Below are 67701 nucleotides of genomic sequence, written 5' to 3'. Positions count from 1 at the left end.
GTGTTTCTGGGCTTTGGGCTGCCCAAACCCTGGGGCGCCTGTGTTTATTCACTCAGTCAGGGAGGAGGCCGGCCAGGAGGACCTGGCCATGGTCTCCTCGGAGAAGTAGGTCTCAGGGGCTTGTCCTGGGTTTCCTGGGGGGGTGGGTGGGGATGCGTGTCCTCCAGCTGAAGAGGAAAGGAGGCCAGTTAGGTGGGTCCCTTCCGGCCGCCAGGGTGGCCCGGCCGTCACAGCCCTCGGTGCTGACCGCCAAGGGGTCCATGAGCCGCGGGCCCCAGCTGTTCTGACCCCGGCACCTGTTCCCCGCCCGAGGTCAAGAGGGCGCCCCCAGGAAGGATCCAGAGGGTGAGGGGTCCGCGAGGCCCAAGAGGAGGAAAACAAACTGGGCCCCTTTAAGAGTCTGCGTTGCCAGAGGAGAGAAAATGCCGAGCAAGGCCTTTGGTAAACATCTGAGTGCTTGCAGTAACAGCTACCAGCTGTACGAGGGGGCGCTGGGGGGCGGGGAGGCCGCCCCAGCCCAGTGGGAGGGTGGGATGGGCTGAGGTCAGTCTGGGTGGGGACCAGCGAGGAGCAAATGCAGGGAGGACGACGGGCTGGAACAGGGAGAGTCGTTTGTTCGAGGGCCGTGAGCAGTGGCAAGCTGCGAAGCTGCTGAGCCACTTGGGCCTCGAAGTTTCCACCAGAGCCTTCTCCCAGATCCTACTGGGAGATCTCAAATCCCAGCGCCCCCCCCCCCCCCCCCGCCCCCTGCCACCCAGCAGCTAGACATCAAGGACAGTGGGAAAGCAGTTTCAGTCCCGTGGAGGCAGGGGGAACCAGGGAGGGAAGGTTGGTGCCACTGTCTTCAGGCCCCTCCCACGTCGGACAGGAGTCGTGTTTTCCATCTCGTTCTATGCGGAGGAGTACCAAGCATGTCACCTGTGAACTGTCCCTCGACAATGCACTTCTCCAGACCCATCACCTTGACCCTCACCTTCTCTTGCCCGGAAGCTTGGCTGCCGTGCCCTGAGTGGCCAGCCAGCCTTCCAGCTGTCTCCAGCCCAGCGCCATGGAGCCACCAAGTTATTGTTCTAAGTACCTGGTGGAGACATTGCTCTCTGCTTATACTCAGATGATGGCTTCCTATTAGTGAGAGGAGCTCCTTCAGTCAGGATGCTTTGGGTTACCAGAACAAATCCAATTCAGAAAGGCTTAACCTCTGGAGAGGGTGTTCTGTTGGCATTAACTGGGACGTGCACAAGCCCAGTGGGTTCATGGCCAGCCAAGCCAGTGGTTCAGCCATGTCCAGAGAGCCTGGTGCAAGCCTACGGCTCCTGTCTGCCTCCTGTAGCAGCAACTTTATCCTCACTCGGCTTTCCTCGTGGTGCCAAAATGGCTGCAGCGGCTCCAGCTCTATGCCACATTTACAAGGCAGAAGGAACCTCTTCTTCAGAAATACTGTTCTGGTTATCTATTTCTGTATAACAAATCACCCCAAAACCAAGTGATTGAATCATGTATTTTGGTCGTAAATCTGTGATCTGGGCTCAGCAAGAACAAGTTCATCCTTGTTTCATGTGGCATCAGCCGGAGCAGATCCGCTGATGTCTGGAGGATCTTTTTCAAGATGGCTCACTCATGTGGTTGAAAAATGGCTGCTGCTGCTGGCCGGAAACTTAGCCCAGGCTACAGACTGGGGGTCTCGGCTCCTCGTGGAGAGCTGCTCAGCTTCCCTAACGGCACGGTGGCTGGGTTCCAAGAAGACGAGGCTGAGTGCATGGCATATTTGTGACCCAGCTTTGGATGTCAGGCAACACGACCCCCACTGCACTCGGTGGGCTGAAGTATCCCAAAGTCCCACGCAGAGTCCAGGGGAGGGGCTGGAGACCCCACCACTTATTAGTGGGGTGTTGAGGTTGCATGGATGAGGACCTCGCAGAGCGGGAGTCATTGCTGTGGCCATCTTAGAAAATGCAATCCGCCACAACTCCCAGGTACATCTCCTCCATCCTCACTGAGCCAGTTCGGAGCACACGCCCAGCACAAAACTGGCAACTGAGGCACAAGGCCGGACGACAGCAGGGACAGAGTCAAAGTTCAGGTCTGCATGGTGCTGAGTCTATACTACTGCCCAGTCCATAACGAAGTTCAAGACTTCGGGACTGTGGCTGAAAGAGAACAACTTGAATGTGGAAGCACACAGTCTGGTTGCACTGGCAGCCATGTTGTGACCATGAGGCAATCCAGTCCGAGAAAGAAGCCGATGCGTGGAGGAGGGTAGAACTGTGATCAAACACGACGACCGCCGTGCCTGGGGGCTCTTCAGATAAGCGAGCCAGGAAACCTGCTTGACGGTTTAAGACCGTGTGTGTTGGTTGCATGGTTATTTATAACTGACGGTATCTTAACCAGTACAGGAAACTACTTTAATATTTTTCCTGTTTCATGGTGGGATAGTCTCTGTGTCGGTCTATGCAACCGGACAAGCGGCTTGGTAGCAGGGAACAGACTCAAGCGTTCCTCTGTCCCCAGTGCCCAGCACAGCACGGGACAGTCCGTGCTCGGAACCGCAATTGAAAAGAGAGCAGCTGGAGCTATTCCTCCAGAATTTGGGGGTTTCTATCGTAGCCCCCTCTCCTCTCTGCTTCCGTACCTGGTGAGGTTTACTCACTGCCTCTCGTCTTCAAAGCCCAAACACAGAACCTACATTGTGACCGAGTCCCTCAAGATGTGGCTTTGGCCCAAGAAGGGCAGGGGAGCCCGTCTTCCCCAAGGCAGCAGGGCCATGGAGAGAGAGTGCGGGGAGCAGGGGTGCCACAGGAGGAGGCCAGCCTTGGTGTTTTGCTGTTCTCCGCACAATGCACGGTGATAAACGTGGCCTTGCCCCTGGAAGAGCCTTCAGCCCGGGACACCGAGCCGAGCTTCAAGGCTAACTTCTGCCGAGGAAGATTTCCTTCCCCTCCCCGGGCCTGTCGGGGAGCTTTGGCACACAAACGTCACTGAGCATGATAAAAGGAAAAAAAGATCGTGTGTTCTGAGAATATTTCTGAGAAAAGCAAGCCTGGCCAGCTCCTTGTGCAGCCCGCTCTCTGCGAGGGAGCGGGCGTCCAAGGCCTGGGCCCTGGGCCTACGGCACCTCCCCCGGAACCAGCCAGCCGGTCGGGGCCCGTCCTCAGTCTGGTCTCGGAGTGGGGGCCACCACCCTCCCCACCTGTGAGAAACTGGCGCCTGTTAGGACACTGGGTCTCTGTGGTCTGCCCATAAAAGAAAACTCCAGGGGCGCCTGGGTGGCTCAGTGGGTTAAGCCTCTGCCTTCAGCTCAGGTCATGATCTCAGGGTCCTGGGATCGAGCCCTGTATCGGGCTCTCTGCTTGGCAGGGAGCCTGCTTCCTCCCCTCTCTGGCTGCTGCTCTGCCTACTTGTAATCTCTCTCTCTCTCTGTAAAAAAGAAAAAAAAAAAATTAAAAAAAAAAAAAAAAAAGAAAACTCCAACTCAGCAGGTGTAGACAAGAATAGTTTGAAAAGCTCACCTGACAGGTAACCCAGAGACAGAGTCCCCGGGCGTGTCCCGTCACGCCCGTCGCTGACCGACCTCAGTGTCCTCACTCAGGGACACCACAATGTCGGACATTTCCTCGCTGTCCTGAGGGCAGTGGGGCCCTGCTTTATAGGTCACCCGTGCTTCCCCAGGAAGGGGAGGGGACTGATGCCCCAACTCTGGATCTCCCTCCGGAGGCCGAGCAGGTTAGGCAGACAGAATTCCTCTGCGAGGGTCGCCCGATACGGATGACGACAGTTAAACTGAACTGTATAGGGACCGCATACTTTCTAAGTAAGTGAAATCGTCTTTGCAAAAATGACTGGACGGGTTTTTGGCAAATTGTGTGTTTGAGCCGGTCTGACCTAAAATAGAAGCTGGCGGAGTGAGTCCCAGGGCTAGTGGTCAGGACTGAGGTCTGCTCGGGAGGAGGCCCCGAGGGGCCCCGCAGGAGGTGGTGCTCTGGGGGCTGGTGATGCTCCGGACGGCCGTCCGGCGGGCGCTCACTTTGCAGGGGGCACCAAGTGGCACCCTCCCGACCGGCGCAGGTCTCTGTGTGTGTGTTGTGTTTCAGTAAGAAGTGGCTTTGGAGCTCTCTGTCCAGGGGACACATGAGGTTTCCTTTAAGGGGTGGTCAGAGACAGCCGAAGCTTGTGGGGTGACCTGTCCGAGGGAGGGACCACGCCTGTCACGCCACCCCCGCAAGAGGAGATCAGCAGAGCTTTAGATCTGAGCCCCCGGTGCAAGCGGGCACACTGCTCCTCTCGTGTGTGGCTCCGTGTTCGTGGTGATGAGGGCCACGCCGGGCCTGGATGTGGCCGGCGATGCTCCCGAGCAGTGCTGGGGAGGCCGGTCGTGGGGTCGCAGGTCTGAGATGGCTATGCTGGGCTGGCCCTGGGACTCTCAGCCTTTCCAAGTTCGTCACACCCTGCTTGGGACCAGCATGCCAGCCTTCGGTACGTCTGCCTGTGGCACGTCGCCCAAGATGTCAGGGCTGACCGTCCCTTGAGCCGCAGGTCTCCCCAGCGAACCCCCACTGTCGCGGAGAACACAACAACCACGTTATTTCACAACACGCGTGCCGACTGGACACCGAGGGAGACTTCCGGGCAACGGGGCTCGCAAGCCTACTGACGCCAGTCCTTCCTGCCGACAGGCGCCCTCCACCCCGCCAAGGGTTGGATGGATGGAGGATGTCAGCAGCGTTGGTAGAATGGCCCAGAATAGGCTCCCGTGTTCCTCCATACGCCCCCAAACAAAGACGCTCTGTTCCTCTCATGCATGGGAGGCGGACAGCTAGCCTGTCCGGACCGCAGACAGAGGCACGGTGCCATCACTAGAGGGGGAACCTGGGGGCTGGAGGCACTAGGCCGTGCCAAGACCCTGGTGCCCCACGGGGACAAGATGACATCTGGTGGTTGATGCTCAAGCCGGGCTGCGCGTCCTCTCTCAGCGAATGTCACTTTCAGGGAAACACCAAATCCGGGAGGGTGGGATGAACAGGTGACGGGACTCGGGGGCAGCACGACTCTTCGGTATGAGGCTGTGCGGGTGACGAACCCACACCCCGAACAACACCGAGGTGACCCTTATGTCAACCATGGACTCCAGTTAATAATAAGGTATCGGTATCTGTTCAGTCGAGCAATGGAGCACGTGTGTGTGCTCAGAAGTCCTGTTGGAATCCTGCTCCCAGGGGGAGGCTGGGGGGCTCAGTCGTTACGCGTCTGCCTTCGGCTCAGGCCATGATTCCAGAGTCCTGGGACTGAGCCCTGCATCGGGCTCCCTAGTCAGCAGGAAGCCTGCTTCCCCCTCTCCCACTCCCCCTCCTTGTGTTCTCGCGCTCTCTGTGTGTCTCTCTCTGTCAAATAAATAAATAAAATCTTAAAAAAAAAAAAAAAAAGAAAGAAATCCTGCTGCCCGCTCCCCGACATGATGGTGTTAGGGGGTGGGTCCTTTGGGAGGCAGTCAGACCATGAGAGGGGAGCACCCGTGATGGGGTTAGTGCCCTCGTCAGGGAGACCCCCAGGAGCTTGCTTGCCCCTTCCGCCACGCGAGGCCACAGCAGGGAGACATGAGGCAGGAGGCAGGCTCCCACCCTGATCTCTGGCCTCCAGCCTCCGGACCTGGAAGGAACACTGTGTTCGCTGCTCCCCGTGTCTATGACATGTTTGTCACAGCCCTAGCAAACTAAGTCATTGTGACTGATGCGCTGCCCTGCGTACGGTGACGACGACGGGGACACCATGGGGTCCGGGAAGTCTGTGCGATCCGCTCCGTGTCCTGTAAAGTTACCCCACCCTAAACATTAAGCTCCAGTCAACAAAAACACGGAGTAATAAAGATTTAATGAGTCCTCCGCAGGAACCCCCAACCCTTGTCGCGGCGGCCGCCCCCTCCTCATCGGCCCCCACACCGGCACCCCAGCCCCGCCCGTGTGTTTGACTCTCGCATCTCTTCCTGCCGCCCCCGCCTTCCTGATGGCTTTGTCCAGTTTTGTGTGCTCTTCCGCCAGCAAAACTGCCTTCGCCAGCCCCGGAACAAGAAGCCACAACCTCGCTTTCTGTTCTCTCCCCCGGCCTCCTCCAATGACTCCCAGCCCGGGGTCACAGCAGCAGACCCTCCGGGTTCCGGGGCCAGAGAGGGGGCATGCTGGTGTAAGTACTGCTCCGCCGGGGGTTGTCCTGCCCAGAGGGAGGTGAGGGGCTCAAGATGGTGGTGGGGCTGGCACTGGCTTCTGCCCCTTGCCTTGCCGCTCAGATTACTGCGCCCAGGTGCGTTTCTCCAAGCGAGCGTGAGTAGCCAGGTACCACCAAAGCTCTTTTCCTGGGAGTGCGTGGCTGGAACCTTTGCCTCCTCTTCCCATCTTGTCCGCAGTGTCCCCCCGACAAGCCGGAGCAGCTGTCCCTGTCCAGGGAAAACCTGCGCCTTCGCCGTCACTCCCCATCTCCACTCTCCCCTCTACTCAGAGCCGGGCGACCCCCCTGCACTTTCTGTCTCTACGGACTTACCTGTTCAGGACATTTCAGAGGGAGGGACTCGTGCAATGGGTGGTCTCTCGTGACCAGCTTCACTCACCCCGCGCGCTTCTGAGGCACAGCCCCCTCGCACCGATGGCAGGGATCCGTTCCTCTGACGACTGCGTGAAACCCTGTTGCCCGGAGGCACCGTATTTTTACCTGGTGGTCGTTTGATGGACGTCTGGGCGGTCTCCGGTTCTTGTTAGGGCGAACCCACCACGCACACTTAAGTCTTTCCCGAGCGCTGTGTGTCGCTTCCGACCTGTGTCTCCTGCGCCTGGGGTCGTGGCACCACGGCGGATGCGGACCCCCATCCACCCGGCGCTCCCACGTCCAGCTTCCCAACTGTGCTCTTGCTCGTGCCAACAATGGGAGCCCCGCCGCCCTGCCCCGCGTGGTACGCACCGTGGCTCTGGGTTATGGACCAGGAGGCTCGAGTCCAGAGCATTGAGGGGATGGGCCGAGGGCGTGGTGGACAGAGGGGGCTCATACAGGTCTGTTTGGCAACAAAGTCCTCTTGGAACTTGGCATTTCCTTTCACTGGGGTTCGTGTACCAATGGGCCGTCCCGGGGCCCTAAGCCTCCTCAGGTTAAGGACCACGTCTCCTGGCCCTTTGGTCTTAGATCCCCACGGTGCTGGACACGCCTTGCACCTGTGCTCCGAGGGGTCTTGTTGGTTTGCAGTCGGGGGGCTCTAGGCCCTCCGTCCACTCAGCATCCCTCCCCTCCGTCTCCTTCGGGCTGCGGGATGGGCGCGCGCTTTGGGCCTGGCCGGTCAAAGCCCTCGATTCCACGGGCTGTCGTGACTGGCTCAAGGACGGGCACAGGATCCAAGCCTGGCCAATCAGAGCCTTCCTTGGGTATTTTGCCATAGCAACGGCGGAGGCCACCTGCTTACCCTTTGGGACCGGGAGCCGAGCGCTGCCATTCGCGGCTTCCTCCTGCCGGCTGGGGAGGGCCCGCAGCAGGGTGCCAGGCCGATGTTGGGACTGGTGCTGCCCGGAAGCCATTTCGTGACCCGGGAAGATGTGCACGATAACTTCCTGGGCTTGAGGTGAGCACGCGACGGGACGGAACGTACTGTGTGACTTGCTCTACGTGTGTTCGTGCAAGGATGGGAATGCTCGTGGATCCCCAGACGCGGTTTTTAACAATGGGTGCTCGAAGCCCAAACATTAGCAATGCTTCCTTCGGAGGGCGTGAGTGCCGTGTTTTTGCTTCCCGTTGTTCTGCACTTTGAAAACTCAGCCTGGGTCCTGCACTTTTTAGAAATGGTCGTTGTTCTGCGTGTTTTAAACCAGAGCTCCTGCAGAACCCCCTCAAGGAGGCTTTTCTAGTGCATTCCTCCCGGGAAGCACCCGGTTCAGCCTGAGCCACGCACCGGCCTTTTAAGAGCACACAGCTTTTCCAACGATCCCTTTTCCTGCCCCTTTCTGGGCCCCCCCTCACCCCACTCGCGGCCACTCTGCTCACCTGGCACCCCCCGGACCTCCAGGACTGGCAGCCCAGCTGTGCCCTGGTGATGCCATCCCCCGGCGTCTGCTGGACTCTCCGGGAAAGCCAGGCCTTTCACCACCCCCCACCACTCGTCCTGGTGGGTGTTGTGTTTTCATTCTCAGCTCACAAGGAACCTGCAAAAAATATTTTCTTTGGCAGCCGAAAAGGGAGTAGCAGCCCCGGACATGCCTTTCAGGCGACGTCCGAGCCTGGGGCAGCTGTCCTGCACGGCTGCCAGGAGCTGTGGCCGTGGGCAAGGCCAGGGTTTGGGCCTCATCCATCTTGAGTAATGGTCTTCTCCCCCATCAGATTTTGAGAGATCCCAAGGCCAGGCAGACAGGCCCCACAGTGACCTTCTTGTGGACCAAATCTCCCCTGGGCCAATGGCCAGTATGCCAGTGTGGGGGGGAGTGGGGTGGGGGAGAATGGGTGGGACCTGATCCTCCAGAGGTCCAGACCCTGACTGTCTTCTCCCGTTGCCAAAGGGAGGGGCTTAGTATAAGGGTCTCACAGGCTGGCAGTCAGAGGCCCAAAGTCTCTCCCATCTGCCCTCGTGTCTCCTCGTGGGCACACAGCCCTCCCTCCAAGAGGGCAGGGAGGGCACCTGCTCAGAAGGGGCTGTCCTCACTCTCCTTCTGATCAGGCCTGTCCTTCAGACCCATGCCCTGTCCACCCAGTTGGTGTTAGTGGCTACAGTCCCTGAGCTGTGTGTGGGAAGTCACCTGACCCTGGCTGGCCCGTCAGACCCACACTCACAAGAACAGGACCCTAGAGGAGAATGAATTGGATGACAGTGTATGACCCAAAGGGCCAGGAGGGTGTGGTGGAGAAGCAGGCTGGGCTGCAGACGCACAGAGAAGCCAGAGGGAGAAAGGAACCAGAGAGAGGCAAGTGGCTGAGCCCAGCCATCCAGGGAAGCCAGAGGAGGAAGAGCGGGAAGGGACAGGGTCCCTGAGGTACAGCTACACCCATCAGTCTCCCAACGTTCTCCACACCCTTCCAACAAAGCCCGTGTTCGTCCAACTATCTCACCTGGGGGCTCATCCCTTAGAGCCCAAAGATCCAAAGGGTTTCACTCAGCGCACCTGCCCCCCAGGTGAGAAGAGCTCCCCCCACCTACCGCCAAGCGGAGGAAGGCCTCTTCTTGTCCCTCCCGTTGCCTGGGAGGCCCCTTTTGCTACCCGTTCCCAAAGGCCTTGAGTTCTTGAAGAAAGTGCCTGCCTGGGTCGGGACATCTCCCCCAACCCTGGCGTCCAGGGCACAGGTTCAGGGCAGAGAGACCTTTGCCGATGATGAGCAAAAGTCGCAGAGCAGCCTAGCTCAATGGACCCCCGACGGTACGCTGCTCAGGCGTGGGGCTGGCGGGAAAAGGGAGCAGGTTTCAGAGTGTGGCAGACTTGGGTTTGAATCCCGGCTCCAGCAGTTTCCAATTGATGCAACTTGCTTTTTTGTTTCTTGGCCCCGTCATACCGGTAGCCTCCAGGACCTGCCACGTGCTGGACCCCTTCCTGCAAGCTCCTCCAGAAAATGCTGCTGCTAGGATGCTGTCTTGCCAACAGGGAGCAGAGATGGCCGAGAGTGAGCGGTCACGGGCCAGTGTTGCGGTGGGTGATGGGAGACACGCCCTGGGGCGTCTGATTCTCGGGAGCTGGTATTGCCCCGAGGGAAGAAAGAAAAGTCTTGTGGTATGATAAGCCCTCGTGAAATAAAGAAGTTGAAGTGCTTCTCTCCACAGCAGGACCGATCACCCTTCAGAAAAAACCAAACACCAAAAAACAAAACTGCTCTTCCCCAGTTGACGCGGGAACGACAACGTCCGGGATTTGCTTCCGAATAACCCGCTGGGGCCGGGGCGGGCGGCTTGATGGTTCCAAAGCCGGGCACCCGTGGCTGGGAGCATGACCCCGTTCTCTCTCCGTGCCAGTGTGCTTGCGCGTTCTCGTAACAAAATATTTTTTGAAAGTAACAAGGAGGGACAGAGCCAGGGTGAACAGTGTCACGGTGCAGACAGTGAGCCCCTCCCCACGGCTGCCGCCCGCCGCGCCCCCTCCCCACGCCTCTCCCTGTTGACTCCCTTGCGGTCCAAGAACCCTCGGCTCTGAGTAATAAATGTGCGCTCTCTCGGCGGGACATGTGTTTCCAATCATTCCGCTCGGTGGTGAGTCACCCGCGACAGCCGCGGCCTGTCTGTCTCCCACCTCTCACCTTCAGATGTGACATGACGACGCCCCGGGTCGGCGCTCAGCCCCCGCCTCCCTCCACCTGTGGACCTTCACGCAGGTCCCCTCCTTCCGTCTGGAACGGTGTCCTCCCAGCCGCCCCCTACCCCGATGGGATAACTCTTATCACTGTCCTGATCTCATTTATCCCAGGCAGCAGCTGCCCCCCGCCCCACCCCCAGACCCTCTGATGCCGCGGTTGCCCATCCGGCACCCACGCCCTCTGGTCATCCTTTCTGTAGGTGTTGCTGCTAATGGGTGGGTCGTGCTGTAGGAGGAAAGGAGCCACGTCTGTTCCCCGCAGGCCCCCGGCACCTGCACAGGCCTGGAAGGTGGCAGGTGCCTAACACACACTCATTGAATAGACGAATGAATGAACAAATGAGCTATAACCTTGAGAAGCAGGGAGTCATGGGAAAGCCAGACACGAGGGCAAGTAACCTGTTAGGGAAAACGCAAGCAGACTAATGGGTCCAGACAACGGGGTCTGAAGGGGCCGTGACCATCGTTTCCCCTATCTGGGGCATCCCGCTGTCCACACATCCCCAGCCGGGCACCTCCCTAGGACGGAAATCACTCACAGGCCACCTCCGGCTGGCTGGGCTGGCTGCCCAGGGCATCAACAGGGGGGATCTCAAGCCACATCCAGGCTCGGGGGGGCAGGAGTGCTTGGGGTCTGACGGGGCCCGGGGTGGCAGAGAGCACGGGCACCCCCACTTCCCCAAGGAGTCGGACCACAGTCTGATGTGACGGGGACCCACAGCACCCTTGCTGCGGGAGGATCCCCCACCCGGACCCCCCCCACCATGGGCATCCAGGTCACACCTGTGAGGGTGTGGCTGAGTCCTCGTGGGAGAAAGCAGGGGACCCCGAGAGGTGGCTGGCTATTGGTCTTGTTCCTGGGGCCAGGACAGAACCAGGGCTCCCCCAGGAAGAGCAGAGAAGCAGCAGGCATGGGCTGGCTCGGCTCACGTGGGCCACCTGCACCCCGGGGCTGGACAGGCCAGGGAGACGCAGGCACCGGCCTGAGCTACTGCCTTTGGGCCCCTCTTGTGTGGGGAGCTGGGCAGGCTCTCTTGGCCGAGAGAGGGCGAGGGTGCCACTGTGTTAGACGCAAACTCCAGAACCAGCCGGAAATGGTATTAAGGACCCAACGATCACTTTCCAAGGAGCCGGGTCCCTCCTTGCCTTTGTCTTGGCTCTGCTGCCTTCTGACCTTCTGGCTGGTGACCCGAGCCACCCCCAAACCCACTCTTCCTCTCGCCTGGCATTTCAGCTAAGGTCGAAGGAGCTCCTTCAGGAATTCTGCCCCTCGCCCTCACCCTGTCCTCCCCTGGATGGCATCCAGGAGCTGGGCCCTGTTCCATATATGCCCAGGCCGGTCACGGAGGGCGGGAAGGAGGGCTGGAATCTGAAGGTGACAAGAGCCGGGGCCGGGTGCGCGGTGCTGCTGGGCACCCTGAGAACCCGAAGCGTCCCCGAGAAGAGAGAGCCAGGGGAGAGGAGCGGGAAGAAGGCAAGGCAGGAACATAGGAAGAAAAAGAGGATGGGGAGAGGGAAGGAGAGAGAGAGAGAGAGAGGGGAAATTCCTGGGCACAGTCCTAATCATAGCCTTGAAATGAAATTTACTGCTGCACTCAGCATGGGACGCCAGCCGGAGCTGCCAAACCAGCCCCCTTCTGTTTGGATTAGGCGATGACATCATGGCCACGGGCCCGTCACTGCCAGCACCAAAGAAGAGGAGGATGGCGGCGGGAAACCTGAGCCTCCAGCCGCTGGGCTTCCAGGGAGGGGAACCCGAAACCAGCAGAAGTCAGCCTCAACACACCCCTGCAGAGCTGGCCCGCCGGTTCCCGTTGGCCCTGCTCCTGACCGGCACCTGGTCCCTGGGTCGCCAGTGAAGGCGGCCTCCGGAGCAGGCCAGGGATGGACGGAGGAGCGCTGGGTTCCCGGCTCTGCTCTCTGGCCCTGCTCCCTGACCCGCCCATGACAGGAAGCACATGATCCGTGCCCAGGGCCAACGGCGACGGCTCGAGCACGGGAAAACGCCGAGCAGTGGGCGTGGGAGCCGGCGCTGGCTGGGCTCGGCCCGCTCCTCTGGGCTTTGCAGGAACTGAGTCAAGGGGAGGGGACCCAGGAGAGCCCTGCATCGGGGGCCTGCAGGACAGGACACCCTCTGTGCCAGGGGAGGCAGAATGAACGAAGGAGGCCACGGCGGGGAGAGGCGGCGCCGACTCAGAGCCCAGGTGGAACGAGGTCTGCGAAGGCTTGGGCCCTTGGGCGCCAGCCCAGCCTCCCCCGAGGAAGTGTGTGTGCCGTCGGCTCCCAGGCAGATTGCACGGGGCGGCCACTTCAAGCTCTGACTTCATGGGGCTGCCCGCCCGCCCTCTTTCTGGAGTTACTCTCGACTGGATCAGAGCAGCGCGGGTGGGCAGGCGGTGCTGGGAAGGCTGCCCGGCCTGTGTAGGCTGCACGCTGGGGAGCGGGCTGGTGGGGCCCACAGGCGGGCGGGCACGCCAGGTGGGTACCCAGGATCCGAGGCCTTTCCCTGTGGGGCACCTGCCTGCGAGGAGAGCATGGGGGTGCCTGGGGGGGAGGCAGACAGGGATGGAGAGAGACACCAAGACCTCAAGGGGAGATGGCGTAAAACAGCCATGGACGCGGCCAAGGAAAACCACGCGGGGAGCAGGAGCTAAGGGCAGTGAGGGTGACGGGATCACCGACGTCATTGCCTCGAGGAGCTGTGCCCAGGGCAGGCCTCGACAGCGCCATGCAGAGAGCCCAGAAAAATCCCTATGTCTGCCCCTGCCCCCGACCCTCCACTGCCAGATGTAGCCACCGCAGGGCTAGATCACCTAAAACTTGCTTTCCCGGGACAGACGCCCATCACGGTCACCCAGGTCCCCACCACCTGGAGACACGCCACACACTTCGGGGTTGGCACCGTCTTCCTCTGCGGTCTCTCCCCACGCATCTGCGTCGTTTCATGTAAGGGAGACATGACGTGGGCCGTTTGCGCACGGACGTTTGCACAGAACATCCCTTTAACTACCCCTTGCCCTCCCCATCTCCCCAGAGAGCCCGCGTGGACAGTCTGGTCCCCGTCCCGTGTGCCCTTGTCCAGGTCACGCACCAGCACCATAACCTCCCCTGTGCACCGGTGTTTGCTCTAAAAAATCGAACCTTGTTTGTCTGTCTCCGCGTTCGTTTTCTCAAGTCCAGAGACTTTTATCAAACGTCCCTTCGCGGGTGGTTATCAACCGGGTGGTTTTGCTCCCCCACGGGGACATTAGGCAATGTCTGAAGATGTGTTTGGTTGTCACAGCTTGGGGGGGGGGTGGCATTTAGAGGGTGGAGGCCAGCCATGTTGCTCAACACCTGCAGGGCACAGGGCACCCCCCCCCCACAGGAAAACAATCCGACCCAGAGGTCAGAGGCAGAGACGTCAGGCCTGGCCAAAGGGGGTTAATAAGGTTAATTCATGCGATGAATGAATGCGGAAGGTCCTCCGAGTGTCCCCCGCCGGTCACGAAGGTGCTAACTGTCCAGACACCTGCAGCCCGTCTCCAGGCCACAGCCGGCCCTCCTTCTCCTGACTCACCTTCTTGTCATCGGGGATGTTCCTGGCCAGGGACATGGGGAACAGATATCCGGGCTGGTGCTGGTGGTGGTGGGGAACCACCTGCCTATGTGGCCATGAGTCAGACGCCCAGACTGGACAGGGGCCCACTGCGATCCTGATCCCTGAGAGCCACGCATCCCACAACCCCAGAAACCTCCCAGATAGCCGGGCACACGGCTGTCCCCCAGCTCCCCGCACAGCCGGCAGCTCCCCACCACCCCAGGAGCTGCCCAAGATGTTCCCACTCGTCCGCGTCCAGCTTCCTGGGCCTGCGGGGCCCGTGTGAACGCCCGTGCGCTGCGGAGCGAGTGGCTCTCTGCGGCCTGCGGGACGGCGCGGGGAGGCTTTGACTCCTGTTCTGCTGTCTCCAGGGAGAGAACGCGCTCCACACACCCAGGAAGCGGCAGACCTTCTCCAAACGGAGAGAGTGAGTCTATGCAGAACCCACACTTCCAGGGCTCGCCCCATGCCGGGTGGACAGGGCCTCGTGCCCGAGGCCCGAGAGGCCACTCTGACTCTGTTTACCCGACATGAGCGGGAGGGAGGAGGTGCTGGCATTTCCTCCTGGGCCGGGTCGGTGTTTACTCGGCCAAGCCAAGCCCGGAATGTGTTTGCAGGGTGTGCCCCAACACGAGCGGGACGGGCGACAGTTCTGCTGGGCTCTGCGCCGGAAGCCTCTCTCGGCGGGGGAGGCAGGGCCAAGGTGAATGTTTCTGGTGGGCCGTCGTGGGCCGGGAGTGATGGCCCCCTCCCCGGCTGGCCTGGCAGGTGCTGCTCCCTCCCGTCTCTCTTAGGAGAGAGTCAGCCCGGACTCAGGCTCTGGGGCAGATACAAGCTGAGGTCCAGCAGGCTGTCGTCAGGAAGGATGTGGCCGGCTCCCCGATATCAGGGTGGAGGAAGCTGGCTAGCAGCGAAGGCAAAAGCGGGAGCTACCAGCCCCGGGGCCTCTTCCCTCACACTCCTCCTGGGCCTGGGTGGGGGCGGGCTGTGGGCCGTGCTGACCCCGTCCTCCTTCTCTGGGTGGGGATTCAGAATGCAGGCCTTGCCCCGAGGTCATCCTGCATCACTCCAGCCCTCTTGGCGCCGATCGTTGCTGGCCTCGGCCGATTCTGACCTCCTCCTCCCTTCAGTAACCTCAGTTTCCTTGGTCCTGGGACGGAAGGGCAGGTCAAGGGTGGGAAGAGGGGCGGGGAGGTCCACGGGCGCTGCGGCTGCAGGAGGCAGTCCGATGGCCGGGGCAGGGGACACGGGACTGGAGGAGGGGACCCGGGTTCCAGGCACCGCCCTGTCCCTTCACCTGCTACGTCCTCGTGAGAGTCACTTGACACGGGCGCCTCGTGGTAACAGGGGACACACGCACCACCACTTTCTAGAGACCACGTCAGCCCCTCAGAACAACCTGCTGGGGGCAGCTAATCACCCTTGTGTGGACGGGGCGGCGGAAGGCGGGTGGGGCTCGCGAGCTGGCTGGGCTGCCACGTCTGGGTCGTGCCGGCGTCCTCCGCCCCCGCCCCATCCTTACAGAGGGACCTGCGATGCTCCTTTGCTGAAAACCCTCCAACTCACTCAAAATCAAAGGTGCCCTCTCCCCCTTCCCGACCCTTCTGACTGGGGTCCTAGCTGGCTCTTTGCCCTCACTTTCCTCCTCCTTCTCTGGCTCAGGGGTCTTTCCACCCGCTGCCCCTGGGACTTCTGTCTGTTCGGTGGATTTCTGAATGGCCTGCTTTTAGGACAGTGACCACTGTAGATTCTCCTCCGATGAGCACGGTTGGTGGACAGATGGGAGGGAGAGGGCGGGCGGGCGGGCGGCAGGTCCCTTATTTCCAACCCCGTGCAATGGCCTGCCCCGCACCCCCCACCTTGCCCCACCATCAAACCTGCCTGCGGGATAGTCTCCACCCTCACTGTGCGCCATTGCTAACGTGTGTATCTTGCCTAAAGGACAGGGTGTCCTTAGGTTATCTGTTTCCCTCATAAACGGACAAATCGACTTTGGATTCTGTAAAGTTCAACTGCACTTTTTTCCACTTGTCATAAAGAAAGAAGGGCAGGGGAGGCAAAGGCCCTAAGCAGCATCATGTTATGATTTTTGAATGAACAGCTAAAAAGTTAGCATCCTACATCGTTTCAGGGCGACGCTGTTCTCTTTTACGGGAACAAAAGTGGGAAAAGTGACTTTGGACTCATCAGGGTGCTAAAAATAACCACACTGCCTCTTTAACTCTGCTCCAGCTGTTTGCTGCGAAGGCACACAAACAGAAAGGACCCGTTTTTTCCAGCCTTCCAGTACTTTCCAGTCTCCTACGGCAAGGCAAGTCGGCGAGTGGCACCACACAGTTTAGTGGGCAATTACTCCTCCGTTTACCGCCCTCCGGCTAGACTGCAGATGTCCTGTGGGCAAGAGCGAGGGCCTGCCTGTGACAGTACCGACCACAGAGGGGCTCAGGGCAGACTCGGTGACAGGCACACAGGGACCCCGGTGGCTTCTCCGCACCTCCAGGATCTCAGCCTTTCCTGGAACACAGAACTGTTTTGGGGAAAGTCCTTCAGTCCCACATTTGTGGGCGAAGGGAGGGAACTGTGAGCAGAGCCCAGCAAACGCTTTCCTCCAATCCTAGCTCCTCGACTCCTAGGCCCACCCCTCTGGCTCTTGTTGGCTGGTCAAAAATATGGCCAGTTTATATAAAATCCTGTTTTGTTCATAGTAACCACTCCCCTCCCCCTCCGTCTGAACTGGCCAAGCGCACTTAAAATTCTAAGACCTCCATTGGTAAAAGGAATCTTCAGTAAGCTTCCCCAGGCCACCTACCACGGGGGCGGCGGGGGATGACCCCTGCCCCGCAGCGCGCCTCCCTTTTGCTCAATCCCTAGCTCAGGGACCCCAGAGGCGGACGGGAGTCGGGCAGTGGACACCTTCCGTGCCAAGCTGCAGAGGAAGGGGCGGTAGGTGGACGCCTTGAGGGGTGGGCTTCGAGTCCCCAGTGCTGAGTCAGGGCCCCCCCTCCCCGGGCGCCGCCCGCCCCGCCGCGGCCACCCCGGCCTCGGGAGATCTCGGGTGGGGGGCGGGGCTGGGGAGCTGCGGGGCCTGAGGGGCGCGGCCCGGGGCCAGGTGCGCAGCTGCGGGCCCCAGACGTGCCTGCGGGTCCGGGCACAACAAAGCCGGGTTCGGGGGAGGGCGGGAGGCGCGCGGGGAGGGGGCGGCCGGGAGCTCCCGGCGCCGCATTGGCCGCCCGCCACCGGGGGGCGGAGCCGGCATGCCTCGGAGCGCAATAAAAGGCCGCTCGGCCCGCGCCCGCAGCGCACGCATCCGTGAAGGCCGAGGCCGTCGCCGGCGGCCGGTCGCGCGCTCCCTCGCTCCCTCGCCGCCCCCGCCCGCCGCCGCTGCGTCCCGCGTCCTTCTCCGGCCTGCGACAAAGACCCGGGAAAGTTTGCGCGGGCGAGCCGGGCCAGGTGCGGAGGGCGCGCCCGCGGAGCGCAGCGAGCCCCGCGCGGCCCCGGCGCGCCCCGAGGCCAGCGCCCGCACAGCCGCGGCGGCGGTCGAGCCCCGCGCCCCGCGCCCCCGCGTCGCCGAGCCCCCGCCCGCCATGGGCGCCGCGGCCCGCAGCCTGCGGCTGGCGCTCGGCCTCCTGCTGCTGGGGACGCTGCTGCGCCCGGCCGACGCCTGCAGCTGCTCCCCGGTGCACCCGCAACAGGCGTTTTGCAATGCGGACGTAGGTAAGCGACCCCGCCCCGGCCCGGTGCCCGCCTCCCCGAGGGTCCCCGGGCGCCCCGCCCGCCCGCATCTTGCCGAGGGGCCCACGCCCGGACGCCGGCCCTCGGCCTGCTAGAATCCTGCAAGTGGACGCCGAAATCGCACTTTCTTTTTCCCCTTACGTCTCCCTTTCTTTGCCTCTCCGCCGAGATGCTTCTCAACCTCAAAATTCCGCCGAAATTCCTCCGCAGCTCCAGCCCCAGAAAAGGGAGCCAGGGAGCGGATGGGGTTTGGCAGGCCGAGGGCCCTGGGATGCCAGCGCGGGGGGCGGGGAGAGTGGGGGACACAGCGTGGGATGGGGAGAGTTCCGGCCCCGGGGCTGGAGGGCTGGGGACCCCGGGAGAAACTTTCCCGGACAGACGAGATGGAGCTGGGCTTCTCAGGCCCGAGGCCGGGTGGGGAAGGGCTTCTCCGCCTGGCCCTCTCCCAGCAGCCCGGTTTGGGGGCTTACCCGATGAAGCTGGGGCAGAATGGAAGCTACCCTCCTCAGGCCAGTTCCCTGGGCCCAGAGGGGCAGCCGGGAAAGGCAGGTAGAGCCCCAGGGGCCGCCCCTTGCTCTGTTCCCTGAGGCGTTGCACACAGGGCTGGACAGGGAGGAGGGTCCTTGAGTGCTTGGCCCCCGGTCGACTGCAGGACATCCACAAAGACTGGAGACTTTGGGGCAAGTGGGGTTGTGTGGCTGCTTAGAATTGTCAGAAAATACCTTTCCCCTGCGCACCCCTTTTCCCTCAAAGGTGGGAACAAGCGAGGGAGGGGGGAGCCGCTCGGGTATTTGTCTGATCCACACAGGGGCCAGAGACAAGCAGGGAGAACGCAGCAGAAACAGGAGGAACCAGCGGGGCCCCAGAGGTTTCCGTCAGGGCCTCCAGTTGCGCTGGTGAGGGTCAGCCTGATTTCCTGGGCCGAGTTCTGTTCAGCCAGAAGGACACCCGTGTAGCAGGTGCAGGCCCCTGTCCTCCTCCCCTCCCCCCTTGGCTTCTCAACAGGTTCAGGTTCAGCTTCTAAGGCGCAGCCGGTGGAGCATCCGGTTGCCAGGCGGGTGTGGTGAGGCTGCTCTCACCTCCGCACACCCAGAGCCGGGGTGTCTGGGTTTCTCCTGTTGCTAGCCTTGACCTCCGATCTCCCCACACCCCCAGGGCTCCTGGCTGCTCCCGAGTTGGGCCCGTGACCTGCCGCCTAGCCCGAGGAGTCTGCAGGGGCTCACCACCAGGTTTCACGTGGCTCGGCCACCTTGGTGTGGAGCGTGGTGTGTGTGCTCGTGATGTAGTTTTACGTAAAGCCTGAGCCGGGGACGGGGTGGGGGGCTGGCATAAGGCTGACCCCTGATTTAGCTTTGGTGCCCAGCAGGATCTGACAGCAAGCCACGCTGGCCTTCCTCTGGGGAGTCCGCTGGGCGCCCAGGCCCCTTTGCTAAGAGCAAGGCTGTGCTTCTGACCATCAGGCTGGCGGGCAGGATGGACCCAAGGCCCAGAGGAACCGAGTCTTGTAAGGGATTGGGCTTGGGCTTGGCACATTGGGCTCAGCCTTGCCGAGCAGGCAAGGGCTGGTCCTGGGGACCACCTCACTCTTGAGCTGCGTGGGAAGAATTTCCAGCCACTTCCTGGCCTGCCCAGGAAGCCGAGGCAGCAAAGGTTCAGGGTCAAGGAGCTTCAGCAAGCCTCGAGGTTGTTTCTTGCTTTGTGCTCTCCTCCCTCCTCCACCTGGATCTCCTGGCATGTGTGTCCCATTTCCTTGCATCAGAGTCGTTCCAGAGCCTAAACTTTAACCCCGTCCCAGCTTGGAGGCCCTGTGGGGCTGCCACGACGTACACGGTAAAGCCTCGTCTGTGAGGTTCCTGGGGCCGCTGTGGGGAATCCTCCAGCTGGGGCGCTCCGAAGAGCCCGAGTTGCTTCTGTCACAGTCTGGGAGCGTGAAGTCCAAAATCAAGGTGTGGCAGGGCTGGTTCCTCCTGGAGGGTCCAAGGGAGCGTCTGCTCCGGGTGTCCCTCTCCCAGGTGCTGCTGGCAGCCGGCGCTCCTTGGCACCCCTGGGCTTGTGGACACGTCACTCCAGCCGCTGCTCTGATTTTAAGCGGGTTTCTCTGTGCACGTCTGTCCAAATCCCTCTCTTCTTAGATGGACCCTTGTCCCTGGGTTTAGGGCCCACCCTCGTCTGGCATGCCCTCATCTTCCCCTTGATCACGTCTACAAAGATCCTCTTTCCACATACAGTCCCAGACGCCGGTTCTGGGTGGACATGATTTTCGGGGAAGAGGTCTTCGAGCCGGGCGGCTGCCGCTGGCCCTTCTGTGCTCAGCCACGGTGGGATACAGAGCGGAGACACCCTTGGGGAGGCCCTGGCTGGCTGTGAAGTCCACCTCCCAGGGAAGGCTGTGGCTTTTCTGTGTCTGCTTGTCCTTTAAGGGTACTTATTCATTGCTTTCTTACAAAGATCCCAGTTTCTGGCCGAGAACAGAATTGCCTGGGGTGCTGGTAACGTTCACTCAAGTCTGGGTCACTTTGCAAATACAGGGAGTCTGGCCCGGACCGCTGGACCTCTGCTCCACCGGTGACCTTGGGCCCCCTGGGGCTGTGACGCAGGGACCCATGAAGGGTGACAGCCGCGAGCACGTTGGGAGCCTACAAGCTGCCCTTCAGTGTGGTGTCCTGGCGCCTTTAATTGTTGTCCTGGTACGGGCTTGTTACCTGGCCTGGTGTCTACAAGAGGCCGTTGACTTAAACAGCTGGATTTCTGTCTGCCTGTGTGGGGACTTCTGGGAGCCGGTAGGACTGGAAGTGTGGTCGGCAAAAGGAGTTCATGACGACGTCACGAAATTTGGGATGAAGGGAGCGGTAGGTGGGTGAGAGGTGGTTGGGTTCCTCCCGGGAGGCCCCGTTCCCCCTTTTTCCAGGAAAGCAAGGACAGGCGGGGTGAGTTCTCATCTCCGAGCACTGCCCCCATGTGCTGCTGGCCCGACTCCGACCACCTCATGGAGTCTGTGGCCGTGGAGGGCAGGCGTGGATGGCGCCCAGAGCCCGGCCAGAGACCAGCTTTGGGCTCTCTCTTCAGGCGGTGCCGTCGTGGAGAGAGCCTGGGGCAGTTGCCCACTGAGCGGCTTGGCAGATCTGGGCCGTATGGGCCAGTTTCTGGAGTCAGGGGTAAATCCAGGAGCTCTGGATGGGGGCGGGGGGTGGTGATAAAAAATCTCACTTCTGGGGGCGGAGCCCAGTTCTACTCCGAAGGAGTGCCCACCGTGGCATCTTTCTCTGGGGTTGGCGTCTCTGGACACGGCTGTCTGCAGACCCCCTGGTGATCTCCAGCACTGGGTGGAGAAGGGCCCACAGCCAAGGCCATGTGCTGGTTGCCAAAGCGAGGGGACCAGCCCCGTGCGTGCACTGAGGGGGGTCCGACAGCGGGCACCAAGCATTCGGAAATTATGTGTCTTCTGCAGATACGCGTGCTGGGGAGGAGCAGGGCGATGAGGTTCCTGTGAGCTAAAAGAGGCTTTCAGTGCTCGAGGGCCAGGTGGGGGTGGCGGTCCTCTGCAGAGCGCCCGAGTGATCCGTGTTCTGACCGTCCTTGCTCTCCTCTCCAGCTGGGTTTCCATAAATGGCTACGGAGTGGCCAGCTCTGCCCCATGGACTACGAGGCCTGATCTCGTCCTCACAAGACACCGGTGCCAGGCCGTGTGGACATGGGTTTAGAACTGTGTGTGGCAGGTGGGCACAGCCCCGCAGACCCCTTCCCCGACGGCCAGGCTGTGGCATAACGTCAGACAGACTCAAGGGTCTTTGGGAAAATGATAAATGAAGTCACCATGTGAAAGGGGGGAATGCATTTTTGGGGTCCGGAGGTAGAGGGCTTTGAAGGGAGGGAGCTGTGGGGGGAGTGCCCCGGACCTGGATTCGGACAGCGGCCCTGGAAGGCTGCGTCCCTGGGGGAGTGACTAGAAGGCTGCGTCCCCAGGGGAGCGACTAGAGCCGGAGCTGCTGGCAGTTCCTGGGGTTGGGAGACAGAGCGGGAGAGATGTGTCCCAGACTCGGATGTGGACGCCGTGCTGGGGTGTGGCTGGTGGCTGGCGGGAGCTCTCCCCGCACCGTGGTACCTGCCTGGGCTCTGAGGGCAGGCTGCCAGCCTCCAGCCGGGACACGCTCGGGCCTCAGGAATTGGCGGTCATGGCCCGGGGTCCGTGAGCTACTGATGAGCGTGGCTGCCTGCCCGTCCTCCCTGCTGCGTCAGCCAGTCGCCGGGCAGACACCGGCGTAGGCCGCGTGGTCCGGATCGGTCAGCAGTATTTGAGCCTGTTGAGAACGAGGATGTGGACAGCCCCCAGGCTTACGGGGCCGGGAGGGACATGCAGCCACCCTCCTCCAGGTGCAGCGCCACTGACCAGACGCCCAAGGGGCTGCAGGTGTGGGCCAAGCCCCTTAGAGTCCATAATGGCTAAGGGATGTGTTTGGAGGAGCCTGGAAGGATGGAAAACAGCAGGAGAAAGAAAACGCCTGCAGGAGACAGAAGAGAGGAGAGCGTGCTGGGCAGGGTCAGCGCTTCTCCCCTGCCTCAGGTACTCCCTGTCCCCTCGGCACAGACGCACAAGGGACCCAGCGCAGCTGGACCCGTAGCTAGGAGGGTCTTCCTGGGAGGAGAAGAGCAGAGCTGGGACATCAGGGTTGGAGAGTGTGAACCCTCACTCCGAGGAGAGATCGGGGAACACACACGCGGGCACAGTTGAGTGCCTCGTTCAGTGGTAGCCGCGTGGGGATGTGCCCAGCAAAGGGACCACCTGTCCAGCCAAGGCCAGAGAGTGTTCTGGTTGCAGAGGAGGCCAGAAAGGAGGGCAAGGGGCCAAAGGACACCACTCTGACTTATCACATGCAGTCTTTGTCCCCTCCCAAGGCACCAAGGCGAGCCATCAGGGGTGTGCACCTGCGGATGACACAGGCATGGCCCCGGGAAGTTGGCTAAAGGCAGGTATCTGAATTGGCGTCCCGAGTTCGAGCCTCAGGGTCCAGGTCATGGGCACTGGTGTTTCTAAGACCGTCCAGGTGATTCTGATGCCCGCCAAGGTTTGTCTCCAACGCAGGCTACTCTGGACACTTTAGGTTCGAGAAAAGAATGTTCTAGGTTTTTAGCATAGACATTGACAGCTGCGCTTGTACAAATTTTTTTTTTTTTAGATTTTTTTATTTATTTGACAGACAGAGATCACAAGTAGGCAGAGAAGCAGGCAGAGAGAGAGGAAGGGAAGCAGGCTCCCTGCCGAGCAGAGAGCCCAACGCGGGGCTCGATCCCAGGACCCTGGGATCATGGCCTGAGCCAAAGGCAGAGGCTTAGCCCACTGAGCCACCCAGGCGCCCATGTACAAAATTTTAAATGGGCAGGTAAGTGTTGAGGCTGCTGGGCTAGGTCTCTGTCTTGGTGCTGGAGGGTCTGAGCACGTGTGGAGAGTGAGGGCCAGGGGTAAGAGGGTCTACGAGATGCCCCAGAATTTGGGAGGTGAGGTGGCTGAGAGCCGTGGTGGAGGAAATCTTCCAGACCGAGGGATGGTCGGGGCAGTGTCTCAGAGGGCAGGTGGGATGAAGCTGGCTCCCTCATTTGGAGCTGGGAGCTCCGGGGAGCCACTCCCCGGGACCCCTGGGGCCCGAACTGGCTGGAACGCTGGGATCCTTCCGTGCCTCCATCATTGCGCGGTTCTGCGACTCGGGGGGAAGGACTCGAGACATAAGGCAGATCTGGCAGCTGGGGGGTGGCGTGGGGGTGAAGGGCTCATGGTGGGCTCGCCCCTGGGGTTTGGCCTCAGTGCCTGAGGCTCCGTTCCCTGTTTATTTCCGCTGGGGTACGGCGACCCCGGGGTCTGCGCGAGAAAGGCTCCGGCGGTGGCTCAGCAGACCGTGGAAGATGTGCGGGGGCCGGAGGGAGGGGAAGTGGAACGTGGTGGGGTAGAAGCGTCAGCAGGAAGCGAGGAGACTGGCCTTTTCCAACAAGGCCGTGAGGGCGGCCGCTGTGGAGCCCCCAGCGGCGTCCAGGGGAGAGGTCCAGGCGAGTGTCCTCTGCCTCGTCTCTCCAGCTCCAAACAGGAGACGGTCATTTGCCCACCTTCAAGGGTTGCCGGTGAAGATCACAAGAAAGAGTGGAGTCAGATGCTTAGGACGGTGCCCCCGGGAGGCTCTGTGTGTGTGTGTGTGTGTGTGTGTGTGTGTGTGTGTGTGTGTGTGTGTGTGTGTGTGTGTGGAGGGTGGGGATGCGAGCCGTCTGGGGTGTGTGTGTGTGTGTGTGTGTGTGTGTGTGCGCGTGCGTGCGTGGAGGGTGGGGACGCGAGCCGTCTCTGTGCGAGACCCTGTACTGTGCTCACCATCCCAACCCGACCGGGAGGGCGGGCCATGCTGATGACCACACAGGTTGGGGAGCTCAGGGTCCGGGTTCTGGGACCGCCAGGAGGCAGCCAGGGAGCTGGGAGAAGCATCCTCATTCTGTGAAGGGAGGGTGATGGGGGCCTGTTAACATTGTCCTTAAGAAATGCTAAGGGCGGGGGCGCCTGGGTGGCTCAGTGGTTTAAGCCGCTGCCTTTGGCTCAGGTCATGATCTCAGGGTCCTGGGATCGAGTCCCGCATCGGGCTCTCTGCTCGGCAGGGAGCCTGCTTCCCTCTCTCTCTCTCTGCCTGCCTCTCTGCCTACTTGTGATCTCTCTCTGTCAAATAAATAAATAAAATCTTTAAAAAAAAGAAAAAAAAAAGAAATGCTAAGGGCTGGCAAGTGGATTCCCAACGTTCAGTCGTCATGCCCATTTTATAGAGGATCAAACAGGCACGGCGGAGGAAGTCATGCAGCTAACAAGCAGCTGAGATGGGGGCCGGGGGTCGGGGGTGTCAGTAGAGGAGGCCGACCTTGGTGATCCTGAGCCTCCTGGGCTTGGCGGGGTGGGGCCGGCTGCTCCAGGCCGTGGGGGGCGGTGCGGGGTGGGGGAGAGGAACCCCTTGCTCAGAGGTTAGCCCGTGACTGCAGATGCGCCAAAGACACGGAGCCGAATCCTGATGGCAGGGATCCTGGAGGATCCGCGTTTCTGACCTTGAAGGACGTTTGGAGGGTATTAATTTGATGAGCCCAGCCGCCGGCCCGAGTGCTTTCACATTTTGAACGCACACTTTCTCTCTCTCTCTCTGGCTGGGGCAGAGTCTGGGGCCGACACACACACACGTTTTGTTAAAACGCACACCCAAGCGCTCTCCGTTTCTCAAGTTTCCGAGTGAGCATCCAGGTCAAGAAACAGAACATTGCTGCCCCCCCCCCCCCGCCCCCGCCCCAAGCCCTCTGGTGGTCCCTCCTGGCCCGAACTTGCCCTTGTCCTCCCGGTCGCCCCTGGCCTGGTCTTTGGTGGCAGTTCCCTGGTTTTCTTTATGCGGCTTTATTACTTTTCTGTGCATCTTTACTTCCTGAAGAAGCGCGTACACATCTAAATGCTCGCGGAGAGTCTGGAAGGGAGTCCGAACTCTCGGCCACGGCGAGGTCAAGGGTGAGTCCTCTTTCCTTTGGTTTATCTGCATTTTCTAAATTGTGTTCGACGAACGTCTTAGGTGCGCGATTTCTTCAAAGTCGAGAGACATCAGGGTTGGATGAGAGGGGCAGGGAGGTGAGGGTTTCCTCGGGGGGGCAGGCGGCCCAGAGGCCCCCCCGTGATTGGGTGAGGGCGCTGAGCCTGGGAGGGCACACGGCACCCCAGGGCCACCTGACGCTCCCTCTGGTCCCCCGAGAAGCGGTCGCGTGGAGGGTCTGTTGTCCGTGAGAAGCCTGTGTTCCTTCCTGGGCCTCGGAGATTGGCTGCTCTGTGTCGGCCGTACGGGGTGTCACTTGCGTCCTGCGCACCTGTTCAAGGGGCACAAGCTGGGGTCTTGAGCTCATTCACGGGGCCTGGCTGAGGCTGAGGCTTTATCGGTCCCTTTCTGATCTGTCGTCTGGAGGCCTGGGCTGGGGGCACCGTCCCAGGCCCGGCGAGGCACGGGGTCCTGCCGCAGGCCCTGCCGACAGCCCCCGCTTGTACTCGACGGCCCCGGGTGCAGATCCCCAGCGGCTGCTTTGCCGATGGCAGAATGAGAAAACGGCCTGGCATTTTAGAGGAAAAAGACAAACTGGAAAGCATTGGGAGAAAAGCCAGCCAGAACCGGTTCTGAACCCCAACTCCATGCCTGAGGCTCCTTTCCTTGTTCCAGGATGAAAGTCCTCGGGATCCGGGCCCTGCAGAGGCTGGGAAGTCTCTGCCGGGTGAGCCTAGTGCAGATGCCGGGGAGGGCCCACCGCCGTCAGCCTGGGGTGCTCGGCGCCCCGCCCCGCTCTGTAAGAAGAAGGCCGCATGGCTCGGGACACTACCCCCCTCCCCCCATTCCCGGCAGCTCTCAGCACGAGCCCAGCCTGCCTGTCATGTCCCCAATGCTCGGTCACCTCCTTGCCCCCCGCCGGTGGGGAGTTCAGAACACAGGGCTGGAGGAGGGCCGTGGACTTCCTCACGATCACACGGGCTCACGGCACCAGAGAGAAATGATATTCTTGGGGGTCTGCGGCCCCGCCGCTGCCGCATCCCTCTGCCTGGTCACTCCGGCTGACCCTCCGCGGGCCACCGTGTCCTCTCCTAGGTCCCATGACACGCGAGAGAGTGGAAAACAAGGGCAGGAGGCTGAAGAGAGCCAGGAATGTGTTGGAGGCAGAGACGTGGGGCGACGAGCCCATTGGGCTGCATGTCCCGCGTGCTTGCACGCACCCAGCAAGGTCTGTGCTCACGGTGACCTCACCAGCAGGGCCTCCAACACCAGGGGAGATTACCCGAGCCTTTGCCCGTGGTCACAAGCCTACTGGGCATCCCTGCTGGAACCCTAGCTGGTCACTGGAGTTTTCAGGAGATGGCATTCTTTCCATCACGAGCCGGGGAGAGAGGACGCTGGCCACCTGTGGGCTTCAGTCCATGGTGGACCGTACTGTTCAGAGGACAGAACCCATTTCAAGAGGGTGATTTGACTCTGTGACAGTGGGGGCTGAGGCGGGCCCACACAAGGCACCTGCTTTTTGGGCAAAAGGTTGTTAGTTGGACGTATGCACACAGTTCTCTCCTGGGGCCTCTTGTCTAGCATTGAACCTTCCATCCCTTGATGTCTGGGAGAGAAGGACCAGCCTGGCATTTCGGGAGGGAGCGGCCATAGCGCAGAGCTGGGATGTGTGTCCCCCATCCCGGGTTCTCGGTCACGACCTCCTGTCCCTTCAGCCCAGGTGGCTCCAGGACAGAGAACAAAGGGACAAATCTGAGGTGGTCTTTGTTCTGCATGCACCGTTCTGGAAGGCGGGGACTGAAAGCAGGAGACACATTCTCCCCCATCGGACATCTTAGATCAAGACCTCACCTGTCTCCGCCTTTCCAGCACAGAAGGCCTCGCCATCTCTCCCCTGATTTGCAAGGCCTCCTTAAGGCAGGTGAGGCCTGTGTCCCCTCCCGTGTGGATGGGGAGCGGTTGGATGACTCACCCAAGGTCATGCCGCGGAGGGCTTCTGCCAGGAGTTGAAGGAGCCCGGTCCTGGCACGAGTGTCTGGAAGCGGGATTGGATGTCACAGCGCTGGACTTCCCATCGCTTGGTTCATCTGGCTCTGGGGCTTGTTGTCCTTGGAAGGACTTGAGGAGAGGGGTGTGCGGTCTCAGCCTGAGCACTGGAGAGGGCTGGAGGGCTTTCAACAGAAGTCCCCCTCTGATCAGACAGCTCCGTATCCAGGCAGTAATCGAGGACACATGCTAGCATTTAGGCGAGAGGATATTCATCTCCGTCCTGTTTGTCTTTGGGAAACGTTGGAAACACCTACACGCGCGGCAGCAGCGGGGGGCGGTTAAATCAATCACAGCTTTGGACGCTCCGCGGGACCAAATGGTGTTCGGGTTTTTTTTACCAGAACGCATTCGGAGGGGGGGAGGGGGAGTCAGACGTCCTCTCCTGTGCGTGTGTTTTCTCACATTCCCACGGTGAGCGTGAGTGATACGTGTCACTGGGAAAGTGACAGCTCCCGAAAGTGAGGGTCTAGTTGTGGGGCACGGTACAGGGTAGGGGAGAGGGACGGGAACTGCGGAACTGTTAGGTGGAGGTGGGGGATGTCCTCACTCCGGAAGCAGCATGGAGAGAGGATGGCCGTGGTGGCCATGCTGGAGCGTTCTAGAAGGCCCGCAGAGGTCCTCTGAGCTGGAACGTGTGGGTGCCATGTCTATCCCCCCCCGCCCCAATCTTGTCCCTTGAGGGAGCAGGGACACCAGCCACATGCAGAGCCGGAGGGCTTGACGGCGCTTGCTGCATCTACAGACTCAGCAGAGGGACCCCAACAAGAGTGGGTGGTGGGGGGGCTGCGGTTGAGCCCTCCCCGCAGGCAGAAGGCCTCCCAGGGCCCTTCACCCCAGACAAAGGCTTTTGTCCCCGAGACTCCCACACTTCAGCCCAGTTCCCGTGAATAACTATCTCCTCTCGAGAAACCAAACCCCGAGATCGCTTGCTTTGACTTCTTAGGGCCAGAGTCCTGTTCCCCACACTGAATGGGCGAGATTCGTGGAGGGTGCCCCCAGCCCTAGAAACGAGGTCAGGCATGTCCGATTTCGTGCTTCGGGTAAATGGGTGGGTGGCCCAAGGGGGCCTGGGCTGGGAGCCCTTCTTCCCCACCCCCCGGCGAGTCCTGCACAGCAGTGACCCCCTGGAGCAGCAGGTGTCCCCCACCCAAGGGGGGAGCGGACGCCCTCCCTGTGGGGGGAGGGGCGGCAGGCATCGCGCGGGGATCCTGGGACAGCTCGGAAGAGCCCTGGCGGGGAGCGCTGGCATGTGCTGCCGGGCTGCGGAGGATAGGATCTTCTCGCCCAGAGCCCCTCCTTAAGCACCGAAAGGGCACACGTGCCAGACTTCGTGATGCCCCTGCGTCCGGGCTGTCCCCCTACTCGTCACCCCAGCTGTTTGGAGCCAATCTTTGTGTTTGCTGGACCCACAGCAGGTGTCCTGCCAGGCGCGTGCCCTCCGGCCGGCTTGTCACTGACCCTGACTTCACCCCTGCTCTGATGTCACAGGCCAGCAGCTCTGTGGTTCCCGCGGCAGCAGCCTGCCAGGGTTCACCAGCTGGGGCAGACGCCGGGCCGCTGGTGGAGGTGGGGAGCTGCCCTTCCAGCCTGCTTTGGTCAGTGGGCCCCGGAGACCCCAGCGCGGGCCGTCCAGAGTCCCGCGGTGCCCGCCCCTCGTCTGTGGTGCGGTGGGTCCCGTGTGTGCCCCGTGTTTGGGCCTTGGGAAGTGGACCGATGGGGGTGGCCAGGCCGCATGCCCAGAAGGCTAATTTGAAAGTCCCGTGCTGTGGGGCTCTCCCTGGAGAGTTGGGTGGGGGGATGGGGGCAGGACGGGGTTGGGGAGGAACGTGGTGGTTTTGGGGAGTGGGGAGAGGTTATCGTGCAGCAGGAACAGCTGTTGGTCATGGCGACCCCTGACCTGCACTGTGTCCCTGGAGTCTGAGGTAGGCGGGGAACCCGATGACTGGCCTTGTCAAGGGACATTGAGTGAGCCACCGGCCGGGTCCGCCATGAGTCTGGCCCCGTTCTGAGTCCAAAACTGGCGGAGGCAATAACGGAGACGTGGTGAGCCTGAGCTGTTCCCTCAGGGCCCGGCGCCCGGCCACCTTGGCCTTCTAGAACCGTCCCGGGCAGGCTGTGCGTCAGGGTGATTGACAGCTAAACGTGCAGATCTAGAAGCCCCCACTGCAGGATTCCGGTGCAAAAACCTGCCGTGGGGCCTGGCCCGGATTCCCGTCTACCGGGACTCGCCCCCCAATTCCCCCAGGGATTCTGATGTGGCCGGTCCAAAACCCAGCTGGCGTTAGGAGCCACTACTCTGGGACTTGGCTGAGAGTCCGGAGGTGGGCAAGCCTCGAGGCTCGGGGTGATACATACAGACTGTGTCACCGAGTGTATTTTTGGAGGCTGGAACTCAGAGAAATGGGAATTTAAAATGTTTCTGTCGTTTGTTTTATCCGGGCTTGGCTTGGATGCCTTCAGTGATGGGTGTCTCACTACCTACCAAGTCAGCCCAATGATTTCAAGACAATCCTGTAGGAAGCGCTTCTTTCCACCTGGCCAGTTTCTACCTCCCTGTAATGAGTTCTTGGTCTAGCTCCGTCATCTGGAGACGCGCACAGTAAGTACCATCGAGCAGTGTACTGAGCGTTGGGGTGTTCCTGATGGCGATCGGTGCCCTTTTTACGGCCATTTCACAGAGGAGCAAACTGAGGCACCCGGAGTTAGGAAACTTGCACCAGATCACACAGTTAATACTCCGCACCAACACACTGTGCTGCTCTGGGCGAGCTCCCCTGCAAACACGCTTGGTTCCGTAGGACTTTTCCTCGACGGGCTTTTCATTCTCCTCCTGAACGCAGGCTGCGGCCTCTTCCCCCCTCGCTGAACACTCTCTAGTTGTTCTGAATTCTCTCTGGGAAGTCCACTGTCTCCGTCACTCAGATTTTCTCCTTATTTAGTGAAGTTGCCCACTTGTCCCGGTCTGTTTCGTATTTAGGTGAATTCCTGAGCGTTTCAGTAGTTACGCTTTGATCAGGAAACTGTCCCCCGACGTTGGCGAAGTAGACGTTGTGAGCTCTCGACACCTCTTTACGGTTATTCAGACCCACGTCTGCGGCTGCGTGCCTGTGGGCGCTGCATCCCTTGTCTTTACAGCTCTGTGGTGCTCAGACGTTCACTGAGCCTTCCTGTAAGCCGCCGGCTGTTTCCAGAGCCTCACGGGCCGCCTCGCTTGATCAGGACAGCCCGTGGCGGGGGAGCAGGGTGGGCTTCTCTGGTGTCGGCCTGTGTCTTCCACGTGCCCTCCAGCTCGGCATACCAGGGATGGGATCCGAGCCGGGCATCGCTGGGCTGCACCATTGCTCCGCTTGTTCTAGGCCCCTCTAGCCCCACGGGGAAAGATCATACCGCCTCTGTTGGCCACACGTCTCTGCCGACCTGTCCCTGCTCTACACTTGTGGGGTCAGATTTGGGGGCCCATGTGCGAGTTATAAATGTCTTCTTATTACTTGGTTCCTCGTTATGTTGGACCAGGCATTCAAGCCCGTTAACAATCCTCTGCGCAGGGGTGCCTGGGTGGCTCAGTCAGTTAAGTGTCTGCCTTCAGCTCAGGTCATGATCCCAGGGGCTGGGATCGAGCCCCATCCCTGCATCAGGTTCTGCTCAGCGGGGAGCCTGCTTCTATCTCTCCTTCTGCCTGCCTCTCTGCCTACTTGTCTTCTTTATCTCTATCAATAAATAAATAAAATCTTTTAAAAAAAATCTTCTCAGCCAGAGGGGCCCGCGTCCAGTTCTGCCTCCCTGAAGCATCTGACTCTTGATTTCAGCTCAGATCGGGACCTGAGGGTCGTGAGATCGAGCCCTTTGTCAGGCTCCACACTCAGCGTGGAATCTGCTTGGGATTCTCTCTCTCTCTCCCTCTGCCCCTCCCCTGTTCTCTTGCTCCTTCTAAATAAATAAATAAAATCTTAAAAAAATCTTTTGAGGAGCGCCTTCCAACGCCACAGCTGGTTCTCTGTGTCCCCCCGGGTCCTTGGGGGCTGGCTTTCCCCTGCTAGACTTAGTAGGTTTGGAGTCACACACCCGTGTACTTGACTCACAGAAGAGCCCATCCTTGCCCCGTGCCACTGACTCCGTTGATGCTCTAGACACGGTTTTAGCAAGCTCCCTGCGTGCATGCCAGGCTGTTGGGGAAAAGGAGGCTAGGGTGCGGTCTGTCTGTGCCTCACAGCCAGAGACGAGGACAGAGGAAGGTATAAAGAGTCCACCTATAGAGCCCAGATTATAAGCCGGGGTCATTTCGTGTAGAGGCACTGTGTCCTACATATATATTTTTTTCCTTCTTTTCATTGTTTTTTTGGTCCTATGCATTTTAAAAGCCCTAAAGGGATTCCTTACGAGTCGGAAGGCCTATCTGCAGTGTGCCGGGAAAGGTGGAACTCGATCTGTTCTGTGGCCTCTTAGAAGGCAGAAATGATTAACTTGGCACATGAAAGAGTAAGCGTTCGTTCTAGGGAAATGTTCTCTGGCCATGCCAGCTAATGGGGGCCTTTCTGTGTCTATTTTTATATGTTTCAAAGAAGAAGTGCTAAAGTGAGTCGCCTAGGCGCCGAGCCTGTAGGCCTTTGGAGAAAGGCAGGAGCGTTTCTCTCGTTGCTACAGAGGCCGGGAGACGTCCTTGGAGGATGGAGGGACCGGACCAGGCATGGGGAACCGTGGGTAGGGTTGAGGAAGAGAGACCCACATGAGCAGCACTCTGGCCCTGGACCTGGGTTGCGGGGGGAGGGGCATCTAGGAGCCCAGCTGGGGAGGGGAGCTGGGTCATAGCTGCCAGCCCATCCTCAGGCCTGCAGCCCCGGAATCGTTGACCTCGTTAGGAATTGCTGGGGAGCTGGTGAACTGACCGGGGTCTGGGCCCCTCCCCGCAGACACAGGGCCTGGGAATCTGCATTTTAACTGGCGGCTCAGCGGTGCTGCAGGTGGCCTGTGGACGGTGCTGGGACACCTGCTGGTGTGGGTGAAGATGCCACGTACCGAGTCAGGACGGTGGCTGCGGCCGAGCGTAGAGGTGTTGGAGTAAGGCTCGGGGCAGGGCGGAGGCAGAGAGGCTGATAGGAGTCTTGCAGGAGGGGTGCAGGTGGGGTAGGCGGCTGGGAGGAGGCCGCTGGAGACACGGGTGCCGGGTAGAGCCGTTCGCTAGGACCGCCTTATTCAGAGTGTGGTCCGTGGACCTGAGGATCGCATCCCCGGGGAGCGCCTCACAAGTCAGAATGTCGGCCTCACCCCAGACCTGTCAGATCGAAATCCAGCTCCGAACAAGATTCCGCAGGCCCGGGGACGGATCTGGCCTTTCCGTGTTTAAGGACAATACTTGAATGGGAAAGGGGAGGGTGATGCGTTTGATGAACCGGGGTAAAAACATGCGGGAAACACTACGGCCTGTCCCGTAGCACCGAGGCTTCGCGTGATCGTGGGCGGTCAGGTGGTAGGTTCACCCCAGGAAAAAGTTCTGGCTCCTAGCTCTGAGCTTCTTCAGCCACGGGGCAGGCGACTCAGATCGGGGGTCAGCCTGCTCGGGCTTGAACCCTTGCTGTCCTGCTTCGAGCTGTGTGACCTTAGGCAAGTTACTTAACCTCTCTGAGTCTGTTTCCCCATTGGAAAGTGGGGATAGGGCTGGAGCTCCCCTGTCGCAGTGAGACCAGGCGAGAGCGGTGGCCTGTGCCATGGAGGTCTGCCATCCGTGAGGTCTGCATGGTGGTCAGTGTCCTGTCCACACGCCAAACTCTGTTTGACCATTTTCTTCACACACGTGACCTCATTTGGTTAAATGTCTGTGAAATCGCGTGCAGCCCAGGTGAGCTCTCAGATCACGTTGTGGGCGCCAGCCGAGAAGAAGGTGTGTGCGAGGTCGATGGACGCCCCACGTTCCCTGAGGGTGCGATGTCCACGTCCTGTCATTCCGATGGCCACAGGCATCGTTCCAGGGGCCTGGTGTCCCTCCACCACCTACGGCGTCATTGTAATAGATGCTAGCACTTGGCTGCGCGGTCTGTCCCAGCCAACTGCCACGGATCAGCCACGTGACCGTCCACCGAGCGCGGGCCGGCCCCCCTGCACGCTCTGAGGCGACCTGTGAGGACAGGCAGCGGGTGGGTCCTGGGCACATGCATGGCTTCGCCCGTGTCACCCTCCGTAGCCCTGTGCGGGCCGCCTTGTGCCTCTCGTATGCGGGAGGGAGCCATAGGACGAGAGAGCCGGCGGTGGAGTCTGTCCTGTCTGACGTCGGAGCCCAGGGTCTGTGTCCCTCCAGGCCTCTGATCCCCCCAGGCACTGTCGGCCTCGCTGCTCAAGGGCGTGAGGGGCCCTGGAGTCTGCTCTGGGCCTGGCGCAGGCCGGCCGCCCACGAGCAGGTCTCCCGAGCGGCCTGGCAGGGACCCGTCTCTACTGGAGGGCAATGGGAGCGACTGGCTGGGGGTGGTCACCGCACCGGGGCCACGGTGTGTGAGAGAACGGGCCCAGTGTCTGCTCGGCACGGGAGGCCAGACAGTGTCCACCTCGCCGTCCGTCTGCTGCTCTGAGTGGGGCTTGTGTCGGGACGGGGGCTGTGGTTTCCCGGAGGGGTTGAAGGCAACCGGCCTGGGGCAGGCGGCCGTCCAGCTCCGGGCGCTGGGGGGGCGGGGCAGGCAGGAGTGCAAGACCAGAGGGAGAACCGCAGGACACTCAGAATACTCCGGTCTCACGTTCACCCGCGGGGCCGGGCTGGAAGGTGGCAGCGTGCAGGAGCTGGGGTGTGGGCGGAGGGCAAGCTGGCGTCTGCTGGGCGTCACGGGGTTTTCAGTTCCTGAACTGGGAGCTGACTGTAATTTCCGCACTTTGTCCTCAAGAAGTCTGTCCAGACGTTTTCAGTTTTCATCCATTCGCCCATCTCGCGGAAAGCCAACTCCGTGGTATTGTGGGGGGGCCCTCTTGGGGGCCTGGGTCAGGGTGACCGAGCGGGAGAGGCATGTCCAGGCGTTACTAACCATCACCAGTTAACGGAAGGTGAGCCGGGGCACCGCTGGACCCGGGGCTGCGCTTTGCCTTCCTGAGTCCAGGTGTCTTCCAGAGTGGACAAGGGGACAGTCCCTGCTCTCCCCTCCTGTCCAGACCCCACTGTGGCCGTTCGCAGGGCGGAAAGAGCCCAGGCACATTTGCAACTCGGACCTAAACTCCCATCTTCCCCGTGAGCCGGGCAGGTCGGCCAGTCCCCCTGTGCTCCCACGGCTTCGGTCTGGGCCCGCACTTGGCTTTCTCTGGGGCGCACCCTCCGGCGCGCGGTTGCTGGGACATATGGCAAATCTGCGTTTACCTTTTCAGAATCGCCCAAACTGTTTTCCAAAACGGCTGCACTGTTTTGCATCCCGCCAGCGGCGTGGGAGGAAGCCGGCGGCTCGGTCCTCACCAGCACTTGTTAGGGTCCGTCTGTCTGGTCATCGCTGTCCTGGTGGGCGCGAATGATCCACCGTCGCTCCCGCGTGCTCCCCCCTCCCGCCGACGGGCGATGCTGGAGCCTCACGCTTTATGAGCCGTGTGCCTGCTCTTTAATCAAGTGTCTGTTTTGCCTTTTTTTGGCCCGTTTAAAGATCGGATTGTCTTACTGCCTCTCGAGTGGTTTTCAGCGTCTGGATTCAAGCCTCCTGTTGCGTATGTGATTCTCAGGTCCTTCCTACCAGTCTGTGCCTTTTGTTCTAGCTTATGAACGATGTCCCTTGGCCTGCAAACGTGTTTCGTTTCGATCCCGCCATCCTCTCGGTTTCTTCTGTTCCTTGTGCTTTGGGGGTCGTATCCAAGGAATCCTTGCCTGACCCAAGGTTGTGAAGACGCACGTGTGTCTCGCCCTGAAGCTATAGCTTGAGACCTTGCGTTAAGGTCTGTGCTCCATTTTGAGTTTGTTTTCATACGTGGTGTGATTTTGCATGTGGCAATGATCCGTCACGAAAACACCCAAACTCTTCTTCCCCCGTTGAGTTCCAGGGGCTCCTCTGCCAAATCCCGGGCACTCACGGCCGGTGCCCTGGCTCCCCCCCCCCCCCCGCCCCGGCTCATCGCAGAGTAGCTGCGTGGAACGCTAACCGCTGTTCTGGGGGTCTAACCGGATCAGATTTACCGAAAGCCGGTGGCCGTGTGAGGGGCCGTCGTTGGGGTCCATGAGAGCGGCACAGACCCATCTCTGCCATTCGCCAGCTGTATGATCCAGTGGAGTTTCTTAATCAGGCCCTGCCTCAGTTTCCCCACCTGTGAACCAGGGGTGCCGGTGGCTCCTTATCTCACGGGGTTATTATACAGAAGATGAGCAGATAGCCGTAACTGTTCTGTGTTCCACGGACGCAGGGTCGTCTTCCGACTCCTGCCATGCCTCTAGGCCGGCCTGGCTCGGCCCAGCTGCACGCAGGCTAACGTGGAAGCAGGGAGGGGTGGTGGAGGGGCCCTCGGCACGGCCGGCACCTGCCCAGGAAGGGGCTCCTTTAGCCCATTGGTCTGGCTGGTCTTGTCATCAGCAGGTGGCCACAGGTGTGAGTCCACGCTTTGTTGGTGTAAATGCGCCTCCTGGTCTAGAAGGGCCCACGGAGCACGGGTCCCTTCCTGATGCCAAAGCGTCCCCCTCCAACAACCCCACAGGAGAAGAGCTCTGGATTCTGAGAAAAGAAGCTTAAGCCCCCTGATTGGTTTGCAGTGGATTCTAGCACCACACGGACACACACGCACACGTGCACAGACCCCCACAGCCCTCCCATGTGCACACACCCGCACACACCCGCACTCACTGGCACACACGCACTCACACTAACCTCAGAGTCTCCTCCTCCACTCCCCCCGTGTGTAAGCAGCTCCCCCTGCAGAGCCCAGACACTCGCACCCTACTGCCCCCACCAGCGTCCCAACACCCCTCCTAAGATGGGAGATCAGGTGGTCTCAGCCTTGGCACTTGACAAGGGGGGCTGCGCCGCCGTCCGCTGTGCGGACCGTCCCAGGCAGCTCAGGATGTCGAGCAGCGTCCCCGGCCTGCATACGCTAGGTGCATCTCCTCCCCCCAGTTCTGACAAGAAAAAATGTCCCTGGATGTGGCCGATGTCCCCTGGAGAGCAAAACCACACCCCGCTGAAAACAGCTGCCCCCAGGGTCCCGTTAAAGGTGTGCCAGACAGACGGGACGCGAGCCCATGCCCTTGTGGGTGGGTCTTGGCATGAGTGACCGGGAGGGACGCGTTTTAGATCTCGTCCTGCATTCAGAGCTGCGGTGCCTTGTCTCCAGGGGCTCGCCTTGTCTTCAGGGGCTCGCTTTTCTCAGAACGCTCCGGGAAGCAGAGTGTGTCGTGGTCGTGGGGGCTTCCCGTGGGCCGGCCGTGGCAACTGAGGCTCCTCGGCCCCTTGTGCCTTGACTCCCGCTCAGTTCCCACCACCGTCGCTCTGAAGCCGTGTCTGCACAGGTCACCGATATGAAAAGAAATGCAGACAGAGCCGCTCGGCTGAGTCCCAAACCCGAGCACCAGGCCCCGCGCTTACGGCAGAAGCACGAGTTGCTACGGGTCCCCGAGAAGGGACCCCTCGCCCTGCAGAGACAAGACCTCCCGCAGCGGAAGAGCCCGCAGCCCCCGCGCCTGGCCGAGGAGCTGGAGCCGGGCTGGCGGGAGGCCCCCAGCCAGCTCCAGCACGTCCGGGGCCTGGAGCACCTGTACTTCACCCATCGGTTAGGTGCTGGGGGAGGACAGGCCTGGGAGCACCGGCCTGACTCGGAGGGGCCGGCCCAGCGAGGAGCAGCCCGGCCGCCCAGGGCCCGGGAAAAGCTCAGAGCAGCCGTCCGAGAACAGAAGAGTCGCAAAGAAGCGCTGGCTGGACGGCAGTCCCGGCTCACCCGGCCCCAGAGGAAAGCCACGGGCCCCGAGAAGATGGGGGCTCCCAGAGCCGCAGGCCTCACCCGTCGCCCCCTCTGCCCCCGCGAGCAGAATAAGGGCAAGCGACCGCCTTTGATGAAGGCCCGTGGCGGCCACCATCCCACTGACCCCTGGGGGAGCCGAGGGGTGGACACAGAAGAATCCTTGGCTGTCCCGGGGGCGTTCGGGCATCTGCAGAGAAGGGAGAAAGAAGGAGCCCGGGACAGGAGGCGGCGGCCGGGAAAGGGGGCAACGCCCACCGGTCAGGGCCCGACAAATGGCTCACTGGATCAGAGCCCCGAGGGGGAAACAGAGGACCCAGAACAGTCGTGGCACATCGGCCGGACCCACAGAGGAGGGGCTGTGCCCCTGGCGTCTCTGTGCAGGCGCGGGGACAAGAGCAGGTGGCAGAGGGAGCTGGAGCTTGCCTTCCGGGAGCTGCTCAACACAAACAGGGAGCTCAGGAAGCACTTGAGCTTGCACGTTGCCCTGGGGCCCGCGGCGGAGCAGAGGGATCAGAGCGCCGGGGACGAGCTCAGCCCCTGCGACACGCAAGAACCGAGGGGTGAGTCCCAGCGCGACAAGCCAGCGGTGGGCCCAGAAGTGGACGTGGAACCTGGCGCGGAGCCCACGGGGCCAGCTCAGGCAAAGGCCCACCAGATCGAGTCCCGAACCAGCTTGGAGGAGTTCTTGAGCAACCTCAAGAACCAGAAATATCTCAGGCCGGCCACGTTCCCGTCTAAGACCATGAGTGAACCGTTGTCTCCCAAGGCGGGGGTGTTTATCGGTGCAGAGAACCGGCTCCTGGGTGGCCTGGGCTCCAGGGAGGCACTGGCCAGACCCGACCCGCTGGCGGAGGGCCCCCGGCGCCGATGCCTGCAAGAACAGGCAGACAGAGCCAGCCTCGCGGCCTTGTGGCAGAGACCAGATGGGCCGCCGGAGCCGGTGCACCGGATGGGGCCCCCGGGGCTGAGCTGGGAAGCCTGGTCCCAGGCAGGGCTGGAAGGGCAGAAAGGGCAGAGAAGGGCAGGCCCGGCCCACCTGACGTCTTACTCCTCCCTAGACCCCGGGGAGGAAGGGGCGTGTGCCTGTGACACCACTTCCCCCTGGGCCTCCGGCTTCATCGACGATGACAGGCACAGTCAGATGATCCATGACCTTCAGCAGCAAATCGAGGAGCAAAACAAGTTGCACAAGCAGTTTCTCGCAGAAGCCAGGAAACGCTTGCAAGAGTTTCAGAGGATATGATAAGAGCGAGCGTCCCACCCATGATAAAAATACATCACTGATAACTGGCGCGATGCCGGAAATGGTACCCGAGCCCCGAGAGTCTCTGTGTGCGCCCCCTCCCCATTCAGACCCCGTGGGCCCCCTCCTGGTGGGCTGCCTGTCCCCGCCCCCCCCCCCGCCCCCACAGGCCTTCTACCCAAGTCCCATCCGGGAAGGCTCCCTCGCACGACCCTGGGAACCTGGCAGGCGGGACGCAGAGGCAGGTCCGGGGGCTGAAGCCCTGCGCCCAGGCGGGGAGCTCAGCCAGAGATGCAGGTGAGGGAAGGAGTCCAGGCGTTTTCAGCAGATAAGCCCCGGACTTCAGGGGCATCCAAGGTCAAGCGGGCAGAGGTTCAAAAGATTCATCATTTGTGGCTTGGCCGTTGGCTGGGACATGCATGGGGAGATCGCGCTAACGTCTCTTTCGACGTGCAAGTCACCAAAGCCAACCTCATCTCATGGGACTTGGCTTACGATATTCTTGTCACTTTAACGTTGGGAAGGGAGACAGGGAGAGACGGGCAGAGGAGAGGCAGGAGGAAGGGGCAAAGAAGACAGAGCCCCAGAGAAGAAAGGGGAGGGGTCCGCAGCAACGCGGCCTGCCAGCTGCCTCCGCCTGGGGCAGGCAGGGGCCGGGCGCCTGGCTCCTGGTCAGTGTCCCACCCCGGCTGCTCCCCTGACCCGGCAGCCCCGGGGGACCCTGCCTGGGCGGGATTCGCTTTTTCTGCCAGTGGCAGATACTTAGAGACAGGAATAGGGACGGATAAACTCTTTCTGCAGAGAACCAGAAAATAAATGTTCTAGGCTTTGCCAGCCCGCCAGTCTCTGTGGCCACGACCGGCCCCTGCCGCAACACCTTGCCCGCAGCCCTAGACAGCACGTAAGCGAACGGGCAGGGCCGGGTTCCCAGTAAGACTCTCTTCACAAAAATGGGGAGGGGGGTGACTGGGTGCAGGCCTCAAGCCACAGTTAGGTGACCCCTGGACTGGCGTAGGGAGGACGTGGCTGCCTCCCTCCCTCTCTCCCTCCCCAGGACCACAGAAGAAGATCATCTGTCTTGGGCCGTGGTAGGTTTCTATCATTGGTCCATGAAGGGCGTTCTGTCCCTTAGTGGATACTTCCTGGATAGCATGAAGGAGGACGTGAGCCCACCATCCAAACCCAGGATCTGGACTGTTTCTCAGAAACAGCTTCTGCCTGTGGGCTCCTTCCCTGCTCCGTTCCTCCTTAGCTGCCAGACTTGGGGTTCGTCCCTCCATTTCACCCTGCGGGTTGCACAGGGAGATGTGGGGTGACCCAGGCCCATTAGAAACCCAACGCTTCCCTGGAGTGCATCAGGCTCACGGAACCCCCACACGGGCCACTCAGACGGGGCAGGGACGGCACCCTCTAAGTTTTGGGGGTGCTTTTCAAATCCCCAGTAGCCGGGGTGAGGGAGCTTTTGCGATGTCTCGATTTTAATCTCATTGAAAGCATCTCTCTGAGCCCCGTTGTCTGTCTGTCTTTTCCATGTTAGGTAGAGAAAATGTTTGGTCCCAGCCCGTTTCCATTCTGTCCTCTGCTGCTGGAATGTCACGGGTCTGGGGCGGGGAAGCCAACTTGACCGTCTGATCTGAGCCCAGCATGAGTGAGCGCGAAGCCTTGCCGCCAGGAGGGCTCTGAGACTCCCAAGCCAGATGAGGATTAGCTGAGGGGAGGCGGACCTGTGGGTGCAGGGTATGGGGTCACCTGGGGCTCCTGCCTGCTGCTGCAGAGTCACCTTGGTCCCAGAGGACGCCTTGGGATCACCAGGTTTACCCATGGCCGTGATGGGACCTGAACCCTGAGCGCTTGGAGGCTGCCGTCCGATGAATGGAGGAGCCTGCCTGCTAGGGGCTTATTTTTGTTTCTACTTCCCAAGGTAGTATTTGTGGCCTAAGTGTCCTAGGCGAGGAAGTGCCCCTTCTTGGCCACGCTTGAGCTAAAAGTAGATGTAGGAGATGGACAGGGACACGAGGTAGAGGGTGAGTCACCGGTGCCCGACAGTCACGCCTACCCTGCCCCCCGGCTGCAGGATGAGACACCATGTCCTTTCCCACTGGGGCTGCAGAGGGCTGGGGGCCACGGGTGCTGCTTTGCTCCCTGCGGGTCGCTCAGACGCACCTGGACGACGGTGCTAGAGGCCCTCGGACCCTGGGACAATGCCACCCGGAAGAGTGGGGGCTCCTGGCAGGTTCCCATGGGGCACGGCCAGGTGGCAGCAAGGATTCCTCACATGATGACTGTGTCACCTTCGTCCTCCTGGCCCACTTCTTGTGTTTTCCCCTGTGGGTCCACCCTCTCTGAGCACTATATCTTCTAGAACTTTCCATGGGTTTCATGCTTCTGCTCACACATTCGGGGGCAACTTCCCTGTTTCCATCTCATTCTGAATTTACTAGAACATTTACTATCCGGTCCGAGGGTCCTCATGCCTTTCTCCTCCGCCACCCAGCCAGGTGCGTGGTCATGGGGTGCGTGATGATATCTAGACCCTCAGAGATGTAAAATAAAGGGGAAATGAAGGTTTTTTAAAATTGGGGCACAGGGCCCCATCTCGGACCTGCAGCAGTTCTGGTGAGTGGAAGCTGGCCCCGACATGTGGACGGCCTCCCGCCCCCGCCTCCTCCCTCTGCAGCACGATGGCGGCATTGATGTGGACGCGTGGCCTCTACAGTTGCTGGAACTGCCCCGGCGGGCTGCAGGCTGGGGAGGGAGTGCGGGGCTGACCACGCCTCTCTTCACTGCCAGCTCCGGGGGGGTGGGGGGCAGCCTTGTTTGCTCGGCTGAATTCTGGGGTGTAGGAGGAGGGGCGGGCACATGTGCCCCCCAGGTTCTCCCCACGCTGGAAGCTGGAGCGTGGGCCTCGGGATCCCAGCCTTTACAGCCCCGTCTCCGCCTGAGGGTGGCCACGGCTTGGGGTCAGCCCACAAGACTGCAGGTCTCAGTCCTACACGAGAGGGAGGGTGGCTGCCCAGTCCGAGCCATGGGCCTGGCCCTCCCACTCTCACCCCTTCATGTGGGGCAGCCCGGAGAGGGGCACAGACTGCCCCTGGTGTCACGGCCTGTTAGAGGCAGTGTGGGAGCAGGTCCAGCCGGCCTCTCTCTGCCCCTCTGCCAGCCGCTGGACAGGCGACGATTGCAGCGGGGTGGCCGGATGGTCCCTCTGCCCCCCGCCCTGCGCCATCCAGCTGCTGCCCCCGCTGTGGGCTCCGGGCTTGGGGCTTTGCAGGGCCGAACTTGGCCGCTCCTCAGGGTCTTGGCGGGGAAAGTGCAGAGCAGCACTTCCTTCCACAAAGCCGCACTGTTCTCAGCAAATCCTCCCAGGATCGGGGTGCATTTTTTTCAAGTGATTCAGCAGCACGTGAATGGGAAGGGCCTGAGCCCAAGGCTTCGGGAACCGTGACCGAGGCCTCTGGCATGAGATCCCGTTGGGCTCCCAGGGAGAGGATGGGTGGCGGGGCGTGAGTCGGGGGCCCGCTGTGGTCCTGGGGGCTGGGGCAGGCGGCTGAACGGCGAGTCCCCCCAGCTTCTCTCTGCACAGCTGAGGAGCTCTTAGGGATGGTTCCCTCCTGCTCCCCAGGGGGCCTGAGCCAGCGGACAGGAAGTGGAGGTGGGAACGCTGGTCTCCATGGAGACGGGGCATCCAGTGGACAGCGGCTCGTGGGAATGTGCTAGAATCTCGGAGAGCCCAGGGCTGGGGCCACACTGCTGTTTGCTGGCCAGTCACCCTCCCCGCCCCACCCTCGGCCCCCACAGACACACGTGCTCCGAGGGAGGGGTGAGCGCAGGCATTCCCGCCGTGGCCCGAGTCATGCCGGCCCACCTTGCCCTCAGCCTGGACAGGCGCAGCCCTGCCCCAGAGCTGGGGACGTCGGTCGGCTGCCCGGGGTGAGGAGGCTTTCAGGGACCCGAAGGTGGCACCTGGTCTGTCGGGGCTGTGGCTCAGACGGAGCGAGCCCCCGGTTGCCTCCTCCCACCACAGGGAGGTTTTAGTTATGAAATGGTGCCTCCCCCCGCCTTTTTCTCCGTTCCCTGGAAGAAGAGAATTGGAGGAAGTCGACCCCACTGCTGACTGAAAGCAGCCAGGCCCTGACGGCGGGGAAGGCAGAGCCAGGTGTCCCGGGAAAGCCCCCCCCCCCCCCCCCCCCCCCCGGGGCACCTGCCAAGGCGGGGTGTGGCCAGACGTGGCCGGGGGCAGGTGGGGCCAGACGCCCCCATGGACATCTGGGTGCCGAGCCAGCGCTGACACCACGCATTCCTTGGGACATCTCCCAGGCTGTTGGACCGCACCCCGTTTCCACGTGCGGTTCTGTGGGGAGGGGCGTGGCCTTGAGACCCAGGGGGTCTGAACGGGCCTGCGGTCCACGTGAGCTCGCTTCTCTTTCTCAGTCCCCGCGTGCCCCGTTCCCTGCCCTCCAGCTCGGGAGGTCGCCCACCCTGCTCACGAAGCAGATGCAGTCCCATTGGAGAGGTTCAAAACCGCCCTTGTGATGCCCCCCGAAGCAGTTAGGGACCCCACAGCAGTGGGGGGCAGGGCCCTGAAAACGTGCTCGTTTTGTTACAGCGTTTACAGGGCAAAGCTGCAGCGGTTACTGCTGGGCGTGTCTGGGTGTGGTCGGGGGCCCTGGGGCACCCCGGAGCTTTCCCAAGTCTGGCCCCGAGGGCTAGCGCTTGGGTGGGATGGGGGCGTCCCCCTGGGCTGCCCTCAGTCAGGCTTTGGACAAGCTCATCAGAACTCCCAGGGACCTCAGCCAGGTCGACCAGCCGTGCAGCGTCACCTGTCTGCCCAAAAGCGACAAGAAATGCCCGTCCCAGATGCCAGCTGCCGGATGCTTACAGCGTTATGGGGACGGCAGCAGCTCTGTGATTGGAGTGTGTAAATGTCCAGACCCGGGGCACCCTGTTCTCTGGAGAGTGTGGACGAAAGCAGGTAACCCTGCGGCTGTCCCCAAGCCCCCTAGCAGAGTAGAGAGCCCTGGAGTAAGGGGCAGCTGGGCTTCCTCTGAAGAGGCCAGCATGAAGACAAGGGAGTGGACCGAGGGACCCACAGAAGGCGTTTGCAGCTTGGGCAGCGCAGTGGCCCCGTTTCCACCTAAGAAGTGCCCTTCTGCACACTCACCCCGTGACGGCTCTCAGACCCCGGTGCCCGTGGTGGGCTTGGCTCGGCTGCATTCCCGTCACTGTGCAGGGTGACCCCCGCCCGAGTGGGGACAGGACAGGAGGGTCTTTGGCAGATGTGCCGGGCCACATCTCTCCCTTTCTCTACACGAGTGGCACCGGGAATGGGCCCCCAGTGGAGGGACCCCAGGGCCGGGGCAAGGACAGAAGAGCAGAGCAGTGCTGTCCCCGCGGGCAGCAGTCTCCCTGGGCGACCCTCCCGGGTTCCTGCTGGCGGCTGCGGTCCGCGGGCTGGGCTGAGAGGGGATGTGGCCTCCACTGACGTTGAGCTAACCCTGCCACTGTGAGTCAGGATGCTGGTGAGACTCAGATGATCTGGGGCGGGATTTTGACTTTGTATTTAGACGAATGATTTTCCAAACCCCAGAGATTCCCACATCTCCTCTGGGCAAGGGCATGATTTTTCCCGAAGCCAGAGGCTCAACGTCAGCCTGCACCGGAGCCTGGGAACATAGCGTGAGCCGAGTGCATCCAAACAAGGCCACGAAGGTCTAAAAGTCATGTTTTAATAGCCACAGCTTTACCTGGCTCAGGAATTGGGAGCGGGTGCCCAGCAGGGTGGCCCCCTGGGGAAGTGTCCCGTTAGGAGATATTCGTGTATGTAGCTCTCGTGGGAGAGCGGCCGGGCTCACGGCGAGATAGTGAAAACGACTCAGTGGGTGTGAAGTCAATGAACTCGTTAGAGAAGGTTCTTTTTCTGAGTCTGGCTGCCCACAGGTTACGGGGACGCCTCGCTATTCTCCGTTGCTTCCCCAGGAATGTCCACGGACACAGTAGGACTCAGAAGGTGTCGGTGGGGTGCCAGCTCTGAGTGGGCGGGGGTGATTGGAAGGAATCTCTGTCCAGGCTGGTCAATTGTGCCCCCCCTCCCCACCGCCACCCCCGCCCCGGGCTGGCCCAGGCCACGTTGTGTGCTGAGGACACCCTAGGTTTCCCGAAAGCCCCTGCTGTTCTCACCCCACCCCCGGCCCCAGGCAGCCAGAGGGACAGTCTGGCCTCCCCGGGCCTTCCCTGGGCGGGCGTCCTCTCTCACAGTCTGAACACAGCCTGTGTTCTTTGGATCCTTGTCCCTGACCTTGACTCTCCACCCACCCAGCCCTTTTCCATCCCAGCTCCGGCTGGTGGACCGGGGATTGTTTTGCTGCCGCCGACGGGGAAGTGACATCATGTGATGTCCGCGGCTCAAGGGCTGGGGGCAGGGGCTCTGCGGTTGCGTGTGCTTTGAATTAAGTCGACGGTTGTGCATTCCAGTAGCCAACATCTGGCGGTGAATTCATCAGCCAGTGTATCACCCTTGATCTCAAACCCAGATGTTGTGTTCACGGCAGAAGGGGAAGGAAAAAAACAAAATCGGAGCAGCTCGGGGAGAAGCCATCATTTTTTAGCACAAAACAGTTAAAGCAGGGATCTTTATAAAGCCTCTTGCTCCCGCCACCGCCTCTGGCTCCTACAGCCAGGGCAGGCCCATGGAGCAGAGCCGCTCAGTGCTGGGGAGTGGACAGCTTGCGGGCTGGTCGCCCACCCAGGGCCAGGCACCCGGGCCAGCACATAGTAGGTGTTCGGCAAACGTGGGTCCTTGTCTGGATTTTAATTTCCTCTCAGACTCTTGGCGTCTCTTTGCTTTTCCCCAGTCCTGGTCTTTAAGTGGCCTGGGGCCGAGACGGGCCCATCCTGGACTTAGAGTGGCCTCCATCCCAGAGTTCTGGGATGCCTGTCCTCTGGGGTGTTGGAAATGCCTTTCTGGAGAGCTCTCTGCCTCCTCCCCGCCCACTGCTTGGGCTGGAAATGGTGTGCTTCTCTGTTCCCCCGTCCGCTGGTCTGACTTCTTGTCTGGGTTGGACGCTCCTTGAAGGCCATCTCTGTTACCAAAGACCCTCCCTCACCTTACCCCCTTTCTCCCATGGGCAGAAGGAGGCCCACGCTTTTAGGATTTTACCTGAAAGGCAACTCGGCCCCGAGCTCTGAGTCTGGCTGCTAAGAAATCCCCACTCTGGCCTCATGCTGGGGGCAAAAGGCTGAGGGTCAGAATCCCCCATGCGGCGGCCCCAGCCCTCTGTCCCTGTGGGGCCCCTCTGCCTATTTCCCCCAGGTCTCCTGCCTTCAGCTTGCTGGTGGGATCCTCCGGCTTTGATGAATTCATTTGCAAAATCTTTGCTTGGGAGTGCCTGGGTGGCTCAGTGGGTTAAAGCCTCTGCCTTCAGGTCTTGCGCTCATCAGGCTCTCTGCTCCGCAGGGAGCCTGCTTCTTCTCTCTCTGCCTGCCTCTCTGCCTAGTTGTGATTTCTCTCTGTCAAATAAATAAAATATTTAAAAAAAAAAAAGCTTTGCTTGTACCCTTCCCCGCCCAGAGTGCTGAACCCGCACTGCACCGGCTTCCCTGAGAGGGGCTGCGGCATCTCCATGGATGGGTGTATGCCTGGCACCTCTCCTTCGCGTCCGTCCGACGGTGTAGACGTTTTCAGAAGATTGCCATAGAACTGGTCTTTCTTTGCCCCTCTTGATTCTCTTTCTTTCCTTCACGTTATCTCCCATTTCGCAAAGTGGAGAGGTTCCCACAACGCATTCAAAGACCCTGAGGAATCTTGAGTTCTTATTTGCGTGGACCAGCCCCACTGCGGTTCCTCCTGGCCCCCGCCCCCATGACCCTGCGAGCCACAGGCAGCCTGGGAGCCAGTTCACAAGCTGGCCTCGACCCGCGAGTCTGCCCTGCATCCTGGATCCAACCAGTCCCTTCTTTCCGATAATTTAAAAAAGGAAAGCGTGTCCTCTGTAGCCCTAAAGCGAAGCCAGCAAGTTAGGAAGTGGTGTCCAACCTAGAGCCTGGGATTTGTGCTGACCAGGGGGTGCCATCCGGACCCGAGCGGCCGGCGCGATGCTCTCCCAGCCTCCCACCTGCAGGAGTAGGAGAACGTGTGCCAGGCACGGCGTGTTCCGACGATCCGGGTCCGCTGCTCCTGGAGTAGCACAGGGGCTGGTGGCGGCGGCGGCTCGGCGTCCGCGTGAGCGGCTGTGCCTCCAGGGGAGCGTCCATGACCCTACACGGCGGGCAGGGTCCGAGAGAAGGGTCTAGCCTGGTGCTGCCCCCCTTGACGAAGGATTCGGACTGCCTGCGACCTTAGGGGCTTTTCTAGGACAAAAATGCCTGGACCTGAATGCGTGGAATGGGATGGAACCTGTTCACTGACGTTTTCTCGTGGCTGCGGGGGAGTGTATGCAGGACCCGTTATTTGTGGGTGAGGTGTCATGTGGGGTAGCGGACCTCGGAAAGGGAGTTTGAGAAGGCGTGCCGAGTTGGGTGTGTCCTGGTAAAACCCAGCAGCAGTGATGCTCCCAGAGCCGCTGTCTCCCTTGGACGCTCTGGTTCGTTTGATGCCACCAGCCAGTGACAACGCTGACCCCCAGAGACACCCGGGGCGTTGATCCGGGGCGTTGATCTGGGATGGTTCGTGATCTGCATCAACGTTTCCCCGTGTGGCAGTGCGATACGGTATGGGTGAGGCAGGTAGTGAGACCACAGACAGGCTCACCCGGGCTGCCCGCATGTCTCAGGGACAGCCCGGTTCCATCTGGCAAGGACCTAGCGGGCCCCGACTATGGCGAGAACATAGCCTCTGCCCGGTAGAAGCCCCCTGAGCCCACAGGGGTGCAGGCGTTTACAGCGGGATGGAGGAGACATGTGGAACGTGCCAAGGGCTGCAGTAGGACAGGATCGCCCAGAGCAGGACAGGAAAGGGCGATTTGATCTGGGTTTTGAAGGATGCATAGAAGTTCTCTCGGCAGGGAGGGCTAGATGGTCTTCAGGGCAGAAGAGACTTGTCTGTCCGGAGGCGGGGATACCCCTCAGCATTTTGGGGTTCAAGGGACCCTTATGGATGGGCAGAACAGCAGGACGGGAGCAGCTGGGGTCGCGGAGAGACCTGCTGGCTGGTACCATGTTGTGGAGGGTGTCCTGTTTTAGATGAGGGCCGTGGGTGACTGAGGAAGATGTTCGAGCCTAGAGGGACGCAGCTATAAAAAGTCTGCCGGCACTAGGGGTGGAGAAGGAGGAGCCCCTGGGCACAGGCTGACCCACTCCCAAGGGCAGGGCCTTCTGTTGAACGTGGCCCGCTGGATGGCAATTCCTAGATGCAGCTTTGCAGCTTGGGGCCTGGCTTAGCCTGAGCAACAGGAACCTGCGCTTTGTGACTCAGCTTCAGCAGAAGAAAACATAAGAAATGGGGTTTGGGCCTGGGCGGGGCTGGGGGGTGGTGTGGGCTGACCTCTGGTGCCAGGCTGGGGCCCGAGGGATGGGCACAGACAGGATGCACGTGCCTGGGCTTCCCTGCTCCGTGGGCAACACAGCCCCGGCCAGGGGGTTCCAAGACGCGTGCGAGCTGCCTTCCTGGGGCTGGAGGACGGAGGCGCCTCTGTGCCTGGCTCTGCCTCTTCCTTACTGCTCTGCTCTGCTTTTGTCCACATTAACCTCTCTCCCAAGTGACCCTGCACAGCTGAGCTGTGGAGGGCAAAGCTTTTAAAGCCATTAAAGCAGGCCGTGTCACCAGCCGATAAGCCTCCAGATGAAACGAGGGAGGGCTCGGCCCCAGGGACACGTGAGCAGCTGACCCTCGCTGCGTCAGGGTGCAGGCTGGGTCTGGCCTAATTGCTGGGAGGACGCCCTGTGGTGCACGGCCCACGAGCAGCCTCAGGCTCTGGCCAACATTCCAGAACCTTCCCAGCCGGACCTCTTCCCCCCTCCTGCATCTTGTGTCATGGTCTGGGATCCTTTTCTTTCCGTTTGGCCTCCCTCCCTGGCACCTGCCCCGTGGGTCTGCCGGTGGGGCTTGGGAATATTTCCTTTGGGGGGCGGGGTGGCCAGAGCGCTCGGACCCTTCCTCTGTCGTGCCCTTGATAGGATGTGTTGTGGTTGTTATAAAGAATCACTCGCAGGACGTTCTTCAGGGTCACTTTTAGGACAGATTAGGCATAGCAGGCCAGAACCTTCAGATGTAAGACCCCCAAACCCAGACGCGATGGGGCCTCCCGTTAGCCCCCCGCGCTCAGCCTGGAGAAGCCTGTGTGGAGCCGGCAGTGGCTGGAGGCTGGGCAGCGGGCGCCGTCCTCCATCACAGGGTGACGATCGGGCCCAGTGAATTCGCTTATCTGCTTCCCCAGCCGCCCGTGAATACACACCGGAGAGAATTTTAAAAAGCCCCCAAGCCCTCGAGCGTGGCGTCAAGGAAGAGTTTCATCAGCGATCGCCTCGGGAAGCCGGCTGTCCCGCGAGACCAGGCTCCTGCTGCCCCCGGCAGCGTCCTTGTCGAAGGATCCTGGGACCGGAGGAGTCTCAGAGCTTCACCTCTTGCCCGCTTCCTGCTCGGCACATGTGGGGGCGACTCGCTTGCTCCTCTCGCCCCTCCTCGGCGCCAGGGCGGCGCTGCGGGGGCTCTGCTGACCTCCGTGTCTTTGTCTCGCAGTGATAAGGGCCAAAGCGGTCAGTGTGAAAGAGGTCGACTCCGGGAATGACATCTACGGTAACCCCATCAAACGGATTCAGTACGAGATCAAGCAGATCAAGGTAACGCGGCCGTCGCGGGGTTGTCCCGTTGGGCAGAGCTGTGGGAGGGTCGGGAGCTGGCGGGGGGTCCTCTGGAGGCGGGAGACCCTGGGGAGGTGCCCTGCCTTCTCCGGGGCAGATACAAGTCACTTGGATTTTCCTTAATCTGTAAATGCCAGCAGAGTCGTGCGGACACGCTTTGACTGGGCTGTTTCAGAAATGCGTCCTCTTCGTTTTGGTGGACAGTAAGCATCCACCAGAGGCTCAGCGTCCTTGTGGAGCTGGCCAGAGCTGCTATGGAACGTTCCACGGGTGCCCGTCCATAGCGCAAGGTTCGCGAAGGCAAGAGAGCTTGGCCACTGCGTCTGGGACCCCTCACACCCCCCCTCCAGACAGTGCTGGAGGCTCGAGTCTTGGTGGTCAGCTTCAGATCCTGAGAGGAAGGGGTCCTGTGGGCAGGTGTGGTGGGGGCCGGCTTCTCGAAAGAGGATGTGGGGAAAGACTTGGAGACCACAGCCTGGCCAGAGGTGGAGAGGAGGGTCCGCCAGGTGAGAGAGGGACGGGAGGCGTGGAAGCTGCCGACTGAGGGGCAGGTGGTGGGGTCCGTTTTCTCAGAACGTTGTTCGCGTCAGGGCGTATGGCAAGGAGCCGGTGTTTGCGCAGAGACGGGATAAGGGGAGGCAGGAAGGATGGGACCGGCCCTGGAGGAAAGTGATCGTTGTCAACAGTCACTAACTTGGTCTGCGGCAGAGGGAAGTCCTAGGTTCTGACTGGAGAGACAGGAGTTGTCGCTGTCTGTGTTTAATTATGTCGCAAAAAGAAGCATCAGCGGGCAGTGAATGTTACCAGGTCAATGAGACACTCGCATCTGTGCCGTTCGAGGGGGTGACCTGCTCTCTCAGGGCCTGAGTCTCTGTGAGAGGGAGAGAGAACGTCTCCGTTCTTGTGACCTCATCGAGGCGTCCTGAAAAGGCAGGTGTTAGCACTAGAGAAGTGCTCGTGCCCTCAGTGGGAGACGTCATGTAGCAGAGCCCGTTGTCGTCACCATCGGCCTAACCTTTTCTGGGGCAGGGTGGACTGAGCTCTTGCAGGGCTGGCTCATGGTGACATTGAGATGACCCTGTTGCGTTGGGGTCTGCTTAGTGAAACAACCCCCTCCCCTCCAAAGCCCACGCTAGTGACCTTGGCTTAGGCACGGCAAGGTTCCAGCGGACGCGCGAAGCCGGAGGGCACCTGTGCCCTGCGTCCTCTGTTGTGTGGTCCCGGAGCATGTGTGTGCTTTCCCCTTTCCACCGCCTCCCGCCCCCGGCGCCCCAGAGCCAGGGTGGAGGGCCGGCCTCCGCACACCCCCATCCCCCACCTGTCACTGTCCCCACCCGGTGGGGCAGCAGGAACCCCTGGCTGTGCTGTCTCACTTCCTGCCAGGCTCTTGGAACAGTGCACCCGCCTCCAGGCGGCAGGCAGGCTTGTCCCCAGTAGATCAGCAGCGGGGACGTCAGGCCTTGTTGGCCCGCGGAGTCCTGTCCAAGGCCATGGAGGCGAGGGCGCCTCTCCCGTCAAGTAGCCAGTGCTGGGTCAGAGCTGTGGGATTCCACAGAGGCGGTGGTCCTCCACGATGGGTCAGAGTCACCTGGACGTACCCCCTCGACCTCGTCGGGCGTAGGGAGAGCCCGTGTGTTGTCCGAGAGGGGGTCCTCCCGGGGACCCTGTTGTGCCCCCTGGTGACAGCTGCCGCACTACGTGACAAGCGTCTGCAGAGAATCACTCTGCAGCGGGAATGGTGGCCTTCTCGTCCAGCTCCTCCATTCCTTCTGTCCCCCTATCCCACGCTGGGGTCCCACGGGGGCAGGTCGGCGCGGTCGCGGTGCCGGCCCGCTCCGCTCACATCTCACCTCGGTCCTCGCAGATGTTCAAAGGCCCCGACAAGGACATTGAGTTCATCTACACAGCTCCTTCCTCCGCCGTGTGTGGGGTCTCGCTGGACGTCGGAGGAAAGAAGGAATATCTTATTGCAGGTGGGTACGCGGCCAGGCATGGGGCCGGTGTGGCTGTGGCGCAGGGCTGTGGCGCAGGGAGAGCCCTGACCCCATAAGGCTGTTGGGAAGTCTCTGGGCTCCCCCGCCTCTTCCCATCTGAGACGTCCTGGTATGTTCTCACCTGCCCGGCCCCCCACAACAGTGGCCCTCGTGTGACTTGATGGGGGAACACAGTAAACCAGTATCCACGGGAGACAGGCGGTCGGGTGGACACCAAGAGGTGAGAATTTTCGCATTTTATTCCTGAAAGAGAGGCCCGAGCCAGATGTGGAAACAGGCGCCGGCAGACGGGAGCATGGAGGGGCAGCGCCCCTCATCTAACATTATTTTTTATTATACAGTCTAGTTAAATCATAAAAATTCATTCTGAATCCGAGTCTCTGTGATTTGGGGGGTTTCTTTTGTTTGGATGATTGGTACTTTTTCCCCCATCCACTGAGAATATTTTAAAAATCAACACACATGGGGGCTGGGTCGCTTAGTTGGCTACGCGGGGTCCTGGGATCAAGCCGCAGTTTAGGCTCCCTGCTTAGCAGAAAGCCTGCTTCTCCCTCTCCCTCTGCCTGCCGCTCTGCCTGCTTGTGATCTCTCTCTCTCTGTGTCAAATAAATATATAAATTCTTTAAAAATGGGGCACCTGGGTGGCTCAGTGGGTTAAGCCTCTGCCTTCGGCTCAGGTCGTGATCTCAGGGTCCTGGGATTGAGCCCCACATCGGGCTCTCTGCTCAGCGGGAAGCCTGCTTCCACCTCTCTCTCTGCCTGTCTGCCTCTCTGCCTACTTGTGATCTCTGTCAAATAAATAAATAAAATCTTTTTAAAAACCTTAGAAAAAAACCCACATACTAGGCAGGTGCCCACTAGATGCCTCGCCCTGTGCCCTGTGTGACGGGGGGTCAGGAGGCGCTCTCCCGTGGGAAGTGCACACACGCTCCCACTGCGGGGGCAGGAGAAGAAACGAGAGAAAATAAGACAGGGTTTTTGGGGGAGGGGGTGCTGTGAACAGTGAGCAAATGCTCAGGAGGAGGAGACCGTCTCGGGTGGCAGGTGCAAAGATCCAAGGATCCGGAGGATTTGGCACTGACCCCGGCCATCTATGCTGCGCGCATGGGGGTCCCTGCCAGGGGGAGATGCAGTGGGGAGTGAGTGGGGCAGAGGACACGGCTGTCACTTCTCCTTGGGTAACACCCCCCTCCCTCCCTTAATATGCTCATGCCTGGCATCTGGGTCCCTGGTTCGTTGCTCCACTGAGACGTCTGTCCCTCTCCTTGGGGATGGTGGGAGATTTTTTTTTTCTTCTTTTATGAGCACTTCTGATCTTTCTAAATGTTTTCTTATGAGCATCCATGATTTTTAGAGTTTTATTGACTGTAACTCACACAGCATACCTTTCACCCCTTTAAAGGGCGTCTTTCAGTGGTTTGGGTAACCCGTGCAGGTTGCGACCATGGCCACCGTTGGAGAACCCCGCCTCTTCTGCTGTTCTGCCTCCCCAGCCCCCACTCCCCGCCCCCAAGCCCCAGCATGCTCCAGTCTCTTTCTTTTTTGGTTCCGTGGGTTTCCCTATTTCAGAGTCCTGTGAATGGAAGGGTGGACTGTGGTCCTGTGTCTGGCGTCCCTCACTCAGCACTGTGTTCAGCGTGACATTATTTAAAGTTCATCCACGTTGTAACAGGATTCAGAACTTCTCTCCCTTTTATGCTGGAATACTATGTCTGAGCAGACCGCAGTGTGTCCCCCCATCTGTCATCTGATGGACACTGCGGTTGTTTCCGCCCTTGGGCTCACATGCACCCCGCTGCTGTCCGCGCCCGTCACCACGCGTTCGCGTGGCTATGTTTTCATCCCTCTCGGGCCGATGCGTAGGAGTAGAATTTCAGGGCATATGGTGACTATGTTTAATCATTTGAGGAGCTGCCAGACTGTTTTCCAAAGCAGCTGCACCATTTTACATTTGCAGTGTCTACTATTTTTACAGAAAGAAAAACAAAGTTGACCAGAGAGACAGGTATGGGGACAGAATCACGAAGCAGGGACCTTCCTGACGGCGCTGTCACTGTGACACCGGGGAAGGGCGGGCCAGGCAGGTGCAGGGAACACGGGGCACGGGGTGCAGGTGCCCGGTGAGGGAGTGACCAGGTCCGCATGTGCCAGGAATGGGCAGCATCCGTTTTATCTCCTCTTGATGCGTCCCTGTGTTTGCAAAATCTTACAAATGACATCCGTTGCTTTTATGGTCAGAAAGATAAGCTGTGGAGAGAAGGGAAAGGAGACGAGACCTCCCATGGTTCCGGGAACTTGTTGCCCTAAGAAATCAACGGCTTCCGGTTTTCAGCTCTAGGTTTTGGGCTGGTCTCCGGGAATAACCCTTCAAAAGCGGCACCTCGCGGGCCTTCTCCAGCTCCTCACACCGCCCTCTAGAGGCAGCCGAGCAGACTGCAGAACTGTAGAAGCACGTGCGGAAGGCAGGCGGGCCGGGCCGGGTCTTCTGGGTGGGCTTCTGGGAGGGAAGGGGACCAGGTCTGGGTTCATGCAACAGGCTTCGCCGGCTCCCTGTTAAGAGAACTAGGATCGCCCTCTCCCTGGTCCTGATGGCCTCTGAAAGCTTCTCGTGTGGATTCCCTTTGATCCTAACGATCTCTTACAACGAAGGTAATGTTACGTGGTCCCCATTTTACAGATGAGGAAAACAGAGATGGACAACGTGCCCCAGGTCTGGTGGTGTGTGTCTGAACCCACTTTCCCCACGTCAGTTGTTAAAAATTCTGGTTGATGTCTGGTTGGTACTTTGAAATCAGGGCGCGAGCGTCTGCCGCACAGACCTCGGCAGGTGCTGGGCGCTGGAGCTCTTTCTCCCGGAGGAGCCAGTGGCTAAGCATTTCTTGGCACTCCTGTGCCTGGGCCACACTGCCGGGCGTGTCTTCCTGACTCCCAGGTCTGCGACACTCTGCTTCCTCACCTGTGAGATCTAGGTTTTAGCCGTCTCGCCACCCCAGCATCTGAGCCAGCAGCCCTCTGCCTTCACGGCCTGTTGGAATTTCTCGGGGACTCGGTTAGAAGTCCTGAACCCCAGGTGGCACCGTAGAGCAGTTCCAAGCAGGTCCTTCAGGGGGGCGGCCTGGGCAGCAGTGTTTCTGAAGCTGCCCAGGAGAGGCCGGTGGAAAGCCAGTGCTGGGAGCTGACATCCAACGAGAACCTTCCCTGCCCTGGGTGGGAGGCTGACCGTTCATCCCAGAGGTGCCCCGTGGTGGGTCGGCACACACAAAGGAGGGCTGAGCCCCAGCAGGTGAGGTCGGTCACCTTCCTTACGGAGGTACCTCCGGACATCCTGGTCATCTCCTGGGGCCTTTCGTGGTCAGTCAGTCCTGTCTCTTGCCCGGAGATCCTGAGGACCTTGGCATCGCCCTTTATTCCATGAGATGGACCGTCTGGACTGCAGGGGGAATGGCCAGGAAGCTGGGTTAGGTCCAGCAGCCAGGAGCCCTGGCATGCAGTGTCTCTGCTGAGTATGTGGCTCACGTCTGTCCCCGTCCCACTGACCACGAGGCACGTGAGGAAGCCGCGTGGCTGCTTAGAAAGTGTGGGTCCGGAATGAGAGCCGAGGGCAGAGGCTGCACGCGGCAGCCTGGCAGCGACTCTCTTGCGAGGTTGCTTTGTGTTATTTCGGGGGACGTGGTAGGAGAGTCTTTTTATCTATTTTGCTCAGCCTCTTTTCTGGAAGGAAGAAGTTTCTGTGTCCAAATGAGGCGTCGTGAGTCGAAAGCAGAGAGCCTGATCATCTCACTCAGTCACTCTGCGAACGTCGACGTTCTCATGCGGAAGTTCGCGCGTTTATATTTGCCATCAGAGGTATGGCAGCGTCACGTGACACGTAGGTGTCCTGGGCTGTTCCTTCACACGGGTCCATTAAATTGTCCCCAGTCTGAACAAGAAGACAGTTCCAGTAACTGGAGCCCACCTCCGCTAGGCTTTTTACAACCGAAACCATCTGAACTGTGGCTCCGCTTATAATAAAAATGAAGAAGATACATTTTGTTTGAAGATACACCTGCTAGTAACTGTGTGTCTATCCACTTCCACTGTTCCACCTTTAATACTGGGAGCAAGCAAGTGACATGAGGCAGATCTGGGTTTCCTAATTGGCCGTGGAGCCCAAGATCCATAAAAGGCAAATCCAGGAGGGGCCAGCGGACCCGGTACAGGGGGACCTCGCTGAGCTGACTTCTTTCCTCAGCTTGGTCGGATGGCTCTGGGTCAAATCTGGTGTTTACTTTCTGAGCACATGCTCTCCATCTTGGTGTCCTGGAGTCAGTATGGGCCACCCAGAAATCACGGGGCACAGTAAACCACTCAGCCCGGCTGGCAGCGGCCCCAGGAGTGACCACATGGCCCGAGGCAGCCCACCTCCTCTTGGGCTGATGACTCAAGTTCACATGTTGAGCTGGGCACCGGGAGACACTCATGTTCAGGAACTGGAACAGAACGGGCCCTATAATTTTCTTCTGCAGTCCTCTCCTCCAAAAGGAAAAAGAAACCTACAGCCCTCAGTTACAAATTTTAATTAATTCCTGTTTTTCTCTCCAAGAAAGACTGTGTGTTTTCCAAGGCAGACGTACGAGGATGTTGTAACAGATTTTCACATCGTGTGTGCCCAACCAAGTCGTAATAACTGTACCTGTGTGGGAAGGGTGTCCTTTGAGTGCTCTGAGAGGCTGTGTCATTTATACGTGACACCGAGGGTCAGCAGGAGCCCCGCAGCCAGGCCCGTGGAAGACACCCAGTTTGGACTGCATCTCCGTGTCCTTCACGTCCTGCTCTCGGCGGGAGCTTGGACTGGTGGCAAAAAGGTCAACAGGGAGTGGAATCAGGAGCCTGAGGTCAAAAAGACAAATGGTGCCACCTCCCCCATCCCCCCACCATGAAGGGAATTCGGGCCCGATTTGCAATTTTATAGAATTCCATGTTTTTGCTTGGTGGAAAAACCCAGACAAGTCCCATGTCAAATGGAGGACATGCGTGTGAGAAATAAGACAGGAAACAGCATGATGTGCATGCAGTGTGATCTCTCTCGTGCGAACACACGCGTGTGAGAGTATTGGAAGGAAACCCGTCTGAGTGTTCGCTGTAATGAAAACGGGAGGGTTTTTTTTTTCCTTTGTCCTTTCTTGGGTCTGCCGAGGGCTCTGGGTGTTCGTTTTGCTCCATACAGATGGTCCACGGTGTCTCCATCAGCTCGCACCACGGGCTGGGGATCGATTCCCCGCCGGCAGGCCCCGGGGCTGGGGTCCGGCATCCGGCGTGGGCAGTGCCGGTTCTCCCGAAGCCTCACTTCTGGGCTCGCAGACGGCCGTCTCCTCCCCATGGCCGCAGGGCTTGTCCCTCTGTGCCTCTCTGGGTTCTGATCTCGTCTTATGAGGAGCCTTTTCTTATCGGATGTGGGTCCCCTCCCATGTGATCTCACTGAACTCACCAAAGACCCAGCTCCAAACACAGGCACATCTCTGAGGTGCTGGGGGTCGGGCTCCCACACGGAGCTTTCGGGGAGGCTGCTCAGCCCGCAATACACAGGATTGTGAGCAGCAAGGCTGCGCGCGCCCAAGCCACATGCGGGAGCGAGGGGCGGCAGGAGGAGGAGGACCCGTAGCCTGCCCTGAGCTCGAGGACCTCTGTCTCCTCAGGAAAGGCCGAGGGGAACGGCAAGATGCATATCACCCTGTGTGACTTCATCGTGCCCTGGGACACCCTGAGCACCACCCAGAAGAAGAGCCTGAACCACAGGTACCAGATGGGCTGTGAGTGCAAGGTAAGCCGCTGCCGCCTCCTTCTGGGCTTTCCATCATCGCCTCCATCTCCAGGGAGACCGCCAGGCTTTGATCCCTGGCTTGCCAGACCCTCTCCATCCACGGGGTCCTTAGAACAGGGCTCTGGGGAGGTACGGCCTCTTCACCAGTGAGGCTGTCTGGCCAGGGACAGAGCCCCGGGGCATGCCCCCTGCAGAGGGATATCTGAGAAATCCCTGCAATCTTGCCACATGGCCTGTAGCTTCTGGGAAGGAGAGCCTCCCAGGGGGAGGAATTTTGTGGGGAGAACAGGATGCCATGAGTACTTTCTGGGGACGTACCAGTGCAAAGACTGGAGTGCCTTGGCAAAGAACATCCCAGCCGTTTCCATGCGCTGGGGCCATGGAGAACCCTGACACCCCGTCCCCTTAGCAGCCCCGGGGGCGCCTGGGTATTTCAGTTGCTTGAGCATCTGCCTTCAGCTCAGGTCGTGATCTCGGGGTCCTGGGATCAAGGCCTTCATGGGGCTGCCTGCTTAGGAGGGAGTCTGTTTGTCCCTCTGCCCCCCCGTCCCCCTGCCCATGCCCACCCCAAATGAATAAGTAAAATCTTAAAAGAAAAAAAGAAAAGGAAAAAGACAGCCCAGAGTTGGGGCTAGACACAGCCAGAGCAGGGCTCACGTTAAGTGCTAAGTGCTGCCGGAGACCGTGCGATCTCCCCGGCCCCAGGCTTGGGTCCTCTCCCTCCCGCCGCCCTCCAGCCCCAGCACAGGAAGCCCCGCCAGGTGCCGGGGCCCCTCTGCCACCGGACGCGGGGCCGGGGCCGGAAGGCTGCCGGCCTTGGCTCTTGCCGGGGAACGCTCTTGCTTGTGCGGCCGCATCACTGCCAGCCCGTCCCTTGGCTCCTCCGGAGTGGGACTTCGGACCTACAGCTACGGGTCCGGCGAGCACACGGCTCCTGCCCAACGGGAACTCCACACCGAGTCCTTTAGCATCAAAACAAACGCAGCCTGGCCACTGGCTGTGACGTGGATGGAACGCGAGGGTGTCCCGCCGAGCGGAAGAAGTCAGAGAAAGACAGTTACCAGATGATCTCACTCGTCTGTGGAGCTGAGCAAAGGGAACAGAGGAGCACAGGGGAAGGGAGGGGAAAACAGAGCAAGATGAAACCGGAGAGGGAGACAAACGGAGAGACTCCTAACCACAGGAAAGAGCCTGAGGGTGGCTGGAGGGGAGGGGTGGAGGGGAGGGGGCGAGCGGGTGCCGGGTCCTAAGGAGGCCCGTGACGTCATGGGCACTGGGTGTTCCGTACAAGTGATGAATCACTGACCCCTGCCTCTGAGACTAATAATACGCTCTATGTTAATTGGTTTAATTTAAATTTCAAAATACAAAACAAAACGGAGTTCTTCCCTTTCCCTCTCTCCGACTGACGTTCTTCCGCCACAGTCCTACTTGCGGATCCCCTCAAGGCCCATGCGTGCTTCAGAGGAAGACAACGTCCTTTTTATTTGACTGGAGCCTCGCTCCGGGGAATTTGGGACCTTCTGTGGTTGTCTTTTCCTCCCAGGAGGGTGGCGCTCCGCTGAGGCCTTTGTGACGGGCTCAGATATGGTAGACAAGATGGCCCAAAGCAGAGGGGCCCCTACAGCCACTGGGGGGTGCGGGGGCAGTGCCTGAGGGTCACCCCAGGCCCCTTCCGCCCGCCCAGGTGGGCTGCCTGCTGCTGTTTGGAGACTAGGGGAACTCAGGAGCGGCTGCCGATGGAGCGGGTTCAGCTAGAGCTCCCATTTCCTCCCCCGCCGCTGGGCTCGTGTGGTCATTCATTCTCGACAAACTGCCCTTGAATGTCTTTGCTGGGCTCGTGGCTGGGTTCTGGAGATGCCCCCTTGTGTGGCCTCGGTCCCTGACCGGATCTGCCTCCGTGTCCCTCTTCCTAGATCACGCGCTGCCCCATGATCCCGTGCTACATCTCGTCTCCGGACGAGTGCCTCTGGATGGACTGGGTCACGGAGAAGAACATCAACGGGCATCAGGCCAAGTTCTTCGCCTGCATCAAGAGAAGTGACGGCTCCTGTGCGTGGTACCGCGGGGCGGCGCCCCCCAAGCAGGAGTTTCTCGATATCGAGGACCCGTAAGCAGGCCAACAGCACCCCTCTGGCCAACGGAAAAGCCTCCAAGAGTTTAGACTGGTCCAGCTCTGACATCCCTTCCCGGAAACAGCATGAATAAAACAGTCCTCCAAGTGGGTCTAAATTAGTGTGAGTCTCCTCCCACCCCCATTTCCCTTTTAAAGGTGGTCGTGGTCCCACACCCCGTCCGCCAGCCTGGGCATCCTCGGGTGCAGGCAGGGCAGGACCCACGGGCCCAGCCCCAGCCCTGGCACCGTCACAAACACTGAGTGGGTGGCCCGTACGTAGGAGTCCCCCAGGCCTGGTCAGGGCAGAGCCTGGAAACGTGCATTTTGCAGAAACTTCTGAGGGTCGTTGCAAGACTGTGTAGCAGGCCTACCAGGTCCCTTTCCTCTCGAGAGGGGCATGTCCCTCGTTTCCTGCAGCTTCCACACCTCTGGCCCTAGGGCAGCAGTCCCCGCCCCTTGCAAGTGCCCCTGTCTCCTCTGTGCCCATCACGGGCTCCCAGTACCTGCGACTCCCGTAAATACAGAAGCCCTGGACCAGCGGCTCGTTCCTGAAGGAGCCCCAGTTAACGCCATGAATCCACAGTGGGAGCCAGGCTCCAGGGCCTTGTACGATGCGGGCGATAAGCTTCACTTTCATCCAAGTCCTTTTCAGTTCCCCCCACCACACACCCCGACTCTGGGGGAGTCCATGGCATTCTGCCCTGAGGGCAGACATTTGGGGGGACACTTGGCTCCCCTTGCTATTTACTCCCGGGCTTCTGAAGTCAGTCTGGCTCCCTTCTCCTCCTCCTCCTCCTTCTCCTGGCATCGGGCACCCAGCTGAGTCGCACACGTTGGTTTTGCACGGGGTTGTGTGTAGCCGGTAGCACAGGCTGGCTGTGCTCTGTTCGTACATCCTGAAGACATCGAAAACTGGGCTGTGCTGTGTCCCCCAACGCACCAGGGGCCACAGCCTTACCGTGATCCCCCCCCCCAACAAAGACAGATAGTCACTGTGCTGGGCGTGATTTCTGGGAGTGAAGGTAGTAGCTGGGCATGTCGTGAAGTCTTACCCAAGAAAGGAGAAATTGGGGGGGGGGGGTTCGGTGAATCTCTATCCAGGCCTCCCGGATACTGCGGGCAACATCTCACTTTTCTAAAGATGAATTCTCAGATAATCTGTGAACCCAAATCCCAGCCGTACCAGCCTCCAGTTAGGTTTCTGTTATTCCATCTCTCGGTCCAAAAAAAAAAAAAAAAAAAACCAAAAAGTGTCCTAGGGGACTAGAGAACCTGTTCCCCAAGCACAGCTTTCTGCTGCCGGTAAATTGGGGCTTAATGCAGGCAGAAATCGCTCAGCAAAAAGTCCTCTTTCCTTCCTGCTTGTGTACGGTATAAACTGTTCTGAGTTTTTCATGCAAATTAGGCAAACACACCGACGCGAGCACATGTATGAGCCCACGCGGAGACCCACGTGTGTCCGCCTGCGTGCCCTCCTCCTGCAGAACGCTCCGAGTCACCACGTTCTAAGCATTGCTCCACTCTGCGGTGACCCCAAACCACCCGTAAGACCCCTGACCCCCACGTGGCGTGTAGCCCCCCATGCCTGCCGGGACCCGGTCAGCACAGATTTTTGATGACTTCCCTTTCTAGGGCAGACTAGGGGGATAGCCAGGGATCAGCCCCTGAATCGAGGGTACTTTCATGCTGTACAGTGATAGAAAGTTTGTAAGATGTCATGATGGACCAGTCCATGTGATTTCAGTATATACAAGAACACCAGACCCCTCCAATCAATATAACACGTTTGCTTCCTGTATGGTGTTATCATATGTAACATTTACTCCTGTTTCTGCTGATTTTTTAAATGTTTTGGTTTGTTTCTGACATCAGTTGTAATCATTCCTGTGCTGTGTCTTTTATTACCCTTGGTAGGTGTTAGCCTTGCACTTTTTTTTTTTAAGGTTTCTGCGTCGTGGAAGCTTTTGACCCAGAATGGAAAGCATGGTGTGCTAGCTAGCCTATGGTGGTGGATGCCTTCAGCTCTTTTCTTTCCTTCTTTGAGTGTGGTTGCTTTCTTCCAGCCACTGCCTTTTGTTCTCTGGTTCAAATCATTACAGAGTAAAGCATCGTTGAGTTGGTTGGTTCTAAACGATGGCCTTTATACTCGGTCCACACACATTGGTCTTCTAGCCACGCTGAGCAGAAAACAAAAACAGAAACAAAAAAAAATGCAAGAGGAAGTGCCCAGTGGCAGCTGAGAGACAAAGCCACTCAAATACCATCAGAGTCAACAATTACAAGGCGCGTGTAGTTGAAGAAGGCTCTCCATTCGGCATCCTTTAATTTATGTTCTCTTCTACGCACTGCTCGTTCCTCCTTCCATTCTTGTCTCCACGCAAGCAACTCAAAATATTGAAAGTGAAGTTTACATTGTAGTTATTTTCAAACCTTTGCTTGATAAGTATTAAGAAATTCCGGACTTGCTGCCATAATTTAAAGCTTTGTCTGTGTTTGTTTTTGCTTGGGTTTGGTTTTGTTTCGTTTTGTTTGTTTTGTTTTGTTTTTTTAACTTTGGGCAATGCGTTTTTGCTGGAATATAAAGTCTGAGACCTTCCTGTGCTGGGAACACGTGAGAGCTGTTGAACGTTGACAAGCAGACTGTGCATGTCTCTGATACTTTGTATCATTCTTGAGTGATCGCTCCGTCAATGGACAATAAACAGTATTATCAAGAACGTTGGCTCTGTCTCTGTAGCTCTGTCTGATGCTCGGAGCCGCTGCTTCCTAGCCTAGCAACCAAACACCTCCGAGGGAGCCTGTCCCACGGAGGTGGACGTGTGTCCCCAAGAGAAAGAGAGGCCCACCTGTATCTAGTCAGTGTTCAGACATCTCCCATGGTCTCTTCGATGCTTTTTTACGGGCCACTGGCTTGCATCAGCATCCTAATGAGGGTCGTGCATAGCAGTGACTCTGAAGGCTCTTTTTTCTGCAGGTTTTCCTCCCCTCCCCATCCTCCTCTTAAGCTGGGAGAGATGGCCCCATCATAATTTAAACTTGAACATGTCGTGCAAATGACCTTCCCCGACATTCGTGCCCCTCCGGACCTGCAGGTTCCATGGGGTCTTAGCAGACAACCCACCAGATGGCGGCTCCCCATGTACTTTCTTTTTCATATTTACATATATATTTTGGGTACATATTTTTACATATTTGCATATATAATTTAGGTCAAATGTGACTTCTGCGAAACACTTATCATTAGGGAAATTTTCAAACAAACAAACCAAAAAAAAAAATGCAGAGAATGATCTGACAAACTCCACGCTCCCATGACCTGGTTATTATCTGAGCTTTCTCCGTCTTTGCAAACAATTTTGAATCGGTTTGAGAACCCGCATGTGGGGTGAGCAGACTGTTAGGGGGTCTCCAGATGCCATTCTTCCCCCCCCCCTTAGCCTCGCTCATCCTGTGGAAAGGAACGTGCATGGGGACTCGGGTCCAAACCTCCAACAGACGCTCTAGGATCCAACGTGGAGGTCCCGGGGCCAGCCACCGGGCCTGGTTAAAACCTCTAGAAGTTTGAGACCTGGTAGCTTTTCCCTGATCCAACTCAACGACCAAACTGCGGGGCTACAGATGTTTTATCAGGGTCAGTCTTTTTATGGACAGCTTGCCGTTACCACAGATTTGAAACTTTATGAACAGGTTCTATCTTTAGCCTCGGGTTCGAGCTCAGAGCTGACCCACCGCTCGCCTTGCTCCGCTCGGTTGCTGTGAGTCATTTGCCGTGAAAGGCAGCCCTTTGATTTGGGGGAACCGTCAGCTCCGCTAGCAGATTTTCTCCTCTGGGAAACAAACTGGGAAAGAAAAAAGACATTCAGAAACACGACTATGCCCGTTTTCATGCCATAATGATGGAGAGGAATAGTCCTCTTTGATGAAGTGAAACAAAAAAGGGAGGCAAATCCCAATCTGAGTCGGCTGAATGGCGGGGTGTCCAGTGGGGGGCAATGCCCAGAATGATCGAGTGGGTTTGAGGATGGGATCCAAGATGGGATGCAGAGGCAACGCTGCATACGGACCCGGAAGGAAAGCCAAAGGCTTAATGTTTATTTTTGTCCCACTCAGGATGTTTGGCTTTACCCCTTCAAGCGAAGTTTGTAAGGGGGCCGGGGGAGGGGAGCTCCAGGTGTTAAGATCCCAGCCAGGGAGTCTCAACAGAGACCTAGCCCTGGCGGTTTTTCCTGGGTGCTGGTCATGCAGGGATCCTCTGCCCAGTGTGTAGCAGAATTCCTGCCTCCCAGAAGGAAAGCAGGTGTTCAGCATAAATGAACATTTGAGCCACAGGATCCTTTTTTTGTTGTCCTTTCTGTTTTCTTAAGGCTCCACACTTGGGGCGCCTGCGTGGCTCAGTGGGTTAAAGCCAAGGCCTTCGGCTCAGGTCGTGATCTCAGGGTCCTGGGATCGAGCCCCACATCGGGCTCTCTGCAGATCAGGGAGCCTGCTTCCTCCTCTCTCTCTCTGCCTGCTTCTCTGCCTACCTGTGATCTCTCTCTTTCTCTGTTGAATAAATAAATAAAAATTAAAAAAAAAAAAAAGGCTTCACACTCATGGGGTTCGAAATCACAACCCTGAGATCAAAAGTCACACACTCCACCGACTGAACGGGGCAGGTTCCCCAGGATCCGTTCTTACCAGAGAATGGGGGAACCCTCCCGAAATCCAAGTTCCCAGACGCTGAGCCCGGACGTAGGCCTTCTGCCGGAGAGCGGTCCCAGGCCCACTGTGGGACTCTGGCACACACGCCCTGCCCCTTTCCCGCTCACGACCTCTCCCCAGGCTCGGGAGCCACTGATGCTAAACCCCCACGGACGACTGCTTAGCAAATCATTCTAATGACTGTAACCCCAGTCACAGCTCATGTTTAGTCCATGCCAGGACTGGCATCGAGGGCTTCACATCCATTATCCTGAGCGACACTTCCAACTCGGCGAAGTCTGTGTCCTCATCTCTCTTTGTTGGTCGGTAAAGAGTCTGAGGCCTCGAGAGGTCAGTTTCCTGGGCACCCGGCCAGTAAGCGCTGGGGCTGGGATCGAACAGGGACACTTCAGAGAGAGAAGGAGGGTGCTTTCCAAGAGGGGGTCAATAGGCGTAAACCAGGACTGCCCCGAGCAAACCAGGGGGTAGTGGCTCCTGTCATTGTAGGACACCTTCCCCAGGCACACCAGGTGCATTGACCACACACACACACACACACACACACACCCGCGGATGTTAGGGTTTGGCCCTGGAGGCAGCAGCCCACAACACCCAGGGCCCCAAAGACTTCTGACTCCCTATGATCTGGGAGCAAAAGTATACCAACCACAGAGATGCTGGGTTCCATAGCAAACCCAGCATCCCAAAGCATTTCTTGCCAAGACCAGCGGGGATATCTGCTGGGTGACCTTCCACGGCTGATTCAGGGACCTGGGCTCTTTCCCTCTTGTCCCCACCACCTTCAGACGCCTCAGAGTCCTTCCTTTTCAGCCAGAAAGAGGAGAGAGGGATGCCTGGCAGATTCTCAGCCTCTGGCTTAGGAGTGACACCCGGCACCTCCTCTTCCAGACTCTGGAGAGAATTAGTCACTATTGAACTCACTACAGGCAGCTTCTGGCCTGGGTCCCCTGGGCCTGTACACCTCCTTCCCAGGCAGGCCCAGACACGGCAAGGGACAGTCTAACAGAACCTGCTCTCTGGGCAACCCTGGGCGGCGGAGCTCAGAGGGTCCAGTGCGAGGTGGTACCGGGATTTAAAAGAGAAGGTCTTGCGCACTCTTGAAAACTGTATAGAATCAGTCCTGAGCCAAACATGGATATCTGCCTTGCTTCAAAAGAACAGTAACGGTGCTGTGCAAAGTGACATTGTGTTACAGAGAACAACCCGTGGGTCCTAAGGAAAGGAGTAAAACAGGAAAGAATGAAGCGAGAGGCCGCGGGGTGGGGGTGGGGTGAATTTGGGGGGAGGGAGGTGGGTTTGTGGCAAGGAGGGGGAGGCATCATGAGGGCAGTGGGATACAATTGACGGCAGTGAAGATTCAAGAAGGGTTTCGGCGTCCGCAGTTGGGGACAGCTACTTCTATGCGCACAGAAAATGCACACCTGCACGTTGATGCTGACTTCATTTGTTTGTTTGTTTGTTTTTAGGAGAGAAAACTGTCTTGGGAGGGAAGGAGGAGGCAGGCCAGTGACCAGCACAGGAATTTAAGGCTTGTTGGCTACTTTTTGGCCAAACCACCAAACACATTCATGAAAAAGTAAGCTCTTTATGGGCCAGATTCAACAGCAGGCCATCCATAGTCCAAGGAGAGAAGGTCTAAAACGGCTCTGGGAATCTGCCGTGTGACTTTTCCTTGGTGAACGCAGCCAGAGAACGGTTTGGATCTTAATTTGGCAGCGTTTAGAAACGGGGAAATAGGGTTGTGTAGGCCCAGCCAAAACAACTCCTAGGAACCTGAACTCACAACGACTGATGTAAAAGTCGGAATTATTAATTTACGGTGAGAGACGTGAGTTAGATCTCCCCAATAATTAGCACATATCTTTGGCCAGCCACAGGTGACTTCCGGATACTATTAATCTGTTAATGTAATTATTTCTGTTTTTTAAATTTTATTTTATTTTTTCAGTGTTCCAAGATTCATTGTTTAATTGTACATTATTTCTTTTTTTTTTCAATTTTTTAAAGTTTTTTTATTTGAGAGAGAGAGAGAGCACAAGAGGGGAGAAGGTCAGAGGGAGAAGCAGACGCCCCGTGGAGCTGGGAGCCCGATGTGGGACTCCGGGATCATGACCTGAGCCAAAGTCAGTGGCTTAACCGATTAAGCCACTCAGGCACCCAATTGTACGTTATTTCTTAAAATAAATTCTCATTTGGTTAATTTTGGTTACAGCTTTTTTGGTTTTGAGTCTACTTTTTTCTTTTACCTTCAGTGTTTCTCTACTTTCCTTCTTCTGGATTGAGAGGTTATTCATTGTTTCATCTTGGGCATTTCGTTTTCTCTTTGGTTGGGTTTCATAGACATTTATGCACCATATGCCTGCAAAGCACTCAGAGGAGTGAGACATCGTGAGAGCTTTACCAGTCATCGAGGGGAGGGAGAAGTCGAGAGAACATTCCAATTGAATCTGTAAATGGAATGTACAGCAGGCCCAAGGCAACACCTGCCCCCAATGGCAGGGATGGAGGAAATCCAGGAAGACTTCCTGGAAGAGGTAGTGCCTGAGGAGGTTGTAAAGGACAAGTGGGAAAGGGAATTTAGGCCAAAGACCAACATGAGCCTGGAGCAGAGATAACCTGCTTAGGGCCTAGGGGGCATGGAGACAGTGATGAGGAAGAAAAAGCAGGCAAGGATCCAGCCTCCAGGGGCCTTTAGAGACCAGGTTAAGGAGAGTTTGACTTTCCCATCAGCTTCAGGGGATGGGGAAGGGTTCAGACAGGCGCAGTGTTTTTGGGTAGGCCTTTTGAACACATATATATATATATATATATATAATTTATTTGAGAGAGAGAGACATAGCAAGAGAGAGAATACAAGCAGGGGGAGGGGGAGAGGGGGAAGCAGGCTTCCTGCTGAGCAGGGAGGCTGATGTGGGGCTCGATCCCAGGACCCTGGGATCATGACCTGAGCCGAAGGCAGACACTTAACCGACTGAGCCACTCAGGCGCCCCTGAACACGTTCTTCTATTTGGCAGTTTGAGCGATGGATTCCGCCATTCCAGGAATGCAGCTGAAGATGGAGAGGCGCTCTATTTGGGCAATTAGGCGGAGGGAAGAGAGTGGTTTGAGGATTATTTGAGAAGTAAAATTAGCACAATTTGTTGCTGGATGATTTACATGGGGTGAGGGAAAGAGAGGAGACCAGGATGCTCTTGGCCAGGAAAGTGGGTGTTAGGGTCTGTATCAACCTGGGCCCAATCAGAATACCGAAACCACTCTGTACAGCCTTTAAAAGAGAGGGGATTAATGCCGGGCCTGGTTTCATCGTGATGGCAGTCCAACCAGAGGACAACCAGCAGCTGTTAGCACTTCCAGACCAGAGCCCAGGGAGGGGAGGGTTTGGAGAGGGCGGGAGGCTGGAACCACTGAGCACCTCTCTGGTTGGAGCAGAGAGGGAGAGAGAGGAAGGTCCTGCCTCTCTTGTCCTTTGCCCTCCAGTCTCCCAGTGACCCTCAGTGGCCAGATACTCCTGAACACCAGGGAGCCTGGAAAGCGGGAAAGGGCAAGGATCTGGTCTGAACTCTAGCACAGCAGCCCAAGGGGGCACAGGGCAGAAAAAGAGAGGCAGCTTAGGGGAGGATGCCCCCGTTTCTGGGCATGGTGAGTTTGAAGCGCCTGTGAATCCTGCAGGGAGATGACCAGCAGGCCCTTTCTGGGCCCACCGTTCCAAAGATGAGGGGGGACAAGGCCTGTATGTGCACATGCGGCATTTACTGGACTACAGGCCTAGTTAGAGTGGTGAGAGCCATAGCCGTGGATGGGCTCAGGGGGTGTTTGTTCCTTCCAGGAAACCTCTAACGTCTCCTTCCAGCATCATTTATACTCCAGGCGTCTTACAGAGTCTACTTCGCTTCACATTCTCTCCAACATGTAGTCTTTTTAATTTTAGCTCTTCTAGTGGGTGTGAAATGGCCCTCGGTGTGGTTTTAATTTG

General features: G+C 59.2%; 2 protein-coding genes across 2 annotated transcripts; both read left to right on the top strand.

The window, feature by feature from the left end:
* Nucleotides 1-17048: 17048 nt before the first annotated feature.
* TIMP2 (TIMP metallopeptidase inhibitor 2) lies at nucleotides 17049-61743 on the top strand. Its single transcript, XM_045984171.1, has 5 exons — nucleotides 17049-17589; nucleotides 48995-49095; nucleotides 50981-51089; nucleotides 56786-56910; nucleotides 58827-61743. Exons 1-5 carry the CDS (start codon nucleotides 17130-17132, stop codon nucleotides 59022-59024), a joined length of 993 nt encoding a protein of 330 aa, XP_045840127.1. The 5' UTR covers nucleotides 17049-17129; the 3' UTR covers nucleotides 59025-61743.
* On the top strand, nucleotides 33908-40819 carry CEP295NL (CEP295 N-terminal like). The gene has a single exon (XM_045984170.1). It carries the CDS (start codon nucleotides 36640-36642, stop codon nucleotides 38320-38322), a length of 1683 nt encoding a protein of 560 aa, XP_045840126.1. The 5' UTR covers nucleotides 33908-36639; the 3' UTR covers nucleotides 38323-40819.
* Nucleotides 61744-67701: the final 5958 nt, after the last annotated feature.

This window comes from Meles meles, chromosome 18 (assembly GCF_922984935.1).
Source record: "Meles meles chromosome 18, mMelMel3.1 paternal haplotype, whole genome shotgun sequence".
Taxonomy (NCBI): domain Eukaryota; kingdom Metazoa; phylum Chordata; class Mammalia; order Carnivora; family Mustelidae; genus Meles; species Meles meles.
Note: the sequence above shows the minus strand (reverse complement) of the source record. Positions and strands in the feature narration are given on the sequence as shown.

What these genes read in the sequence shown, in the direction of transcription:
- TIMP2 (XM_045984171.1), top strand. Translation starts at nt 17,130, where the DNA reads ATGCCTCGGAGCGCAATAAAAGGCCGCTCGGCCCGCGCCCGCAGCGCA. An exon ending in GTTTTGCAATGCGGACGTAG is followed by an intron (nt 17,590 to 48,994) that starts GTAAGCGACCCC and finishes TTTGTCTCGCAG; the next exon opens with TGATAAGGGCCAAAGCGGTC. An exon ending in GAAGGAATATCTTATTGCAG is followed by an intron (nt 51,090 to 56,785) that starts GTGGGTACGCGG and finishes CTGTCTCCTCAG; the next exon opens with GAAAGGCCGAGGGGAACGGC.
- CEP295NL (XM_045984170.1), top strand. Translation starts at nt 36,640, where the DNA reads ATGAAAAGAAATGCAGACAGAGCCGCTCGGCTGAGTCCCAAACCCGAG.